Below are 71,453 nucleotides of genomic sequence, written 5' to 3'. Positions count from 1 at the left end.
AGTGAAAAACCCAAATGAAATTGTCTGTTACCTCGGTCTAGCAAGCCGGTGAAAGGAGGAGCAGCATTGTATGGTTACTTGCTCCGCCTAGTACTCGAACAGTGGTTTCTTATTTTGCAGCCACGTTTTTACTTCGCCGTTCAGCTGCGTCTAGACTTCTCGTGAGTTGGGCTTACCTCGCCCGTAGGGACACCGAGGCCGAGTCCCTGTCCGATATATATAAACAAAAAGGGAAACATGTCATGCTTTATTTATAAATTATCCAGCATGCATGTTACGAAAATAATGCGGGATATGCCTGGCCTCCCAAAGGGTCATGCAACGGGTTATCATCCCTTCCCAAGGGGCGGAAGTACGGGTTGGTATACAGGGTGAATACATCGCATGGGACCACGTTCACGTCAAGCACATAGTGATCGTAGTCCTATTTCACCCGCGCGTATGACTTATTGAACCTGCCGTCACGGGTGAGGCATGGGTCTCATATAAACATCAGTCATAATTTTTATTTTGTGTAGGGATCTGACCTAGATTGATAAAGTTGTGTCAAAAATTTATCTATCATTTTTTTTTAGTTTATGTTGTCACCAAGATGGTGAAGTTGTAGCAGCCTGGAAGTAATACTTGGTTGGTTCTAGATCTAAAGGAAACTAAAGAATTTGGCTAAGAAATCTCCATAGATAGCGCCAAATTGTTTGGTGTTACACCTTTTAGTTAAACTAATTAATAGAATAGATAGAAGGTAAATCTTAGCCAAACATAATTAACTCTAGATTCAAATATACTGAGTACAACAATCGAAGAAGAACAAGCTTGTGTAATATTTCTTAAGATGGTTATCATACATCTAATGTAAATGATGAGCTTACATCTATGACAGGCGTGCACCATACTCGTAAGAACATAGAAGGAGAGGAGAGGAAGTTGTTGATCACTAGGGGATCTCTCTTTTCTTGATTCCATGACTATAAATGTTGTAGCTAGATCCGGGTTTTTTTGAATGATCTCCCCCCTCTCTATATATACTAACAATTTTCTCTTTTATTCAATGGTCTTTAACCGACATATTTTCTCATGACTGTACCCTTCATTACTTGCCTAAACATTACACTTGTTCTGCGACGTAAGCTTTTTGGCGGCTTGACCACGGCAATGGCCGAGATGCTCTATGCTATCACGCCTCGTGGGTACGACTACAACTTGGACGACCCCTTATCGTTCCTTTTAAGAACAACCATTTTATGGTCATATTTTTACCCATATTGAGACCACAAATTCGTCGCTTAAAAAATCGATGGAACAATTATTTAGTCTTCCTTTTTTTCTTTTTCTGAAAATCCAAAGTTAAAAGATTGATATATTTGAAGATGAACGAGGACTTGTGATAATCTAATAGGTAAATTATATTTTCGCACTCCATTAATCTTCTAGCTGTTAAAAACAGTAAGACCTCCGTCATATATATATATACATTAATAGGGTATATAATATAAAATTTTAATTTGAATTGTATATTATGTAAACCATAGTAGAGGCCTAGAGGGATACACTAAAATAATAGCTACAGATAATTGATAAAGAAATACTATAACAAAATTTAACTCTGTTTTTCTTAAATTTTAAATCTTAAAAGTCATGATGATTGTGTAAAATAATACTATCTCTGGTCCAAAATAAATATCGTTAAAGTTTTGTCACACATATTAAAGAAAATATTTAATAACATTTGAAAAAAAAAGTATGTGAAAATAGATCTAGCTTTACATTAACATTTTCATCTACATATACCTAAAGAAAAAAAGAAAGTTAAAGTTGGCATTAATGTCTACAAGAATAATTAAAAAATTGCATGGGATTATGTACTACGAATATCTGTGATGTCAATCTTCTACTCGGTCAATAGGACAGTGTCATCTCTTGAATTTGATATGAACTTTTTACTTAGTGTCCGCTTCATCAGAAATTCCACTCCATTTTCTCATTCTCTCTGATGCTTGTGCTACCTGAAATTAGAAAGCAGAATTAGAGGCAAAGTTGGAATTTAAAGTTTATGTGTTCGAGATTCTAGTTCATTCAAGTTACTCTATTCTAAATTAATAATTCTCACATATTCAATAGATTTCTTAAGACAAATATAGAGTTTGGATTAAAATTAATGAGTTTGATCGAACCCGTAACATGTGTTCTAGCTCCGTCACTAAGCAAGAATCCCTTTGATATTTGCAATTATCCAATGACCACCTACTTAAAATTTGCAATTACTATCTTACTGAAGCAAACAATTACCTCGTCGTTCCAATTGGTTTTGTATACAATAACACAAAGAATTACAGTTTGCAGAAAAGTTCCAAAAATCATGCCCATCCATATTCCCTACAAAAAGAGAAAGAAAATGAAGTGATAATTAGCAACCTTGACAAAAAATAATAACCCATCAACTTGACATTCTTTTAACATACATTTTGCTTCAACATTCTTGAAAAATTGGACAAGAAACTACACTATCGTGTAAAGAGGTAGGAAATTTCAAGTTGGCTATGTCACGTATATGCTTAATAATTTTTGTAGCTAGAAAACTCTGAAAATAAGGCAATATCAGTAAATTAGAGAAATCTAATATCTAAATCAGGTACTATTACTCAACAAATTACAGAATCAAGCTTTTTCCCTTCCGCCCCGTTGTTTAGACAAAAATGAAAACATAATCAGCACAAAGATTTGCTTTGTTACCTGAACTCCCAACCTTGTTTTATAGCCTAGGAGGAATCCAAGTGGGAGACCAATTACATAATAACAAGCCAAATTAATGTATGCCACTAGTGCTTGCCATCCTCCTCCAACAGCAACACCTTCAATATTAGAAGCAACCTAATTTATTCTCTCAACCTTTCCCTTTTATTTTGAGACTAATTAAGTAAGAAGCAACATATTTTGGTACCTGATATAACTGGCTGGACACTATTAAGCAGCATAGTTACAGCAAGAAGATATGCTAACTTAGAAACAGCTTTTTGCATTTTTTCACTGCTTGTGAAAAGCATAGCAAAATGGTCCTTTGTTAATATGATTAGTATCATGCAAACTATCCCAATTATGAGTGACTCAGCCACTGTGACAAAAACTGAATATTTTGCAGCCCTTGGGTGGCCCGATCCAAGCTCGTTTGATACGCGAACACTGAAAAATGAAAAATTGAAAAATTAATTACACTAATCGGAAGAGTTTAACTTCTGTGCACCGACAATGTACGTACAACTTTTTTATATTATCAGGTTAAGAAGACCGGCTATAACTAGTAGCTGACTATACTTATCATAATTTGGTTATCTAAAAACGCCCTTGTTAAAATACATGTGTCAGTGTATACAGGGGGCAACCCGGTGCATTAAGTTACCGCTATGCACGGGGTCCGGGGAAGGGTCGGACCTAAGGGTCTATTGTATGCAGCCTTACTCTGCACTTTTGCAAGAGGTTGTTTTTGCGGCACATGACAACAACTTTACTAGTTACACCAAGGCTCCCCACGTGTCAGTGTATATAGGTGAAATCCAATTGTAATAGAGGGTTAAAGCAAAACTTGTAAACTACCTTATTGCTGCATTAATACCAATGAACAACATGCCTTCCCATCCATTAAGGTTCATACTGAAACAATGGAAAAAAGAATCAAAATTTGAAACAGAACAATTGCAAACACATTATAAAGAAGGGTGCAAATTTGCAAGATTATACCAAATAGAAAGAGAACCAACAGCAATGACAGGATCCTCAAGATGACCAGTTAAAACAATGATGGTCATAAAATACCAAATTTCCAAGCAAATCATAACTGCTGATGCAACAGAAAGCTTTACAAAGGGCCAAAGTTCCTTTAATGCCAACCAAGACAACCCCTTCCAACTATCTTTACACCAACCAACAATATAAATCACCTGAGCCAAAGCAATAGCCCAAGCAGAAACATCATATGCAGCAGCAGCACCAGTAACGCCCCATCGAAAAACTCTAACAAAAAGAAAGAGCACACCGATATGCACGATCAAAGCCATGAATCCAACCCAAGCAAGAACCGCGACATTGCTTTGTGCTTGCAAGAATTTTTGGGTTGGGAAGTTGATCGCGAGGGAGAACATTTGAGGTATGATTTGAATTGAAAATTTTCCAGCTAATTCTGCTATGTCATGTCTTTGGCCTAGAAGCTTTAATATTGGTGCTGAGAAGATGTAGAGTGGCATTATGCAGAAGCATGAACCAACAAGGATTATCCATGATCTTTGTAAGTAAACTCCTAGCAATTCTACTTGGCCTGCACCAAATGCTTGTCCACATAGTGTCTCAAGTGCACTACCCATACCTAACTGATTAATCCATTCAAAACAAAACTTAGATACCTAAAAATAAGAAATAACATAAGAGCATGTTTTTTTCACATCATGCACATTAATAAATTAAATTCCAAAAGTTACAACCTCTTTGAGATTCTAGATTATTTCAAGATTATAGACTACTAAAGGCCTGTTTGGCCATAAGAAATTGTTCACCTTTTTTGGCAACAAATTTACTTCTTTTTTTCAGAATAAGTGTTCGGCAATAAAAATTTCGATTTTCACATGAAGTTTAATTTCAGAATTTTTTGAAAATTTGAAAAACTCCAAAAAACCGTATTTCAAAATTTTCACTTCAAATTATTCACAAAAATTCAAAAACAGCTCCAAATTGTATTCATGTCCAAACACAACTCTAATTTTCAAATATCATTTTCACTTGAAAAAAAATTCACTTTTTCCGGAATATCACAATTCTTATGTCCATACGCCCACTAAGTTATTTGTGATCTATAGTAGTAATCTCACCAGAGAGGTTGATGAACACCAACATTTTTTTTTATTTTATATATTTTACGTTTATTTTATATTTTTGATGGGATGATGATAAGGGCAGCCCGGTGCACTAAATTCCCGGTATGTGCGGGGTCCGGGGAAGGGCCGAATTTGATGGGATAATGATGTTGGAATAATTTCCAAGAAACCAGAAAAAAGAACAGAACTTGAGAATGAGGCAGAATAAAAGGAACCTAACCAAGAAGCCGAATGAGAAATTTGCTATAACCGATAAAGAAATGGCAACGGCAGAGAGCTCAACATCACCAATATGTCCAACAAATATACTTGTGAAAGAATTAATCCCATAATTACACAGAATATTAAACGCTATGGGACCTGCAATTGCCCATAATTTCCCTGATTCCATGCAAACTAAATTTTTCGCATCCTGAAAGCCATGCACTGGCGGGTAATCCGCCAGCATGGCAGATGGAGCCGAATGAAGCTCAGTCGGCTCCATGGAGGAGCCGCCATATAAAGGCGTCTCCCCGGCTGAGCCGCCTGGTGTCTCCATTTCCAAGGTCACGAATTTCTTGGTCGGTGAGAGAGCAGAGGTTGAGCCGTTGTTGCTCCCCTCTGCTCCCTTTTGACCATTTTCTTTATCCCCCTCAATCTTTACGCTCTTTATAAACACTTTTTCATTTATCTGGGGAAAATTTTGTCATTAAGTTGACGAAAACATTCTCCTTTTCTCTAGCATGAATGCTTGATGTTTGAGTATATGGTCTTTCTCGATTCAATTTTGTTATATTCCTGAGCTACAAAAGAGGAAACTATTGACAAGTGGGCAGTTGTCATCAATAAAGTCAGTCATATAAATCAAACTTGGGAAACTAAAGTGTGGCTGTTATTGGGGTAGGTACAAACTTTTTACTCATTTTTCACTTCTACTTCTTTTGAAATATTTACCAAATAAATAAAATTTGATTCTCCCATTAAATTAGTTAGAGAGTATATTCTTCAAAGTCATTTGGTTTACCAATAATAATCTCAGTATAAAATTCTATATAAGTTATATATTGGAGTATTTGGTTGGGCGTACAAGAAAAAGTAATTGTTGTATAACTTAATACAACGTTTGATTGGCTCTTATTGAACTCCACATTTTTAATACTCGCTGTCACACCTCCTTTTTGCGCGCCCGCCCCGAAGGGTTAAGACGCGCGGGGGAGTTTTTCCAATTTAAGTGACAATATTCGAAATGGGATTATTTATTTAATTCAGAGTCGCCACTTGGGAAAAGTTTGGCTTTTGGTGTCCCAAGTCACCGGTTTATCTTGAATCCCAAATCGAGGAAAATATTCGACTTTTCCAAATGAAGTCTGCGAACCAGAAATTCTAAGTAAGGAATTCTGTTGACCCGAGGGAAGGTGTTAGGCACCCTCGAATCCCGTGGTTCTAGCACGGTCGCTTAAATTGTTATAATGGCTAAATATCTGATTTAAATACATGTTATGACTTGCGTGCTTCCACTAAGTTTAAACCGCTTTTATCATTATCATTTATTTTTATAGAATTGCAACGTCGTGAAAATGCATCTTGAACCACGTCACAATCAATGCGCCCGTGATCGTCAACACATTTGACTTCGTTGAGATTTGGATTTGGGTCACAATCAATGCGCACCCGAATTTAAGAATATGAATTAATTAAGTCGCGCCTAAAGAATCTAACGCGTTATCGTCTTCGGGGAGGGCAGTGGAATTCACTAAAATAGCCCGTCCCAAATTCTAAGTATTTATTATGACCAATTTTTGAGGGCCCCGCAATTTTGTATTTTTATTTGGCGAGGCTCGCCTCTATTTTAGAAAAGGCATCCTAAAGTGGCTACATTTCTAATACATTTGTCTCTAAAAATAAAAGAAAGGATTACATGCTAATTACATGCTTAACCAGCTTCAGATCCTTACTTGATTATCTGATTCTTATGAGGCGTGAATTATTTAGTGCCTTATTTCATGGATGAGCATGTTGTTAAATTGTCAGGGGAATTTAACATACAAGATTAATAGAATTGTTAAAAAAGCTTATGATAAATGTTCTTCAGATCTAAGTTTGAAACTTGCCCCTTTTTTTTAAACAAATCAGTAGAATTAACTTATCGGAAACTATTTCTAATAGAATTTGAATAGGATCCTGTGAACTATCTACAAAGATACAATAAGACTAAGCATCATATTTGGCAAGCTTAAAGCAATCTTTCTATTCATGCAGAATGTCAGTTAAAAAGTTACCTAATTATCTATGTGTTAAAAAAAACTCATGCATTCCTTATTAGACAACCCCCTAAACAAACGAAATCACAATTTAGGACAAACTAAGCTACGGTTAAGTACAGGGCTACCTAATGTATTTCTTTATTGAATTACAAGCTAAACAAATTACACAGATCTTAACAACATTTGTAGAACTGTAACTGCAGCAAACGAATGAGTGAACTCCTGCATATCTTTGATTTCATGCTTTCATTGTTACATCAGATGCAAAGTCTTAGTGTGTACCTGGATGTCGGATACAACAGAAGAAGCAAGGGGTCAGTAGGACGATAGAAGCAACACCAAACCAACAGCAGTAACAACAGGTACAAAGAGGACAACTCCCAGTGTAAGATACAATTAGAACCGATAAGAAGTGGTAGAAAGGTAGCAGCAAACAATGCAGTAGGAACAATACTCCAAGACAGACCAAAGCCAGGAGAAACGAACAATGTGAATCAACCAATGAACTCAGCTAATACTTGAAAGAAAACAGAGTTGATCAAACAGGTTGAACGAGACTGAGAATCAAACAAACAAGACAGAAGTAATTGCTGATTTTCTGTTTATCACTTTCCCTATCTCCTTTCTTTTCAAGACCAATGTCAGTCTTCAGTTTTGAACCTATACTTGAGTTATCAGAAAGAAATCTTTTCCAGTTTTTCTGGTTTTTTTTCAGAATTTTCAGTTCTCAAATATTCAATATGAGTTCCCTCTTTTGTGTGTCGTGTGTGTGTATATATCCCTCAATGTGTATCCCCTCTCTTTCTTTCAAAATATTCCTCACAGTGTGTGTATGTCCTCCTATAATCCTCTTTTTTTTTTTTTAGATGTCCTCCTCCCCTTTATAAGCCCTCACATTACCCCCTTTTAACAGCCTGTTTAGAATATCACCATACTCCTCCCATGTGCCTTCCATTTTCAGTTCCACTTTAGCTAATTAAGTATTAAACCCCATCATTCCCCTGGCAGGCTTAAACTTTCCCATTTTATTAACTAAAAGCAAGCATGGGCAGCAGGATGTAGTCTGACAGCATATGCTGTCAGACTATTTTTAAAATTAAACAAGGACCTTTATGCAGGCCACAGGCTGTGCACAAAGCACATGAGGTGCACCAATGCACATGAGGTGCACCAGTGCAAGTGCTGTGCAAGAGTGCACATGCCCTCCAATTAAGCATTTAAACCAAACGTCCCTTTTACATTACTGATCCAAATCAACAGCTATAAGTAAACAAAATTGGTTCTTAATTGATTCCAACAAATGTTCAACAGAAGCAAATCGATTTACTATGCTCAGACAGTTGAAACTAATTGACGACTCATGTCGACTCGACTATATTAGCATTAACATACACAATCGTAGCCAAAAATCAGACATTCAGAAGTATGGGGCACATGACTCGACTTATACTGATTAAAACAGAATTGTACTTCGAGGAATCAGTTAGTTAGTACAAATTTGGAATACAACCAATACGCATGCCTTATCAGAATAGGAGGAGAGGGATTCAGACAAACACAGAGGTTCAAACAAAGTGGACAAACAAAAGTTGATAAAATTAAAACAAATATGAACAGTCTTTTAAAACAAATCACACGGACTAAAAACAAACAAAGGAAAAGAAAGCAGACTTACCTTAAAACTTGAAAAGTTTAACAGTTTGAACTCGGATTTGGACAAACTTTTCTTAAGGCTGAATGGACTTTAATCGAAGTGTTTCTCAGATGAGAAACACTTTGATTGAAGTCCATTAGACCTTAATCTCTTCGGTTGAACCGGTATGAACCAGTGACGAAGGACATGAAACCTTCAAACTTAGATCTGGGATTCAGGCTTCCCTGATCAGATTCGGACCAAACCAAGTATGGTTTGGTCACGAGGGGGTCTGGGGAGTATCTGGTGTGAAGCTGGGGTTGAACCGTGTAGATCGAGTTTCGACTCGAATCTTCAAATGAAGATTCGAGAAGGTGGGAAGGGATTCGAACTACAGGGTTAATGGATTCATGTTCAGGGTGGCAAGGGGGTTCTAGGGTGTTAAGGGGAAGGTCACCGGCGTCCATGCCGCCGGCTTTCATGGTGGAGGATACAGGGGCGGCTCTAGGGTTTGATGGTCTGAGGTCTGGGGTGAAAGACGACCTAAGGCAGGGGGTTCAGATAGGGGGGCAGGGTAAAGGTTATAGGTTTATATAGTTGGTGAGGGATTGATTCCTAGCCGTTGGATGGGGTACGATGAAGGGTCAGGATCTCTTGGCTGGTAGGGGACGGTGTCGTTTCATCCTAAAGGGGTTTGGGTCGGTCCGGGTGGAATGGGTCGGGTTCATCAGTGGGTTATGGGGAAGTGATCTTGGCCGTTGATCAATCTGAGATCAACGGCCCAGATCAGACCAGGTTAAAACGGTGTCGTTTCGAAGTTCTGGGTATCAGCTGGTGTGGACCGGGTTACACATGGGGTTTTAGGTTTGGATTTGGGCCTCGAATTAGAATGAAAATAGGCCCAACTGATTTTAACCCAATTCTGCACTCTTTTTTATTATATATTTTTTATATATATATTTTTATTTTTAAGACAAAACCCAAGTAAATCAAATTAAAATTAAATAAACACTTAATACAATTATTTACACACACATATTAAACTGTTTGAAGCAGGTAAAATCAAACAAAACAAAAATCACGGACAAAGATGCCTATTTATGATTTTCTATTTAACGACCGGATTACGGTTCAAATTACGCATGACACACACATTTTTTATATTTTGTTTTAATAAAATAAAATGGGCAAAAATCATAAATAATTAACAAAGTGCCGCACAGAAATCCGAAATTGTACACCAGGGCCAATTATATTTGTTTTTATTTCTTTTTGGAGCGATTGTCGTGTGAAACAAAAATCACGTGCTCACAGCTGCCCCTCTTTGTTTGGAAACACGAAGGGTTTTCGTGCAAAGATAAAGTGAGCGTGTATGAGCGATTTTTGCCTATAGACCACTCCGTATGAAGCATTTTTGAAAGATCTGACCGAATCTTGCTTCAAAGATTTCCTACATATCCTGGGCTAAACAGGAATCAGGTCAATGTAGTTCGGGAAGTTTTGGTAGCTGGGACTACCATGGGATTGCAATGCTTGCTGCTACTGCTGCTGCTGTTGTCACTGCTACGTTACTGACCGCCTTATTACAACCAAACGAAAATTAGAAACTGAACTAACTACTTATACGTATGTCAACTGCTAGTTACAAGATTCCTATCTATGATTCTTTCACGACTTGATCTTGGGTCTTAGTTGATTGGGCTTGGAGACTTCGATCTGAATCTTGATGCTTGCGAGTTGTGGCGACTTGCTTAATCTCCGGGATACTCAGTGAGACGCGACTGGCAGAGTTCTGGACCTTAATCAAATCTTGGAGCGATCCGCCTTCCATTTTCTCCAGTATCTCGGGACATCTTCTTTCCTTCTTTGATTTTGAGTTGAGACTCATCTCGCGGGTCATTTCGATCCATGTGGCTCGAGGTTAGACCTGCGGGAGAAAACAAACGAACGAAATTTTCTGCCCCAGTTTCCACTAGGAAAATTTCGTTAATTACTCGCCAGGAAGTTCATAAGATTGATGAAAGAGGATATGCATGCTCAGTTCAGGGTAGGAGTCCTAACACCGTCTAGCTGGGGAGAGGTTCGGTTTGGGGTTTAAAAACCCTAACGCCAAACAAAGGGAAATTCAGTTTAGGGTTTTAAAACCCTAATGCTGACTAAAAGAAAATTCAGTTTAGGGTTTAAAACCCTAATGCTGATTGCGTGGAAAAACTCAGTTTAGAGTTTAAAACTCTAATGCTGGCTAAGAGGAAAAAAGTTCAGTTTAGGGTTTAAAACCCTAATGCTGACTGCATGGAAAAGCTCAGTTTAGAGTTTAAAACTCTAATGCTGGCTGAAAGGAAAAAGTTCAGTTTAGGGTTTAAAAACCCTAATGCTGACTAAAGGAAAATTCAGTTTAGGGTTTAAAACCCTAATGCTGATTGCATGGAAAAGCTCAGTTTAGAGTTTAAAACTCTAATGCTGGCTAAAAGGAAAAAGTTCAGTTTAGGGTTTAAAACCCTAATGCTGACTAAAGGAAAATTCAGTTTAGGGTTTAAAACCCTAATGCTGATTGCATGGAAAAGCTCAGTTTAGAGTTTAAAACTCTAATGCTGGCTAAAAGGAAAAAGTTCAGTTTAGGGTTTAAAACCCTAATGCTGACTAAAGGAAAATTCAGTTTAGGGTTTAAAACCCTAATGCTGATTGCATGGAAAAGCTCAGTTTAGAGTTTAAAACTCTAATGCTGGCTAAAAGGAAAAAGTTCAGTTTAGGGTTTAAAACCCTAATGCTGACTAAAGGAAAATTCAGTTTAGGGTTTAAAACCCTAATGCTGATTGCATGGAAAAACTCAGTTTAGAGTTTAAAACTCTAATGCTGGCTAAAAGAAAATTCAGTTTAGGGTTTAAAACCCTAATGCTGATTGCATGGAAAAGCTCAGTTTAGAGTTTAAAACTCTAATGCTGGCTAAAAGGAAAAAGTTCAGTTTAGGGTTTAAAACCCTAATGCTGACTAAAGGAAAATTCAGTTTAGGGTTTAAAACCCTAATGCTGATTGCATGGAAAAACTCAGTTTAGAGTTTAAAACTCCAATGCTGGCTAAAAGAAAATTCAGTTTAGGGTTTAAAACCCTAATGCTGATTGCATGGAAAAGCTCAGTTTAGAGTTTAAAACTCTAATGCTGGCTAAAAGGAAAAAGTTCAGTTTAGGGTTTAAAACCCTAATGCTGACTAAAGGAAAATTCAGTTTAGGGTTTAAAACCCTAATGCTGATTGCATGGAAAAGCTCAGTTTAGAGTTTAAAACTCTAATGCTGGCTAAAAGGAAAAAGTTCAGTTTAGGGTTTAAAACCCTAATGCTGACTAAAGGAAAATTCAGTTTAGGGTTTAAAACCCTAATGCTGATTGCATGGAAAAGCTCAGTTTAGAGTTTAAAATTCTAATGCTGGCTAAAAGGAAAAAGTTCAGTTTAGGGTTTAAAACCCTAATGCTGACTAAAGGAAAATTCAGTTTAGGGTTTAAAACCCTAATGCTGATTGCATGGAAAAGCTCAGTTTAGAGTTTAAAACTCTAATGCTGGCTAAAAGGAAAAAGTTCAGTTTAGGGTTTAAAACCCTAATGCTGACTAAAGGAAAATTCAGTTTAGGGTTTAAAACCCTAATGCTGATTGGCTAGGGGCAAAGTTCGAGAATACTAAACGACCTCTTTTTTTTTGAATTTTCTTGTTTTAGTAGAAGATACAAGGGAGTTTCGTGGAAACTTACCTTTCGAGTGAATTCCTTATTGCCAAAATATTTCTTGTACCCATGTACCTTCTTCTTTGGGCGACACCTGCTCCTTGCACGGTTGTCTTGGATTACACCTGTTTCAACTTTTCAGACAAAGGACAATTGTTAGTTCGGAAATGACGGTCGGTTTGGTGACCTCGATCGTTCCCGGTTGCTTTGTTGCGTCTTCATTTCTGTTGTGAAGTCCCGCCATTGATTTGATTCATATGCCGAAACCCTTTAGACCGCTCAGGCTTGTATTTCCAGATTCTGTGATGATTTGCCTCGTAAGGCTCTCTTTTTTTTTCTTTTTTTTTGTGTCCCGTTTTGCTTGGAGGTTCTCAACGGGGATTTTATTGGAGGTATTTTGTGGGGATTTGTACAAAAGGGAAGCTTTGTGGGGAATATTTACAAAGTGGATTCTTCGTGTGGATTTTTGTACAATGGGCATGCTGGGGATTTATTTCAAAGTGGGATTTCTAGGATTTGTTGGGGTAAGCTTGTTGGGGAATATTTACAAAAGGACTTGCTGGGATGTGCTGAGGAGATTCCATTTTTTTTTTTTTTCTATATTGAGGAGATTCTGTGGGAGATTGTACAAGACTCTGTTGGGATTTGTACAGGGGGAGACTCTGTGGGGATTTGTCCGAAGGTGGACTTGCTGGGGAAGATTTCAAGATTTCTCTCTTTTTCCTTTACTCCGGAACACCATCAAACGTCATGATTCATCATGCTTGGGTAATCATATCAACGAGATGAGGTGCTTTCCTTCATGAGACGGGATTCCGTGCAAACAAACCATGCCACCTACTCTTTCCGGTGTGTCCTGAACTCGGGGTTAAAATGCAAAAGGGATTCGAAAAGAAACAAAGCAGGGGAAAACAAATCAGAAAAGGAATACCCTTTTCGGGACGAGAAAGACTTATCTGAGGAAGATAACGCTGGCTTTAAATGACATGACATGCTCTTTGGACTGGACGTCCGACCTTCCATGAACTTGCGTTTTCCTGAACCAGAACAGGTCTGTGATTCCAAAACCGGTGGAACTTTGCCGAGACCTTCTTGGGGTGGCGTCATTCCTTTTCGGCCAACAGCGCCCTTTGCGGGTTTTCACTGGCTGACCTCTCTCATTCCTCTTCCTGTCATCGCTTGATAGCACTCTTTGCGAGTCTTTACTAAACAAGCTCTCTCATTTTGGTTTCTCTACTCCCGTCGCCTCGTGGTGCCCGAAGGTTTTCACCGCCGAGACTCTCTCATTTTATTTCTCTCAACTCGGGGTGTGCCGGTTTCCATTTGTGATGCTTATCGGTTTCCCACTATCTTTGGTAATTGATTTGAAGGCTTGTACCTGGTAAAGAGAGGTAGCTGATACTAAACTTCTCAAGTGTCCGACATGCCCCGGTTTTCAATTTCAGGGTGAATGGGATTTTGTTGTTGGTGTGACTGAACCTCAGGGAGAGGCTGCCTACGTATCCTTTCGGAATCAAGTCAAACGTAGTTCAGGCCTCAATCAATGTTTTGTTTTGTTTTTTTTTTTTTTTTTTTTTAACGGCTCAAAAGGTGGTAGCGAGAATTGGGTAGTGTTTGGGGAGTAGTGGGGAATAAACACCTTCGCCCTTTTCAACGTGTCAGGACCACTTGGAGTATGATCTAGACGTAGTACCTCTTGACTGCATCTGCATTCACCGCTGTGTCAGGGTCATTTCCTTCGATATCACCTAAATACAATGCTCCTCTTGGCAATATTTTCCTTACGATGTATGGGCCTTTCCAATTTGGGGCAAACTTTCCTTTTGCTTCTTCATGATGCGGCAGAATACGCCTCAGTACCAATTGTCCTACTTCGAAATTCCGAGGTCGGACTTTCTTGTTGTAAGCACGGGCCATCCTTCGTTGGTATAACTGTCCGTGACAAACTGCAGCCATCCGCTTTTCATCAATCAACGTCAATTGCTCCAGTCGAGTCTTAACCCACTCGCTGTCCTCGATTTCTGCTTCGACAATGATTCGAAGTGAAGGAATCTCTACCTCTGCCGGTATTACGGCCTCGGTTCCATAAACCAAAAGATAAGGAGTCGCTCCCACCGATGTGCGCACCGTAGTGCGATACCCCAATAACGCAAAAGGTAACTGCTCATGCCACTGTCGGGAACTTTGTATTGTTTTCCTCAAAATCTTCTTGATGTTTTTATTTGCAGCTTCTACAGCACCATTGGCTTTTGGCCGATAAGGAGTGGAATTCCTGTGTGTTATCTTGAATTGCTCGCACACATCTCCCATCAAGTGACTGTTCAAGTTTGCTGCATTATCTGTAATGATAGTCGCAGGAATACCGAAGCGACAGATAAGATTTGAGTGTACAAAATCCACTACAGCTTTCTTGGTGACCGACTTGAGAGTGACAGCCTCTACCCACTTTGTGAAGTAATCGATGGCAACCAGTATAAACCTGTGTCCATTCGAAGCCTTTGGTTCAATTGGTCCAATGACGTCCATGCCCCAAGCGACAAATGGCCAAGGTGCGGACATGGGATGCAGTTCCGTGGGAGGTGCATGAATCAAATTACCGTGCACCTGACACTGATGACACTTCCGGACAAAGCTAAAGCAATCCTTTTCCATGGTCATCCAGTAATAACCTGCTCTAAGGATCTTCTTCGCTAAGACATACCCGTTCATGTGAGGTCCACACACACCTGCGTGTACTTCGTGCATGATCTTTCTCGCTTCCTCGATATCGACACATCTTAAGAGATTGAGGTCCGGAGTCCTCTTATATAACAATTCACTGCTCAAAAAGAAACCACTTGCATGTCGCCTAATGGTCCTCTTTTGATCTCCAGTTGCATGCTCGGGGTATTCTTGTGTCTTCAAGAATTTCTTGATGTCATGGTACCAAGGCTGCGTATTTGATCCCGCCTCGATTACACTGCAGTAACCGTGTCTTTCCTTGATTTGGATTTCCAAAGGATCGACGTGGGCGTCGCCCGGGTAGGGTAGCATAGAAGCCAGAGTAGCAAGTGCATCTGCCAGTTCATTGTGAAACCTCGGAATATACCTGAATTCTATTGAGTTAAAGCGCTTGCTGAGGTCCTCCACATGTTGTCGGTATGGGATAAGTTTGACATCCCGAGTTTCCCATTCGCCTTGAACTTGCCGGATGATCAGGTCAGAATCTCCCATAATCAGTAAGTCTTTGACATCCTGATCGATTGCCATATGTATGCCCATAATGCAGGCTTCATATTCAGCTGTATTATTTGTGCAGAAGAAACGAAGTCTAGCTGTGGCGGGATAATGCTGACCGGCAGGTGAGATCAAAATTGCCCCAATCCCTATACCCTTGGCATTCACGGCTCCGTCAAAGAACATCTTCCAAACATGAGCTTCCTCTGAGATCACTTCTACGGTGTTTACCTCTTCATCTGGAAAGTAGGTATCCAATGGCTGGTATTCCTCATCGACCGGGTTTTCGGCCAAATGATCTGCTAACGCCTGGGCTTTCATTGCCGTGCGAGTGACATAAACTATGTCGAACTCCGTAAGCAAGATTTGCCATTTGTAAGTAGCCCCAGCATTCTTTAAACCAAATGGCATGACCCGATAACAGTAGGTGCCCCAAGGCGTGGTGAAGGCAGTTTTCTCGGCATCCTCTTCATCCATCAATACCTGATGATACCCAGCGTAACAATCTACGAAAGACTGTATCTCGTGCTTGGCGCAATTATCAACGAGGATGTGGATGTTGGGCAGCGGGAAATTATCTTTAGGACTTGCTCTGTTCAGATCTCGGTAATCTACACATACCCGAGTTTTCCCGTCCTTTTTCGGTACTGGAACCACATTCGCCAACCATGTTGTATATTGGACTACCCGGATCACTCCTGTTTTCAGTTGCTTGGTGATCTCCTCTTTAATTTTGTCACTGACCTCGGTTTTGAACTTTCGTTGCTTTTGTTGAACCGGAGGACAATCAGGATGAATCGGCAATTTGTGAACCACTAGATCGACACCTAGTCCCGGCATGTCATCATATGACCAAGCAAACACGTCTTTAAATTCAAGAAGAAGTTGAATTATCGCCTCTCGCGTTTTCTTGTCCGTGTGAATGCTTATCTTGGTCTCCCGGATTTCTTCCGGGGTTCCTAAATTTACCGGTTCAGTGTCATTCAGATTCGGCTTAGGTTTATTCTCGAAATATTCCAACTCTCGGTTTATCTCCCTAAAAGCCTCTTCCGCATCATATTCTGGTTCTGGATTCATTAATTCGCAGTTAAATAGCTCATTGTGACCTGGGCGTGAAGTCCGCAAGCATGTCATATTTAAAGCCGCATTATTAGGACTGAAAAGGAAGATAAGAGGAAAAGTAATAAAATCAGAACGAAAGAAAGAATAGGAAAGCAATGATGATTTTTTTTTTATTTTCTTTTGAAAATTGGAAGACAACAACGTTTACAACTAGGAATTCGGAATAACAAATGAAAAGAAGAAAACGTTCAAGTTATGTCCCGGAGATAACTTGTGATACAGGAAAGGTGGCAGGACAGGTCTACCCGGACTTCCGTCTAGTTGGGAATGGCGTGATCTCCCAGTTTTGGAGCTTGGCGTTTGGCCCCATGTATATCATCTCAGCAGTGCTCGTGCCTTCGCCTGGTTGAACCATGTGGACCTCGTAGAGCATTTCCCTCATTGCCCCACATATTTCCTCGATTTCCTCAACTGTGAAGACCTCATCTTCTTCTTCTTCAGTGTACCCTGGCCTGACAAAAGTCGCATGTAAATCCGGCAGTGGTTGAGGCAACTTCCAGCCCTCATTTCTCCTTTTCTTTGCCCATTTTTCGTCTGCTGGAGTAGGTTTGAAACCTAGTCCAAAAGGTTTCTTGATGACTGGTAAAGTAATGGGTTCCGTCGTTCCCTGAAGATTTCGTCCAAGCCCCTTCCCTGGCCTAAATCCGTGTCGGATCATCTCTTTGGCCACCATAACCGAAGCGTTAGACAAGAAAGGCTGGGGGCAAGGTACTCCCTCTTCGTGCTGCTCTGCCAATACCACCTCGAAAGCTTGATAGACCGTATGCTCACTCCCTTCTCTTGGTTCAAGATACGGGATAGATGGGTCCCGATAAATGGCATGTTCATCTTCTCCATGGACCACGATCTCTTGGTCTTCATACTCGAACTTCACCATCTGGTGAAGAGTAGAAGGCACGGCTCCTGCCGCATGGATCCAAGGCCTGCCAAGGAGGAAATTGTAAGATGTGTCCATGTCGATCACTTGGAAAGTGACTCGAGATTCGACTGGTCCTATGACCAGCAACAGGTCTATTTCTCCCATGGTGTCTCTCTTGATACCATCGAAAGCTCTCACGCAGACGTTGTTGGGTCGGATTCTTCCGGTCTCAATTTCCATTCTTTGCAGCGTGGAGAGCGGGCAGATGTCAACACCTGATCCCCCATCCAGCATCACCCGCTTGACATAGTAGTCCTCACATTTGACTGTTAAATGCAATGCCTTGTTGTGTGCTGCTCCTTCCGGGGGTAGATCGTTCTTGCTGAAGGAGATTTGGTTGACGGCGAAGAATCTTTCTGTCATCCGCTCCAGTTGCTCCACCGAGGTTTCGACCGGTACGTATGCTTCATTCAGGGTTTTCAGCAGGATCTTTTGATGCTCGGTTGACCTCATTAATAGTGACAGCATGGACACTTGCTCAGGGTGCTTGCGCAGCTGGTCTATCACTTCGTAATCCGGCATCTTCATCTGCTTGAAGAACACTTCCGCTTCTTCAACACTCACAGGCTCCTTTGGAGGGAAGCGCCTTTGTGTGGCGTTGTTCAGTTCTTGGGTATTTGAGTACCCTCCAACGAAAGTATTTTCTGGAAGTTCTTCCATGACCTCCTTACCTTTATACGTTACCAAAGTCTTTTGATAATTCCACGGCACTGTGGACGGGTTGGTCATTGGCTTTTGTGGCACGCGTCCGATAACCACTGGCTCATTCAGCCGAGGTGGTTGAATCGTCCCCCGGACCACATAGGCCCCTTTTGGCACATACATAGGTTTTGTCTTTTTGATCCCGAAGTTCTGCGTCTTCTTGGCTTGACCTCGCGGTATGTAAAGAACTCCACCCTTTGCCGGTACCACTTTCTTCTCCACCTTCTTTTCAGGCTTGCTTTCCGCAGCCTTGACCTCCTCCCCCCTTTCTGATTTCTGGTCTATTTCAGGCCTCTTCCCCGTGTCGACAATGGCAATTATGGCTTTCAAAGCAGGGTCGAACTCTTTGTCTTCACAAATCATGCTGATCAATGGCCCATTATTGTGAGCGGGCAATGGGTTGTTTGTTACATTCGGGATCTCCTCGTCCCTTAGCACTATTTTCCCCTGCTCTATCAAATTTTCGACCACTCTTTTCAATGACCAGCAGTCGTTTGTATCATGCCCCTCGGCCCCTGAATGATAGGCGCATCTGACTCCGGCTTTGTAAGAAGGAGATGTCGGGTTTTGCCTTGTTTGAGGGATGGGTTGCAGGAAACCCAACTGAACCAACTTTGGGAACAAAGTTGAGTATGGCTCACCGATGGGCGTGAAAGTCCGCCGTCGAGGCGGCTCTTGGGGGCGGTAGTTATTTTGCGGGGGTTGTGGGTTATAGTGGTTGCGGTAAGGAGGCTGATTTCTGGGAGGTGGAGCTGGGCCTCGGTTGGCTTGTTGTGGTGAATGGTTATAAGGTTGGGCATTCATGACCATATAAGGTTGATGAGCATATGCCACATTTGAGTGGGGGTAGTAGTGTTGTGAGGCCCTTTCCGGAAAATGGGGCCTGTGATGACGATACTCCCTTGCTTCAGAGGCTGCCATAGCCGTTTCTTCCTTCTTCTTCCCCCTTGTCGTCCCTCCAGACCCGCTTTGGACGGCCTGGGAGGTTGCCCTTAGGGCTGCTTGACTCAGAATCCGACCCGTTTTCAGCCCATTCTCTACCATCTCTCCTATCTTGATTGCTTCCGCGAATGGCTTACCCATGGCTGACATCATGTTTTGGAAATAGTCAGACTCTTGAGCCTGGAGAAAGGTAGTGACCATTTCCACTTCATCCATGGGAGGCTTCACTCTCGACGCCTGTTCACGCCACTTAATAGCATACTCTCTAAAGCTTTCCGAAGGCTTCTTCTTCAAATTCGACAGAGAGTTTCGGTCTGGCGCAATGTCGATGTTATACTGGAATTGCTTTACAAAATCTCTGGCGAGATCATCCCATATATGCCATCGGGACATTTCCTGATCCATATACCATTCCGAAGCTATCCCTACTAAGCTTTCCCCAAAATACGCCATTAGCAGTTCTTCCTTTCCGCCGGCTCCCCGCAATTGGTTGCAGTATTTCTTAAGATGTGCAATGGGGTCACCGTGCCCATCGTATTTCTCGAACTTGGGGGTCTTGAAACCCGTCGGCAGGTGCACGTGAGGGAACATGCACAGGTCGGCGTAAGAGACGCTCTTTTGCCCGCTCAAACCTTGCATATTCTTCAAACTTTGTTCAAGGCTTCTCATTCTCTTAGCAATCTCATTTTGTTCTGCAATCCTGGGGTTCTGATCCTGTCCCGGTGCGAGTTCGCACTGAGGCGGTAGAGGATTATTGTTGGTAGCGAACCTGGTTGGTTCCATTGAGAACGATGGTGCTTGGAATGTAAAAGAGGATGAGTCAAAGCTTGGCTTGTATGTGGCAGGCTGTGCCGTAGCTGGGCAAGGCGATGCAGTAAAGATATTCATGCTTGCATCGGTGGCCGACATTCGGGGATGAGGCTCAGAAGGTGATCCGGCGGAGAAAACGGAGTTGGCTGGGTACCCGAATGGGGTAGCAGGGTAATTTATGGGGACATTAGAAGTCCCACCTGACCTGGAGAATAATTCAGGGAATCCGGGGACGACACTTGGCGGCTCTTTCCCATTGTTCCAGTCATCCAACATTTCCAACATGCGGAGCCGTAGGATTCTATTTTCTTCCGCAGTTGCGGATTCGGGCGTGAGGACGGCTGAGATTGAGCTCTCCTCAGAGACGGGGACTGTTTGCAATGGAATTTCCGAAGACATTTCCACACTTCCTTTTGACCTGGTGAAGTAAGTGTGAGTACTGTTTCTGGTCCTAACAATAGGTAGTTGAACACCTCTCCTTGACCTCGTGAAGTATGAGTGCGAGGCCAGACTTTCACCAAACCAACCGTCTTTTCAAAAACCCTGGAAATGCTCAATGACAAATGCACGGTTAATTTGCAGCAAATAACGGATAGTTAATCTCACGTTGGGCATGATGCACCTATACAGTTAAGTGGATTGCTATATGTCCGCTACGAGAGCATGCGTCATTCCGGCATTTTTTCTCTTATTAGTTTTTCCCTCTTTTTTTTTTCCTTTTCTCTTTTGTTTTCCCTTTTATTTTATTTATATATATATATATATTTTTTTTATTTTTGTAGTAAAAGAAATGCGACCGGATCCGATGAGGATTGCCTACGTATCACGATGCCTACGTGAATCAGATCATTACGTAGTTCGAAAACACAAATGAGCGTGAAAGAAGCAAACTCTTTATTATTGAAGCAGTCTATTACAAACTACATTTTGCAAAAGAAAAAGCAAACTTTGAAAATAAACCTAGACTCAAAAATAGACTAAAAATCACCCTGATGAAAAAACAGGCAGAAGATGCTAAGATACAGATTTGACCTATGAATGCATTATGGTTTTAAAAATTGGTTTCCGCGGGGCGTCGTTCGGCCTCGCCGCGGTCCTAGGCGTGAGATCCCTCTCAAGTTGCTCTAGCTCGTGCATAGTCTGCTTGACATAACCCATTACTGCCGAGAGGACGGTAGCGCTGGACATGTTCTCACATCGTAGGCATCGTCTGGTGATGGCATGGGCAATGGCCTTGATCCTATCTCTGGTTTGCTTCTTCTCTACGAGCAGGCGTTTTGTCTGATCGCTGCATATCTTGAAAACTTGAGCATCTTGTACATGCTGATGCTTCAGTCGTCGTACTTCCAACTTCATCTGGGCTATTGAGTCATACCAGTATCTGCTCTCAATTTGGAAATCCTTGGCCTGATTAGCTGTTTTGATCTCAAGTGCAGCCATCTCTCTCTTTATCTTAGCAACAGTCTTCTCATGGTCGCTTTCCAATCGATTCAGGTACCTGCGATGCTTATCCGTTCTTGTATCCCACTGTGCTTTGAGCTCTGCTATGATGTTTTCAGATTTCTCCAAACCATCTCGCCATTCCCTGATTTCACCTTTTAGCCCTTTTATCAGCTGCTCGTCCGATCGACGCCTTGGTTGTCTATCTGCATCCAACCTTATCTGTTTGATCTGGGCTCTGAGCATTTCATTTTCTTGAATCAACCTGTTCCGCTCTCCCAGATCGGTAGCAACTTGCACGTTGTGTTCATATTTCAATTTTTCCACTTGTTGCTTTAACCTGCTGATTTCGGTGCAATAGCCTCTTTCTTTTGCTAACCAATCCCACTGCTTTTGTGATGATTCGGTAAAATTCCGGATGTGGGGTCTCTTAGCTGGCCTTTCATGCTCGAGTTCCCTTCTGTACCATGCAAGGTAACCTGGCGCCGTTTCTCCTTTGGCTTGATCCCGCACGCAAGTATCTGATTTCAAATATTGACCCTCATTCCAGATTTGGCGAATCTTTGCTTCTGGGAACTGTCCGTTAGGACTTATCTCGATTGCTTGAGTGCTTAGATCTTCCTCATGAGGTACTGTCTGGCATTTTCCGAACTGTCTTAAAACTCGGCCGGGTGCGTAAGGTTGAATGCTCTTAAGCCCCATCAGCAAGAAATGAGTTTTAGTCGCTGACATATATAAGACCTCATCAACGGGCAACCATCCCAACTTCCATTGTATTTGGCTGGCAGTAAGAGCTTGAAAGAACGAGGTCCAAGCCAGGACTCCTTCGGGCAAACTGATCTCTTTGGCTCTCGCGTAAGATTCTTCTATGCGGGTCTTTTCCGGGGAACCATGGCTCAAAATCTCGGAATGATGGCAAAGGTGCTCGGTCATCCATATCTGCAGGAGCAAGTTACAACCTTCGAAGAAATTTCCCCCAGCTTTACAAGCTGTGAGAGCTCGAAAGATGTCGGATACCACCATAGGCGCGAGAGTACTGTCACTTTGCGTGAGTAAAGTGCTGACGACCCCAGATATCTTCAAATCAATGTTTCCATCTTTCCTGGGAAATACCAGAAGACCCAGAAACGTTATCATGAACGCCACCCGTCTGTGCTCGTCCCACTTCTGACGAACTCCTTTGCTGCACAGTTTGTTGATTGGATTATTGAATCCCCCCTCGTGACCGTATCTATCATATATGAAGCATGGAGTACAGAATCCGGCTGCTAGATCCGGGTTGTGGACTGTTCTAGGTATTTTCAATGAATCCAGGAACCGATGTACCGTGACGACTCTTGGGGCGACCAAGTATTTTTCCCTCAACGGAAGTTCAGTATTCCCGATGTATCCGGCCATTTCTTCCAAAGTTGGGGTGAGCTCAAAATCAGAGAAATGGAAAACATTGTGCGCCGGGTCCCAATAGGTAACCAAAGCTCTTATGATATCTCCCCGAGGCTGGATTTCCAACAGACCCACAAGACCTTTCAGATTTTTCTTAACCTCATTTTGCCCTTCAACACCTAGATCATTCCACCATAGCCGTAACTTGATAGGGATTTTGGTCATTATTGAAAAATGTTCATTTTGCATCGTGCTCATCCTGCACATTTATTAAGGTGATTTTAACAAAAATGACTGACTCAAAATATTTTACAGAGGGGACCAAGCTTTGAACACGGCCTTTAAGCACTTCGGGGAAGAAGATTTTAAGGCTGTGTGGGTCTAAAAATGCTAAGCAAAACCCAAAAGTGGCTATTTATGCAAAGTCAGCCTTCCGGCGTCCCTTTTCGGGAACATTCGGCTATTCATGTCAAAACAGCATCACCTGACTTATTTATGACTCTTTAAAAATTTGAAACATATATTTTTTGATTTTGGCTATTTTAGCAAAATGGGGGTTGAACCCGACGAGGGTTGCCTACGTATCTCACATCCGGTGAGAATCAAACCGGCGTAGTTCGGGGCATATCATGAATAGAGAAAACCTAGAAATCAAGAATAAGTATTATTATTTTGAAAAAGATAAAGGCTAAAGAAAAAATATTTTTTTTTATGCAATATTTGGACCATTAGTCTGAATTTATAAAAGAGGTACTACAAAAGAAACAACACACTTTTTTGAATTATGGATTTTCCATTTTTTTTTTACTTTTAAAATAAACACTTTTTCTTTTTTTTTTTGATTTTGAAAGTGATAAAAGAAATTTTTTTTTTTTTAATAACTCTCAATAAAAGACAGTTTTTTTTTAGAAAAAAAAAAAAAATCCGGCGAGGTTTTGACACTACTTGGACATTGGTTTTATTTTCCAAAAATAAGTAATTATCTCCCCTACGCTGCTATTTTCCCCTTTTTAGGAACCGGTCGACATGCGGAACCGAAGCAAATAAATGCACAACACAAATAGGATGCACCAGGGGGTCTTTTTCGTTTCAGGCTGCCTGTCCTAGACGGACCCAACCCCTGTGTTGAGTCCCCTAAGTCAAATGCAACATGATGCAGATAAGCGTTCCTACTAGGGATCCGGCATGAAGTCAAGTTATTCTAGGTTCGTAACCTGGGTATTTGTTCTAGACTGTGCACCCGAGCGGACAACTCGAGTCGAGGAGGGGGCTACGTACCGGGGACCCGCGAGATCGTCCGGCTTTGTAACTTGTCCGTCCTCTTTCTTATTTTAGGTATTGACATTAACAGAATAGGGAGTCCCGACCAGCGAGCTTCTCCCCGGAAGTAAGAAGAGAAAGGTTTCGGCACAGTTTATATACAGTTCAGATAATATCAAAGCGGTAAAAGACAACATTTAGCACGTTACGCAAAAAACATGTAATAAAAATCAGATAATAAAGCCAAATATAACAATTATTCTAAGCTCGAATTCTTGAACCCTGAACCAGCGGTTTTGGGTTTCAGTCCCCAGCGGAGTCGCCAGAGCTGTCACACCTCCTTTTTGCGCGCCCCGTCCCGAGGGGTTAGATGCGCGGGTGGAGTTTTTCCAATTTAAGTGACAATATTCGAAATGGGATTATTTATTTAATTCAGAGTCGCCACTTGGGAAAAGTTTGGCTTTTGGTGTCCCAAGTCACCGGTTTATCTTGAATCCCAAATCGAGGAAAATATTCGACTTTTCCAAATGAAGTCTGCGAACCAGAAATTCTAAGTAAGGAATTCTGTTGACCCGAGGGAAGGTGTTAGGCACCCTCGAATCCCGTGGTTCTAGCACGGTCGCTTAAATTGTTATAATGGCTAAATATCTGATTTAAATACATGTTATGACTTGCGTGCTTCCATTAAGTTTAAACCGCTTTTATCATTATCATTTATTTTTATAGAATTGCAACGTCGTGAAAATGCATCTCGAACCACGTCACAATCAATGCGCCCGTGATCGTCAACACATTTGACTTCGTTGAGATTTGGATTTGGGTCACAATCAATGCGCACCCGAATTTAAGAATATGAATTAATTAAGTCGCGCCTAAAGAATCTAACGCGTTATCGTCTTCGGGGAGGGCAGTGGAATTCACTAAAATAGCCCGTCCCAAATTCTAAGTATTTATTATGACCAATTTTTGAGGGCCCCGCAATTTTGTATTTTTATTTGGCGAGGCTCGCCTCTATTTTAGAAAAGGCATCCTAAAGTGGCTACATTTCTAATACATTTGTCTCTAAAAATAAAAGAAAGGATTACATGCTAATTACATGCTTAACCAGCTTCAGATCCTTACTTGATTATCTGATTCTTATGAGGCGTGAATTATTTAGTGCCTTATTTCATGGATGAGCATGTTGTTAAATTGTCAGGGGAATTTAACATACAAGATTAATAGAATTGTTAAAAAAGCTTATGATAAATGTTCTTCAGATCTAAGTTTGAAACTTGCCCCTTTTTTTTAAACAAATCAGTAGAATTAACTTATCGGAAACTATTTCTAATAGAATTTGAATAGGATCCTGTGAACTATCTACAAAGATACAATAAGACTAAGCATCATATTTGGCAAGCTTAAAGCAATCTTTCTATTCATGCAGAATGTCAGTTAAAAAGTTACCTAATTATCTATGTGTTAAAAAAAACTCATGCATTCCTTATTAGACAACCCCCTAAACAAACGAAATCACAATTTAGGACAAACTAAGCTACGGTTAAGTACAGGGCTACCTAATGTATTTCTTTATTGAATTACAAGCTAAACAAATTACACAGATCTTAACAACATTTGTAGAACTGTAACTGCAGCAAACGAATGAGTGAACTCCTGCATATCTTTGATTTCATGCTTTCATTGTTACATCAGATGCAAAGTCTTAGTGTGTACCTGGATGTCGGATACAACAGAAGAAGCAAGGGGTCAGTAGGACGATAGAAGCAACACCAAACCAACAGCAGTAACAACAGGTACAAAGAGGACAACTCCCATTGTAAGATACAATTAGAACCGATAAGAAGTGGTAGAAAGGTAGCAGCAAACAATGCAGTAGGAACAATACTCCAAGACAGACCAAAGCCAGGAGAAACGAACAATGTGAATCAACCAATGAACTCAGCTAATACTTGAAAGAAAACAGAGTTGATCAAACAGGTTGAACGAGACTGAGAATCAAACAAACAAGACAGAAGTAATTGCTGATTTTCTGTTTATCACTTTCCCTATCTCCTTTCTTTTCAAGACCAATGTCAGTCTTCAGTTTTGAACCTATACTTGAGTTATCAGAAAGAAATCTTTTCCAGTTTTTCTGGTTTTTTTTCAGAATTTTCAGTTCTCAAATATTCAATCTGAGTTCCCTCTTTTGTGTGTCGTGTGTGTGTATATATCCCTCAATGTGTATCCCCTCTCTTTCTTTCAAAATATTCCTCACAGTGTGTGTATGTCCTCCTATAATCCTCTCTTCTTTTTTTTTAGATGTCCTCCTCCCCTTTATAAGCCCTCACATTACCCCCTTTTAACAGCCTGTTTAGAATATCACCATACTCCTCCCATGTGCCTTCCATTTTCAGTTCCACTTTAGCTAATTAAGTATTAAACCCCATCATTCCCCTGGCAGGCTTAAGCTTTCCCATTTTATTAACTAAAAGCAAGCATGGGCAGCAAGATGTAGTCTGACAGCATATGCTGTCAGACTATTTTTAAAATTAAACAAGGACCTTTATGCAGGCCACAGGCTGTGCACAAAGCACATGAGGTGCACCAATGCACATGAGGTGCACCAGTGCAAGTGTTGTGCAAGAGTGCACATGCCCTCCAATTAAGCATTTAAACCAAACGTCCCTTTTACATTACTGATCCAAATCAACAGCTATAAGTAAACAAAATTGGTTCTTAATTGATTCCAACAAATGTTCAACAGAAGCAAATCGATTTACTATGCTCAGACAGTTGAAACTAATTGACGACTCATGTCGACTCGACTATATTAGCATTAACATACACAATCGTAGCCAAAAATCAGACATTCAGAAGTATGGGGCACATGACTCGACTTATACTGATTAAAACAGAATTGTACTTCGAGGAATCAGTTAGTTAGTACAAATTTGGAATACAACCAATACGCATGCCTTATCAGAATAGGAGGAGAGGGATTCAGACAAACACAGAGGTTCAAACAAAGTGGACAAACAAAAGTTGATAAAATTAAAACAAATATGAACAGTCTTTTAAAACAAATCACACGGACTAAAAACAAACAAAGGAAAAGAAAGCAGACTTACCTTAAAACTTGAAAAGTTTAACAGTTTGAACTCGGATTTGGACAAACTTTTCTTAAGGCTGAATGGACTTTAATCGAAGTGTTTCTCAGATGAGAAACACTTTGATTGAAGTCCATTAGACCTTAATCTCTTCGGTTGAACCGGTATGAACCAGTGACGAAGGACACGAAACCTTCAAACTTAGATCTGGGATTCAGGCTTCCCTGATCAGATTCGGACCAAACCAAGTATGGTTTGGTCACGAAGGGGTCTGGGGAGTATCTGGTGTGAAGCTGGGGTTGAACCGTGTAGATCGAGTTTCGACTCGAATCTTCAAATGAAGATTCGAGAAGGTGGGAAGGGATTCGAACTACAGGGTTAATGGATTCATGTTCAGGGTGGCAAGGGGGTTCTAGGGTGTTAAGGGGAAGGTCACCGGCGTCCATGCCGCCGGCTTTCATGGTGGAGGATACAGGGGCGGCTCTAGGGTTTGATGGTCTGAGGTCTGGGGTGAAAGACGACCTAAGGCAGGGGGTTCAGATAGGGGGGCAGGGTAAAGGTTATAGGTTTATATAGTTGGTGAGGGATTGATTCCTAGCCGTTGGATGGGGTACGATGAAGGGTCAGGATCTCTTGGCTGGTAGGGGACGGTGTCGTTTCATCCTAAAGGGGTTTGGGTCGGTCCGGGTGGAATGGGTCGGGTTCATCAGTGGGTTATGGGGAAGTGATCTTGGCCGTTGATCAATCTGAGATCAACGGCCCAGATCAGACCAGGTTAAAACGGTGTCGTTTCGAAGTTCTGGGTATCAGCTGGTGTGGACCGGGTTACACATGGGGTTTTGGGTTTGGATTTGGGCCTCGAATTAGAATGAAAATAGGCCCAACTGATTTTAACCCAATTCTGCACTCTTTTTTATTATATATTTTTTATATATATATTTTTATTTTTAAGACAAAACCCAAGTAAATCAAATTAAAATTAAATAAACACTTAATACAATTATTTACACACACATATTAAACTGTTTGAAGCAGGTAAAATCAAACAAAACAAAAATCACGGACAAAGATGCCTATTTATGATTTTCTATTTAACGACCGGATTACGGTTCAAATTACGCATGACACACACATTTTTTGTATTTTGTTTTAATAAAATAAAATGGGCAAAAATCATAAATAATTAACAAAGTGCCGCACAGAAATCCGAAATTGTACAGCAGGGCCAATTATATTTGTTTTTATTTCTTTTTGGAGCGATTGTCGTGTGAAACAAAAATCACGTGCTCACACTCGCAATATGTTAACCATTGTAAATATGTAGATAAGAGTAACTAAAGATTAAAAATAAAACTTTTAAAATAAGCAGTCCCCTCTTATCAATCTCTACATTATTATTTACCGCATCACCATAGCCTCGTTATTATTGACCTATTAAAACGGTTCCTACATTATAATCCCAGCATAATTAGTACGTGAATCAACCGATCTCTTGGTCGGTCGCCCTCTAGCCAGTGACTAGCCTAGCTATGGAGCTAGGTCTACACCGCCACGTTGAGACTCTTTCGAAAGTGAGATACCGGCTTTCATAAGAGGGAAAGATCACTCCGTCATGCAGCAGAGAAATGTTTATCTAACTAGAAATTTTATAAGAGAAGAAGAATCGTAACGTAGGGTCAACATAAATATTCCGTTAAGATAGTCTAATGAGAAAGCGTCTGTTCACGTTCGTAGTTGCAATAAGTTTTCTTTTTTTTTTTCAAATCGAGATTGAGTTTCCACCCTCTCCTAAAACTCTCTGATCCAAACATACAAGAAATGCAAAGTGATATGCCGGTTTTGTTTTGCTTTTGTTTTTTACACTTGACAAAACTGGAAAAAAAAAAACTAAGTCCGTGCAAACAGATTCTCTACATTCATGAATATATTTTACAAAATCCCATGATGAGCATTTTGCTACTAATTCTCAGTATGGGATTTTGGGAAAAACAGGGAAAGAAACTCTACATTCAGTGAAGATTGGCAAAAATCTTTCTTCCATAGGAGAAGCTCTATGCAACTTTTACCTCCTCCAACAGTTAGACAATGACTAGTTGAGAAACAGACCTAAACTGAAGCTTGAGATTCCCTGGATACTGTTGAGAGTTGGGGATTATAACCTGAGCTGAAACCACCACTTCGCGATGTCCCTCGTGATGTCCCGTTATCAGAACCAACTCCTACTCCGTGAAATGATTCGCCCGATACTAATGCTTGGAGCAGCTTTGGAGGTTGAGGCATTGTTATCTCCACTACTCCTTCCAACATTTTCACCACCATTCCCATGGAAGGCCTCATTGATTCATCATCCTGAATGCACCAAACCGCTACCAATCCTAGACGTTCTGCTTCCGTGACATCGTACATTCCACATAGCCTTTCATCGATGACAGCTGCAATGTTTCCCTCGACTATCTGGCGTGCTGCCCACGGTGGGAAAAACCACTTCTCCTCTGTTCCACCCTCTTCACCTCTTGCTGAAGTTGGTGCCTCTACATTGCGTCGACCACCTATCAGTTCCAATAATGTCATTCCGTAGCTATATACATCGGCTTTTGTTGTGATCGCCAAACCAGAGATCCACTCGGGTGCAACGTATCCCCAAGTACCCCTCATGGTTGCCAACACTCTACTAAAGTCCCTACCAAGAAGCTTTGCAAGCCCAAAATCAGAAACCTTTGCTGAGAAATCTTCATCTAGCAGAATATTCTCTGGTTTAATGTCACAGTGTATTATACAACTACGACACTCTTCGTGTAAATAAGCGATACCTTTTGCTGTCCCAACAGCAATTCGGAATCTAACATCCCAACTTAGGTTCTGACCATCTCGCCTTAAATATGCGCTAAGAGAACCCTTTGGCATGTATTCATAAACAAGAAGCCTATGAGAATTCTCAGAGCAAAATCCCCTTAATCTCACTAAATTAACATGCTGAATGTTTCCTATAGTGCATACCTCAGCTCGAAATTCTTTTTCACCGCCACCAGGTCTTTCAAGTCGCTTCACAGCCACGAGTGAAGAATCCGATAGTTCCCCTAAGAATACAGTTCCAAAACCACCATGTCCAAGTTTCTCCGAAAATCCCTTTGTTGCAGCATTAAGCTCTTTGTATGAAAACACTTTCAAATTCATTATAGGAAATACATCTTCCTCTTCTTTATTCTTCTTCCTTATTCTTCTCCTCTTCAACACTAAGAAAGTCCCAATTCCTACTGACAGAATTACCACAAATCCACAGATCATTTCAATCAAAAGTAATCTGCCTTGAATCTGCTTCTTTTGAGCATTCCCTCCTCCCTGAACTCTCACATATAGCTTATCCTCAATAGTTCCATCAGATGTAAGATTTCTAAGATTGAGCAACGAAACATATAAATTCTTGCATAACTTAGTCTTCTCATTGTGATACAAACCAATACAAGAACAATTACCTAAACATTCTCTCTCACATTCACTTCTAGTTCCAGTAATTGAAACTACCCTAGCTCCATCATAACTAACCATTCCAACCTCCTCAAACCCATCTTTCTTACTACAGATCTCATTGCTTTCGCGACGACAGCCACCTGAAAAATCCCCTGCATCCCATGAATCACTATCCAAAGGGCTGAAACCTGGCAAACACTTGCACGGATTCAATGTCTTACTATTACAGAACCCCAAATTCCCACACAAACCATAAGTCTTACACAGATTCTCTGGCTGTGACCAAAACATGTTCCAACTTTGTGCTTGTTGGAACCAAGTGAACTGTTTAATCTGACCAGTAAAATCTACAATGAACCTAGTTAAAGGAGGTGGCATTCCATTCTCTAATGACACCTCAGAGTACCCAAATGAAGCCATAGGAGTAAAGGGTGATATAAAATTGAACTTATAAATGTAAGGAACAGTCATTTCTGGTACCCCAACAAATGCATTTTCACTCCAATTTCCAGTTGACCAATATGGATAAGTACCATTATAAACAAGAACTATCTCTCCATAACTTGAGGGTTGAAGCCTTAGGGAGTACCTTCCTTGTGATGGATCAGTGGAACTTTTCCAAGATGTAAGCCATTTTGTAGCAGTCAAGTTCATACCAGGAAGCCAAGTATCTGTAGGAAAATCAAAACTTTGCCATACCAAATTACCTTCACTAGAAACAAGAACCAAATTTCCTTGGTCCAAAAGCTTTACATCTTTAGCTTTATCCAAGTTACTTGTTTCCCAAACAATGGTTCTTGAATCTTCCTTCACAACTAATTTTCCATCCTCAGTAATCTCCATAGTTGCTAAAGATGGATTCTTGATTGGTCTTTCACGGTTAGCAACCCAAACATAAGTAGGAGTAGGAACTGAAGCAAACCAAATACCCAGATACCATTTAGTTTCATCATTGGTTTTGAAAAAACCAAGTTCAAATGTATTGTTCTCGCTCAAGATAGTGATGTTTCCACTTAGTACAACTCGAGATTCGTTCAAAGATTCCAACTTTCTGCTCCCTTTCAAAGATCCCAACTTTCTACCAGTTGGAAAAAACTCTTCAGTGGATTTAGCAACATGGGTCATGTTTACATTATGGTTTCTTGATTTTGTTATTTCTGAACTAGCATTTGGAATAGAACTGACCCCAAATGCCATTGAAATAAGTAAAATGAGAACTATCTGTGGCACCATTTTTGATGAATTTGCAACTTTGCTTTAGCTGAAGAAGAGATTGTGGTGCTTAAGAAACATTGAGAATAGTTCAGAGAATTTTTGTAGTACAGCTTTTGAGAAATTCAGTGTAGACTGCAGAGTAGAAAAAATAGGTACAAGAGGAAAATGAAAGTTTGTCTGAACATCTGTTAAAAGCTGCCACACACGGACTAGATATAAAGGGTACAAATTGGATTTACTGTTCTAACCTTATAGACTTGTTCTCCTGTTAGGAATCTAGTTTCTTGTACATCGGTGGGATTACTGAGTTTAGTTGAGGGTATGTTTGACATTTAATAGGAGATTGAGTTAGAAAGTCTACCGCGGAAAGAGATATGGTGGCAGACATAAGATCTTCAAGTCCACTCACGAGTTCGTCTGTTTTCAACGTTAATGAATAAACTAAAGAACAAGGAAAAAAAGGTCTTTTTTTCCCTCTTTGATCTTATTATTGGCTAAATAACTTCGCATCATTTTTTACTTTGGTAATCTATCTCTACTTTGTTCCATTTTGACCTTTTAATTCTATTTTATATGTTCCACTTTAACACAAAAGCTAAAATTAATGCAAAAAATATAGCACGCATGTATACACAAATCTAAGGTGTAATAAATATTCAATTAAATATTATTGCCATCATATTTTTTCATCTATGTCAAACAGGTCAATACTAAAATACTCAAACCCAACCATATTTTTTGTGATTTATTTCATCTAAACGGGCCAAGTATGAAATTGGCATATGAAAGCTTTGGAACTTAGAGAATGAAGACGGGGCAACAGTGGATGAAACCTACGGTCGAGTTTGGGTATTTTGGTATTAACCCTGTTTGACATGAATGAAAAAAGTTTAAGTGGCAATATTTAATTATATATTTATTACACCTCAGATTTGTGTATACACATGCGCTATATTTTTGCACTGGTTTAGCTTTTGTGTTAAAGTGGAACATAAGAAATAGAATTAGAAGGCTAAAATGAAACATATAAAATAGAGTTAGAGGGCCAAAATGAACAAGGGAGAGATAAAATGCCAAAATGAAAAATGGTGCCAAATTGAATGGGTTGTATATGTATTTGGCCCTTATTATTCGCTTAGATTTTCGAATATTTCTCCAAAACTCTAATCTCAACTTGTTTATTGAATGACATCTCATTTGTAATACACGCATAGTTTTCTCAAGTTCAAAAATGTTTTCAAAATCATTGTCACAAATTGTTAACATGCAGTCAGTGATGTAAATCGAATTTTGCACAAATGGTATCAGTATAATATCACAGCTGAGCGTTCTTGGTTTTGGTCTATTCCCTTCTTAAATTAATGTTTATTTAAAATATTTTTAAGCTCTTCAGTCTATTGTGTATATATATATATGATTTTTTATTTTTGGTAAAAAATATAATTTTACATCCATATTTAGTGAATTTTATCAAAAAGCGTTAAATTACACCCCTTTAAAGGAGCTACTGCATACTACTCCCTCCGGTCACTTTTACTTGGCACTTTACGCGTATTAAGAGACACAATAAATTTTTTACTGTTTTACCTATAGTTTTTATTAGTACTCATTTCAAATCATTTTCTCAAATCCAATAAAATATGCATCAATTAATATGAGTATCATGATAAATTATACACTTCATTTATTATTTCTTAAGGGGTGTAAAAAGTCAAAAAGTGTCAAGTAAAAGTGACCGGAAGGATACAATTTATCCCAAAGAAACTTGTTCCACAAAACTTTTCCCAATAACTGAAATTACTTAAGGAAGGTTAAATCTATTCAGGATAATCAAAAAATATTATGATTTGCACTCTAATTTCAATTAGCAATTACTATCATGTGCTTTATATAGATAAATTTGATGATACCAGCTTTAATGTCTTTATCCACATTGTAATGAAGCATACAGGGTTCAGGACAAAGATAGGTTGAATGAGGGGACCCCACGAAGCAAAGACTTTGTGTGCCAAGAATAAATGGTTAGTTAGAAATTGATTAATGATACTTACTTGTTTAGACATTTTAAGCCCATCAAGTTGTGTTTAGTTGTTGACAAATTTGTCAATGGGTCTTGCATCTCTAGGCAAATTCTTTTACATCTTGTTTCGATGGTTTTTATGTATCCTTTGAGAATATATCGTATTATTATTACATTTCACTTAGTGGTGGCAAAATGCATAAAAGAAAATAGTTATTTACTCATATTATTCATTAAAAAATGAGTTTGATAATGCACTTTTTAAAAACGGATCAAATATATATAAAAATTATATTATCCACTTAGAAAATGGATAACCAGTGAATAACTAATGGGTTTGACTTTTACATTTGTAAAGTCTCAAATTGGGGGTTGCTCAAGTTTATGGGAGACTAGGATTTTTCTCAAAAGTGATCATATTCAAAAAGCCATGGATAATATGGATATCCATATTCGTTGATTAACCCCTTTTTTATCTGTGTTAAACATGATCGGGTCGGATAATTTATTCGTTTTTCACATTACCTATTTTGGACCCGCCCGTTTGTCACACCTAATTGTACTGCATCGTTTATATATATATATATATATAGATTATTTATTGTTTCATGATGTCAATGCACTGACGATATGAAGAACAAACTTGCGATATTATTTAAAAAAAAAAAGTAATGTACGAAGTAGAATTATTATAAAAAAAATATAGGGTAAAGGATAAGATAGAATTAGTTATTAATAAGGAAGAGCAAGATGAGAGAAAAAAATAAGCTAACGATGCGACCACACTAAATAGATCGTTACATAAAGTGACATTTTTCGTTGATATGTAGCGATAGATTTAACGATATGATACAATAAAATTTAAGTAACAATCAAAATAAACATTATATTTAAAGTAACAATACGATACAATACAACCATCGAAACAAGCTTTTAGCTCAGAGTTCTATTCATATACATATACTCCATTCATTTATTTTTCTACTTTTTTTAATGCGAATAGAGTCGTAAATTGAAAACAGGAAAAAAAAAAAAAAAAAAGGTCGGAAGGATATTATTAGTGGTAACTCAATTTCTAATTGTACATGTCTTTTAATTTGAGTTCCAAAGAGAAGTGTTTAAAGAAAATTTTCATATATAAAAGATGGGAAAAATTAATGGAAACTAAAATATAAAAGAGTAGCTGGCCCTGCGCTTTCATAGAAAACTTGTGTATTTAAAAATAGTAAAAGCAACAATTAGGTATTGGCGAAGTTGGTTAAACCTTTGACGAATGTGCTTCTGGGGGATATATTTTAACTCTTCCAATTGCTTCTAGATGCAATAATGATGTTTATATTTAATAAATCAGTTTCCTTAGACTCTCGGTTTTCAATAGGAATAAAATAGGATTGACAAATATAGACTTTGTATGTAATATGTTATAACAGATATGTGACAAATTTCCTAGTTACCAGATATTACTAAACATCAAACAAATGTTGCTCTTAGTTATATGTATAAATATTTTGTTTTTCCATTCATTGATTAAAGATTTAGTATATAACTTTTAAACATGAGACAATCACCAAAAATAATTAGATAATGCACTCTGCTTGATTTTTTCCCCCGGGTAAGATTAAACGAGCAGAGAGTAAGATGAAATTTGAATCTCACACCACTAAAATGTAAAATAAATATTCTATAAGTGAGTTTTCACTTAATTCTCACTAGAATATATTTGATTTTGTCATGATTAAACCAGAAGTATTTTCTTTAATCTTTTTTGGTTTAATTTTATTTTTTATTGGAGAGGTAGGCGGCTCGTGGCCGAGGAAATGATAAGGAAAGAGCTTTTGTGAAAATTAAACCTTACACGTGTCCAGGATGCAAGGCAGCAATCTAAACATTTGGTCAATTCTCAAAAGGTTTTTCGCTTAGTTTTTGTTATAAATAGAATTCTATTTGAGGTGAATATCTATATTTTAGGATTTGTTATTTAGTGGTTAAATTATTTTTTTCCCTACAAATAGAAGGGTTCTATTCCATTATATTTAATTCTCAAACCAATAAGAATTCTCTCTCTTTCTTTGCAATATTCTTTTTCATTGTTTTATCAGCACGAGACTCTAATCAATTGAGTAAAAACTTTGGGATTGAGCATAATGATTGTAAATTATTCCAATAACTTCCTTCATGATTAAATTCTGAATTTAAGGTATGTATTTTACCGTATTTTCTCTTTTATTCTATAATTTGATTTTAAATACAAGCAAAGACAATAAATTTTGATTATAGTTCTAATGGAGTTAGTAAGAAATTATAACCACTCGAAGTGGTAAATTTCTATGTTTTGCCATGATCAAAGTCATGTATGATCGTGAGTACAAGAAGTGGAAACTCATCCCATTGAATTTGCTTCATTTTCATTCCCTTAAGAGAATGTGGTAGCAATATGTAATAAGTCTGAAAGAAGACAAAATTATTACCGTGAGGGTATCAATGGATGTGGGCGTGGTAATAGACGAAATTATAATCGTCATCATTGTGGCAATGAGAATAATAAGGATTCTCAAAATAATCCTTCACTCTGTGAAAGTAACGTTTGTCATCGATTTGACATGAGATTTTGTAAAACACATATAAATGATTGTGATCCATTCATGATGTGAATGTGACAACATGTGATTTGTGAATACATATTCATTTTTGAAAGAATATGAGTGTGTTAGTGGTATATACCACACTCACCTCTAGAAGGAGGTTTGAGAGGAAATAAGAAAATAGTGTCATTATTATGGCATAAATGGTCATTGGTCACGTACTTATTGTACGCCAAAATATTTTGGCATTGTGATTATTAAAAGACAAAGGTAATGCAACAAACAGATCTTGCATATAATTTTGACCATAACCACAATGGTATAACTTTCTCTTTAAAAGAGATATTCACCATATTAGATGTTGATGAATATATGGTACTACAAAATTAATTGAGAACTCTGCAAGAGCCAATTATACTATTTTGAAGAAACAAAATTAATTATCAATAAGACATTATATTTTAGTAAGTCTCAAAGAAACTTATTTAGTTTCTAAAGCATTCGCGAAAACGATTGGTTATATTGAGGCTATAAATAAAGAAAAGATTTAATATCTTATATTACTACAACTTATAGCGGGGTGATATGTATGTGAAAAGCTACCCGCTTTATTCTCCAGTTTGTACTACACAAATAAAAGAATGCCACAATAAAATATAAGTTTATTGATATAAAAACTCATATCATAATAAACTTGGAGTTTATTGATAATTTTACACGTCATGGTGTAAACCTGAACTTTATCAATATTAATAATTTATTCAGTTGGCATAGTTGCTTTAGCCATGTTAATTTACGTATGATTTACAAAAATAAAAGAGAATTCACATGGGTAAATATTAAAGAACTAGAAAGTTCTTTATGAATTCTCTTATGTTGCTTGTTCTCATTAATTAATAAACCAACTAGAATTGGGATTGAATCCAATGAATGCTGGAAATATCAAATGTGAATATGAGCTCATTCACCTGCCATGTATACCACATAAGATGCATCTATGAGATGATTTACATGTGCGATTATTACTAACCCGCAACCTGGTGTTTGCAAGGTAATTTGCTCCATAATTAATTTAGAGCATATTCCAGGTTTTTTATTCAAGATAGTTCATCTTGATAAGTTGGTATACATCACAATTGATTTAGCAAAATAATTTATTGAGTGCCTCCACTTAATAGCTAAATTATTGCTTATGAGAACAAAGTTATGTATATCAGTTTGATATACGTTATACGAAAGTATATTACATTCTCCCCTCACAAGTGGTTTAGGGTCAGGAACCAAATAATTTCATCTTTTTATTATTGATATGCGATGTATATTTTGATTAATATCATATCACACAAAGATGAGTTTCCAAAATTGAGGAAGAAAGTTAGGTTTTCTAACATGAGGGGGAGACATGATAAACAATTGAGAAACAGTTACGTGGAACGAATTATCATGTGTACATCTAGATCCTCGAATAAGATAATATGAACTTGAAGTTCATAAAAGGATAATTCATTTGCAATATATTGCAAAGCATGCCAGACGCATTTGCTGACACAAAGAAAGTAACTATATTCTCATTGCAAATGCTCCAATTAAGTCCTAGAAGGACAAAGTCTATGGTATGCTTAAAGCGTATAAACAAATCGGTTTCAAATAAACTTCTTGATAAAGAAGATGAACAAATGATCAAAATGATCATAATAAAGGAGGCAAGTGATCTAGAAGATCACATGACATAACACTTCATAAAATCTCATGAGAGATTCAGGTACCTGAATATATAAATTAGAGATCTCTATGTTTTGTCTTTATGGAAAAAAAATATTATAACTGATATAAAATATTCGTCGACGACATCTATGATAGCGCCAAGTATAGATGAGGATCTTAAGTCTGTCGAATACAGACACAAAAAATATTGGCCAAATGGAAGAGATACAATTCGAACAAAATTGGTTTCATACGAAAGACATATAGTTTTGGACCTGCGGTTCAAACACTTGAAAGTATAAAACCAATGGTGTGTACAATCACTTGTATCTATCTTATGTCTAGCATGACATAAAAACTTGATATGCATCTAAAGTTCATTCATATAGCTTATATGACAATCCTTGAAGGATTTAAATTGCTTAAAGCATATAGAATTCTTGGTCATGAAGTACTACATCCTAAGTGTAATTTCTGCACATTTGTAACTTGCTATAACTATAAACATGATAATGTGATAGCGAGGATTTTCAAGGTGCAACATATTGATTGGAGTTAATTGGCTGATTTATTTCACCAATTCTCTACCGACGTCAACCTTCAAGAAGCTAGTGCACAAGATTGGGATGTGAAGACTCAAAGATGTGAATTGATGCTCTCAATAGGGGAATTAATACGCATTGCACTCTTTTTCCCTTACAAGGTTTTGTCCCACTGGGTTTTCCTTGCAAGGCTTTTAATGAGGCAACCAAAAGGCGTATTGTTAGATATGTGTACTCTTTTTCCTTCACTAGAATTTTTTCCCATTGGGTTTTACTTTAGTTAAGGTTTTAACGAGGCACATTATCCATTGAATAGACATTCAATGGCGAGTGTTATAAATAGAATTCCATTTAAGGTGAATGTCTATATTTTAGGGTTTGTTACTTGATGGCTAAGTTATTTTTTCCCTATAAATAAAAGAGTTTTATTCCATTATAATTAATCCCAAAACCAAAAAGAATTCTCGCTTTCTTTTCTTGAGAAGAATGCTCTGGTCTGGCATAAATGCAACTAGATCATCTATGATTTGCATCTGCAAGAATGAAGGACAGAAGATTGGAAAACTAAAAAGAAAGCCAGGGCGTCCGGTGGATGAAGTCTACCTTTGTAATGTCAGGCTGAAAAAGGGGGGATAGCACTAGAGAGTCGGGAACTTTCACTGCAACTGAAGAGGCTCACACCTTACATCAAACTAACCTATCAACATCTTTGATTTTTTTTCCGTCTAATTTTATCTGAATTTGGTTTTTGATTTCTCATATGATGATCGATACTAGTACTACTAGCTTTCAGATTGCGACAAATTTGGACTCGTGCACCCTAAGGGTCATTTAAACGGGTAACGCTTCCTAAATAATTTTTTTTCTATTTCCAAAAATCAAACTCGAGACCGCAAATTAATAGAGGAAATATTATATTGGTTCCACTAACTCCCTTAATGGTGTTGAACTTGTTCTATTTATTTTTTTGGGTGCAAAACAAATGATTGGAATCATTGGACTCTTTCTCGTTAACTAGGTTTAGAATGAAAAAAAGTGATTTTGAGTAAAAGCAGAAGTAATTTTTGAGAATAAAAAAAACTAACTTCTCTTTAAAAGCTACTTTTTTGAAAAGTACTTTAAAAAAATATTTAAAACACTTTTTAAAAGTTTGATCAAACACTAATTGTAATTAATAACCAAACACAAACTGCATTTCATCAAAAATATTATTTTTTTAAAATACTTTTGACAAAAATACTTTTCAAAATAAGTTGGTTGAGAAGCTTGGCCAAACAAAGTATGAATTTTTGCATTGGCTGTCGTCAAATTGTTGAATTATACAAGTTGATATGCATATATTATGGTAAAACTTAAAAATCACTTTGACACAGCGCTCAATCCGGATTTAATTTAATTAATTTATTACGCTGGTTGGCTCGACGTGAAAAACTAGATTTACAAGTAGCGTCAGAATTGAGACTTTAAAATGTAGTAACTAAAATACATGATACGTAATTTGAGTTGTAGTTTGGTGATTGTGATTTCATCTCACGCATCACAATGTACTTGCCTTACGTAATTCAAGAAAGTTGTTTGGATTACAGCTTTGAGCTACTCAAACTTTTGGAATCACTATATTGACTTCTCCTTATCCCAGACACCGCTGTGTTTTTGGTAGGCCAAAAAAAAAAAAATTATGTACAAGACTGTCAAATGTCCTGAGCATCAACATCAACGACCCAGTAAAATTACACTAGTGGGGTCTGGAAAGGTTAGATTGTACGCAAGCCTTACCCCTACCCGGAGGGGTAGAGGTCCGGAGCAGCGGAAACGTAATTTTTCAGAAGAGACAAAACCAGGACTATCAAATGTGCCCATAAAACTGGAGGAATATGTCATTGCCATTATCTTTTGACAGAAGAATCTGTACAGCAATTGAACATAAAATTACAAAAGAAAGCGTCATACATGTACAACACATGGAACTCAGAAGCATGACTAAAAACATGTGTTTCAGAATTTAATCTTCCAGACATCAAATGCAAAACTAAAAGCTTCTTCTTGTTCTTTGGCTGCAATTAGCTCCCTTCAGCATACGTGCAACAGGCATCATCAATTGATCTTCATCGAGGGTAGGATTTACTAACATAATTTTCATATACATTGAGAAATTACATTTTATGAGTGAACAAGCGAACACAGGCCAAGCCTCCAAGTGAAAAATAACAGCCATGTGTTTGTGCTGCTTGTGCAGACAGGTATTGACAACGATCAGCTAAGGAACTTTCGATTAGAAAAGTTTCATAGGTCTTCATATATCATATCCTGCATCAAGAAAATCAGCAGTTTTGCTCACTTTATGGATCTCAGCGACAGAAATAATGATAAAAAGAAAGCATGAACGCGGTTCGTTGTGAAATGAAAAATATAATGAAGAGCAGTAACATGAATCAAGAAAAACTCCATCCTTTTCCTCATATACTCTTAGAAAACTATTGACAGAAACAGAGTAAGGTAGAGGAGGAAAAGAAGGGGGTGAGCGAAAGAGATAAGGAAAACAAAGTGGACCTGATTGCATATTGGGCATGTTTGACTTCTTTCCATCCACTCAAGAATGCATGAAAGATGAAAATGGTGGTTACATTTTGCAACTATTCTTGGATTGTCACCATCATATTCTGCAAAACAAGTGCAAAGTATAGACACCAAGACTATAAGCCAATCACAAACAGGTTGATTAAAAAAGTAAAAGGTACGGAAGAGGGCAAAAGTGAAGTCGCCTCTCCAAAAATGTCTATTGTATATACCTTCAAGACATGTGGGACAAACATCCTCTTCGTCAGCTGATTGAATAATAGGTGGATTTGATTTTACAAGGCCAATCCCTGTTTTCTTTAGGGAGGCAAGAAGAAATTCTGTTTCAGCTTTGCAATCAGATTGCTTAATATCTTTACAAGTACTCTCATAGCTATTGTGAAGTAATGGTTCTTCTGTGAACTCGGAACCCCTGGACTGTGGATGCCCCAAAACTACTTCAAACGGAATTGGTGCAGGAGGAGCACGGTAAGTGTCAGGTGTTGATCTATCTAGGTTCAAATCATCCAGGAAGCCAGAGGTAAGTGCAGTAGCAGCGCTATCATCAGATGTCAAGGACTCATACTCTTCAGAAGCTGGTGGGAACTGCAGAAAGAAGACGGGAACTCTATGGTCAGAGTTTGAGAAGAAAAGAAGGCCATAGGAAAAAGGTTATATTAGGAAGAGCGATCAATGAACAAAAAAGGTGCCAGTCCATCTGCAGAGGATGCAAGTAGTAAAACTGATGCGTAAGACTTCAGAGAGCATACAGTATATACAAAATCAGTTGCTTTCTTTTTCCTTCAAATTTGAGTTTCATCACGAATACAATCACTGTGTTCAGGTTTATAAGGAACCAAGAACTGAATCAAGTATTCAAGTTTCTCCTTATATAAAATCAGTAGAGGTCTTTCAATGTTGCTTAATAGAACAATGCATGAGCCGAACTTACTATTAGTACAATATTTTGAGGAACTGTTTTAGCAGGTAACACACTTACATTCAATAAGCCATCATTTTAAGAAATATCATAATATCAGCAAGCACAGACAAGTCCAAAAAGGACAACGTTATAGAAAGTGAATGAATCAATAGGACAAAATCTGGAAGAACTTATGTTAGTTGGATGTTTCCATATGTAGACTGATCGGAATCATTACTAACATAGTAAAAGATTGGTGTTCCATGAAGCTGGGGCGGCTTCCTTGAAGAGCAACAGCAACCTCCCATTCCTAGCAGTTATTTTAGTTGTCAATGTATATGTCTTATTTCCTGACACATTATCTTCTCCTTTCGTATGTATAGGCAAGGCACTGCTGAAACGAAAAAGGGAGAGTGGGTGGACATTTAGAAAATATACAGAGTAATCACAAAAAAGAAATACTTGGTTAACAAGGAGTAAGGCAACAGAGATATGAAGACAAGGATCAAGAATACTGCACAAAAGAGCTTCTTGAAACAACATCATAAAACTACTTTCTGTTGGATCTCACGTAATACATGTCAGCTATAACAATTTAGGACCAAGCTAAGTACTTAGTTTATGCTCCTCCGCATAGTTTGAAGAAACTTCTTTGCTTTTCTTCAATTTCTATACTGAAAGTCCCTAATTCTATGATAACAAAGACAAATCATAGGTGGTTAAACTCACTTCTTTGCACGAAAACATTGATGTTAATACAGGCTGAGACACTCTTTGTACCGACTGTCAACCAACATGTTTCCTAATTAAAACAAGTTACAGAATAACACTTTAAAAAAAACTAGTCATGGAATAACACCACAGGAGTCACAGAATACAAGGTCATGTACAGGCTTGGCAATCCACCATTAGAATACTGATCTCATCATCTGATTGAGCCTGCCCATTTCGATATGGAGACTTTGTACTAAACATGTTCCAAAGATTGCATATGGACTGACTTATAGAAGCAAATTATCTAATATGTATAAATCAGGCTTATAGTAACCCAATTAATTTGGGAGATTAATGATGGTCTGTCCTATGGACTTGAACTTTGCCTAAGAATCATTGGTTATGCTACATATTTACAAACCACAAGACTTCAACAACATTTTCTGGTTACAACTACTTCACCAACAAGCACTAGCACTTGTTAAGTCAAACAAAACAAATCCTTTGAGGAAATGTTAACTCGCGAAAGGTGAAATACTGAAATGATAGCACAAACTGAGAAAACAGAAGCTTTACACAAGAAACCTGATCAGTAGACCACAACCTAATAAAATTTCACAAATTCTAACTACAGCATCTTCAGTTTCAAAAGCATGCACATATACAGGCAGTGGCACACCAAAAAGACCATTGAGGAAAATAGCACTTTTACCTAGGCAAAAGAATAAAATAGTGCAAACTAAGAAAAGCAGAATCTACACTCAATTGATAAACCAACCGGACAGCAACAAAAACTTCACCTCAATTCTAAGCTAGTTGGGGTAGCTTAGGCTATATAAACCCTCATCCAAACAAATTTCAGAAAATTAACTAAAACCACCTTCAGTTTCAAAAGCACATACATAAAGAAGCAGTGGCACACCAGAAATACCTAGAGATAAAAAATAGAATCACTTTGCTAAAAGACAATAGAATTAAGAGGACAAACTCAGAAAAACAGAATCTTTACACAGGAAACCTGACCCATAGACCAGACACAATAGGTTTCAGAAGGCTAAACTACACCCAATTTCAGTTTCAAAAGCAAAAACATACACAGTCAGTTGCACAGCAGAAAGAAGACAAACTGAGGAAAAACAGAAGCTTTACCTCGCCAAATATCTTGCTTCTTCTTTCTTCTGAAAAAGGTGTCTGCTTGAAATGAGTAACTAGATAGGTGAAAAACAGAATCTTTACTGAAGAAACCTGATAAATAGACCACACCCAAATAAATTTCAGAAAAATTAAAAACATATGTATAATAAAGAGGCAGTGGCAATACCTAAAAACAGAACCTTTACCTTACTAAAGATTCTTCTTCTTTTGTGTTTGGTGAAAGAACAAGCTTGAAATGGTAATTAATGGGATGAAGAAGAATCTAAGGCAGTGAATGGTGAAGGGGCTGCTGCTTGACTTTTGAAAAGGACAAGGAAAAAAACTGAACAAAAGGAGTTCCATTCACTGTGTTGTCACCTTTTTCAAACTTTTTGGTAGAGATGGGAGTTAATGCGAATAGTACAAAGTTTAGGGGTCGGCACAGAAAAAAACAAAATGATCAGTATAGAAAATTCGGAAATGGACATGTGTTTATCCCTATACTCTTTAAAAATGATTATATTTGTCCTTCGTTATAATTTTTTGATATATTTATCCTTACCATTATACTTTAGGATCATATTTGTCCCTATACTCTTCAAAGAGGGTTACATTTGTCCTTTGTCATACTTTTTGACATATTTATCCTTACACTTATACTTTAGGATTATATTTGTCCATCGTCCATTAAATCCTCATGTCCCACCTTTCTTTTCCTACATGGTACCTATGTGGATTTCTTTTTCCTCCAATTTAAATATGGTCAACTATTTAAGATAATTTAATCCGCCCACCCAATTTAACCCTAAATCATAAACCATAATTTGGTTGTCTGCACTTATTTATGTCTTTGGGCAACCAATATATAAAATATAGTGGCTTCCTTCTGATAATTCACATTACTCTAATATTATTCATCATTGTAGGTTTATGTTAAACCAGGTCGAAGATAAGGGGTGGAGCTAGAGTATTAGGTATGGTTTGAATGAACTCTATAACTTTTGTTTAGATTTGTGTTCTATTAGGAAATACATTAAATATGTATAAATATTTAATTACGAACTTAATAACTAAAATGAGTTATGAGCAAGATCAGAACCCATAAACTTTAAATCATGACTCTGCCATCCAAAAAGTTGAATTATTTAGATATACTTTTTTAAATATGTAATTTTATTTTATTTTTGAAAAACATGAAAATTATATACCCAAATCACAAAAAAAAAAAACTAGATGTTTTGACCCTTGTAATCGAATTCTTTCATATAAAATGAGAGGAGGGAGCAATATTTTCTTTTCGAGAAAAAATATGTTTGAGGAAACCATCCTAGACAATATTAGGCTTCTGGCAGTGCTCTATTTTAAGCACTGACCTTTGTTATTAATTCCATCGTTGTGCAACTTCTCGTAATTTAATTTGGTTACTGCAATAATTGTAAGCTGTATCAGATTAGTGATTTTGAGTTCAAAGTTCTTGTTTGCCAATATGTTGTCGCTGCTATCCGAAAAATATGGAGCTGAAAAAGAACATTATCTTAAATAGGTGACCATATTTAAATTGGGTGGACGGATTAAATTATCTTAAATAGGTGGTCATATTTAAATTGGAGGAAAAAGAAATCCACATAGGCACCATGTAGGAAAAGAAAGGTGAGACATGGAGATTTAATGGATGAGGGGCAAATATGATCCTAAAGTATAAGTGTAAGGATAAATATGTCAAAACGTATGACGAAGGACAAATGTAACCCTCTTTGAAGAGTACATGGACAAATATGATCCTAAAGTATAATGGTAAGGATAAATATATCAAAAAAGTATAACGAAGGACAAATATAACAATTTTTAAAGAGTACAGGGATAAATATAACCCTTTTCCGTAGAAAATTTGCATGTTTTTGGATACGACGAGTACAATAAGCTGTCGGGACACAAAAAAGTACAATAAGCTATTCTACGGTGGTGTTTTTTCCTGTTTTCTCCCAATATTATAGTGGTGATTGACGGTCGAAAAGATAGATGGCAAAATTTGGCGTCGCCCGGACTCGAACCGGAGACCTTCAGTGTGTTAGACTGACGTGATAACCAACTACACCACGACACCATTTGATGCTTTCTTTCTAACAACATTTAAAATATATTTATGTTTGAAAAATAAAAACACTTTACCAAAGAATTATTCAAATATCTACTTAAAATAATATGAATACATACAAAATATATTAAGTCACTGAATTGTAAATAATGTGATTATTATATATAGTCATATACTTAAACAAAAATTATCAAGATAACTGTTACGCGGCGCCTTCCTGAGATTCCTTGGAAGGGCGACGTAAGGCTAAGCAACTGATGTCAGTGCAGTTGCTGTCCGCCAACTGAGGTCCCCTCCGTACGCTAGACTAGATTGTCAGTGCCGTACGGGAAAACCAATGTCAAGAGAAATTGAGAGAACAGGAATGAGAATTGAGAATGAAAGAAAGCTTGATTGCATTAATGAAAGCTATTACAGAAAGGAAATGCGGTGTCGAGGGGGAGAGACACCAGTACAGAGAATTGTTTGCTTGCTAGAAAGTTTTGATTGTTTGGTCCCCCTTAATAATGCTTAAAAAAAATAATCCAAAGCTACAAGACTAGACTTGATTAAGCTAGAGAAACATAATGAAATTACATGGAATAAAACTACTCTATATTTACAATGAAAAAGACTTAGTTTGCTATAAGGCAGAAAACATGGCCGTTGTCGGCAGCATAGTCTTTGGCATCAGGATCTGCGCGCGCGGCATTGTCTGCGCGCGCGGCGCTGTTGGCATCTGCCTGCGGTTGGGCGCTGGCGAGGGATATCGGTGGGGCGACAGAGGCACATGCGCGCTTGTCACTTGGCGCGACCAAGACCACGGGGCCGTCCGTGGCGCTAGGCATTGGAAGGCTTGCTAGGACGCCACGGGGCGCGCCCAAGGGGTCATGGGGCACGGCTGGAAAGCCGCCCATGACATTCTCCCCCACCTGAGTTGGCGACGTCCTCGGCGCCTTACTTGCAAGATAATCTTCAATTAGGCTCTTGTAGGCTTTGAGGTTTGTTCCCCTCTCCCAAGTGTTCTCCTCTGTATCACAGCCCTGCCATTTCACCAAGAACTCCTGGTGATCTTTCCTTGAGGCATGAATCACTCTATCATCAAGGATAGCTTCAACACGCCTCTTCCCGGTTGAATTGGGCCCTCGAATACTGGGTATTGTGAGCTGGCTCCTTGAAGGATCCTCTGTATCTTCCCGAAAAGGTTTCAGGAGGCTGACATGAAAAACAGGATGAATTTTCCACCAAGCTGGATCTCATGCAGCCCGCCATAGAAGTCATCCAATAGTCTGTAGAAGCCACCTCCTTAGCCGCAACACAGGAGAATTAATAAAAGAAAATCACAACGAAAGTGAAAGATGTGTGGCTAAAGTATTTAAAGGTGTAACCATCAATGTATTTGCAGGCCTAAAAAGGCATTTTACATAATAATAATAATAATAATAATAATAATAACAAGTGGTGGAAAGTGGAGATGACATTCTTGTCAATATTGTACCCAAGTTGCTTAAAAAGATAACCACTTTAATGGTGTTGCGGCTGACAATCAAATTCTAGGTATAATAATGATGATAATTAGCACGTAAAACTACAGACAATTGTGTCTTTCTTCGTGACCTTTCGGCAAAGTCATCTTGTCTATTTCTCCATTCCTACTGCCGCCCATTTATATGAGTATTATGTATGATAATTCATATACAAATTAAAGACTGGAACTCTAACGGAATGTGCTTGAAGACATGACAAAATATAGTACTCCATATTGTTAAGAAAAGATATGTGCTCCGAATGAAATAAAAACTGAGAGAATTTTCATTACTTAACTAGTCGCGATACGTACCGCTATTAAGTATATCATCGCCTTGAGGTCTTAGGTTTGAGAGATGAAAATAGAGAATTCATTAGTATGGAGCATTTTACTCTTCTTTGGTGGACCTATTTGAAAGTAAATTTGAATTAATCGAGTCAATAATTTTTGAAATTCATGAGTAGTTAAAAAGACGAAAAGACACATATCCCCTAAAAATGATGGGAGTTATTTGTATATTTCAATATGACCTTCAACTTCTTTTCTTCGTTTGAGAGAAATGGAATGCTCTCGAATAAATTTTCATTCTTTTATGGCATAATACACATTTTTCCCTCTGGATTTTCCCCACCACCCCACTTTTTTTTTTTAATAATAGAAAACTAAACTTTGTAGGGTCCTAATTGCATGTTCATATCTAGAGCTTGTTCACCAAGGAAAATTAAGCACATTATGTAGGAAGAAAAGGATGTATGACACCGTAGCTCATATCGGTGGTTCCTAATCACATCTAGTCACTCTTCAACCAAAATAGCGTAAAGCATTTATTAGAATTTTTTTAAAGAAAATAAATCACGTCCCTGAAAATATTTTTCTACCGCACCAAATATGCTTTATAAAATACTCCTTCCGTTCTGAACCTATTTCCTTTTTGATCCGTTCCAAAAAGAATGAATCATTTCTAAATTTTGAAATAATTTAGCTTAAACTTACAATTCTACCCTTAATGAGAAGCTTTTATAACCACACAAATTCTCTAAGCCCCTTTTTTAACTTGTTTAGGACCATAAATTTCAAAAGTCTTCATTTTTTCTTAAACTCCGTGCTCAGTCAAACAGGTTCACATAAATTGGAACGGAGGGAGTAGTGAGTTACTTAAAGCCTGTTTGGCCAAGCTTCTAAGAGGTCAAAAGTACTTTTTCCCCCCAAAAAAAGTACTGTTTTAAAAATTTAAGCTGTTTGGCTAAGATAAAGAAGTACTTTTGGCCGACAGTAGAAGCAGTTTTTCTGCTTTTGGGAAGAAACAGAAAATTCTAACTTCTTCCAAGAAGCAGAAGCAGAAGCAGAAAATTAATTTATTCAAGACAAAACTATCCTCGCCTTAAAATTTATACTTTTCAAATTATCCATTACTAATTTAAGTTTTTTTTTTCATATTTGTTTTTTATTTTTATCATTCTCTTAAATTTAAAGATATCATATACATGAATCATATTATACTTTCCAAAATCTTTATTGACTTTTCTTGTTTTTGATTTTTTTTGGGTGTAATGTCTTGTGACTTTTCAAATTATCTTCTTCTTTTTTCACTAAAGCAAATTATCTTCTTCTTTTTTCACTAAAGCAAATTATCTACCTCCTTCTTTGGATTATCAATTCTTTTCCTACAAATAATTATTTATAATTTTTTCTGTTATAGGTTATTAGTTCTCGAATCTTTAAAACAGTTATCAAATCTAATTTTTAAAAATTACCTACAAATAGGTAATAAATTTTACGATTTCATCACATAATCTATTTATATATTATTAAAAGATGAAGAAAAAATATCCACATTAATCCAAGTGGCAGTCTCACAATAGGCCGCTAGGCATTTATGATAAAGTTGGTTAGGTTAGGTAATAATTAGTTTCTAATTTAAATTTTTTAAAAAATAAATTATACATTATGTGTTGCTAACAATTAGTTACTCTTTAAAATTATTTTTATTTTACGCTCAATGCCATATTTCAAGTTTGTCACTCAGAATCATCTAATTTCATCCGACGATATTCTTCCACCGATAAGTAATTCAACTATTATACTATGAAGACACTACTGCAAAGATTGAGGAAGGAGATGGGTCTTCTCACATTCATTTAGAAATGCAAGACAAATCTTCTATTAATATGGAGGCGTTGTATGGTAGAAGCAGAGATCAAATTATTGAAAATTATTATCATGTGTGAGTGACTTTACTTATTATTTCACGGTGGATTATCAATATATAGTAATTTATGGAATATTCTTCTAATTCATGAGAATTGACGTATTTTGATAATTCAAATCATTATGTAACAATAAGTAATTATACTAGATAATATTATATACTTTGGTATAACTATATATGTTAAATTGAGTTAAATCTTTATTATGTTTGTTTACTTTATATTTTATATTTTATATTTTAATTAAATAAAATAAAAAATAATGAAAGTCTCTTACAAGAAATATTTAAGTTTATTTTTATTTTTAAAATAATGATAAGACCTTGTACTATCCTTTTTGGTAATTTGACACTTAGAAGCACTTTTTAGAAAGATTGGTCAAACACAATTTGTTTAACAAATGTTGCAAAAGGTACTTCTTAAATGAATTGGCCAAACACAAACTGTTTTTTTTTTAAAGTACTTTCGGAAAAAAATACTTCTGAAAAAAGTACTTTTTAAAATAAGCAGATTTTGACAGTTTGGCCAAACGGGCTCTTAGTTTTCTTCGTTTCAAATTATTCCTCCTTTTTCTTTTTTGCCATATCAAATTCTTATTCAGTTCAAATGAATCATAAGTGAATAATGCTTCTAATTCAAATACACCATTGCCCTAACCTGATATCAAAATCTAACTCCTTTTTTTTCGCATTTCCAACTTGAATGATAATACAATTATAAGTGACGTTATATACTCTAGTAATTTATTATGGTCAAACATTCAAGAAAAATGTTAAAGATAATACAGTACAAAAGATTGCTCAATCTTAATTTCTATAACCATCCAAAGATTGTATGGCCAGTCATTTCTCCGGGCCACTAGTGTGGCTATTTTCCGCAATCCATGATTATTACTACCAAATACCGCTACATTCCAATTCCAATCATTTCCTTTAACCAGCAGTTATTATTTCTAACGACCACTGCCGCCACCATTAGTTCACCTTTAGCTAGAGTAGAAGCTTCAGTTCCTACTGTTAAGCTTACCCATTATAATGATTCAAGTAAATCCCACACTTGTATTTCCAATGCCCTTAAAATTTCAGCAAAAAGGGGCAATTTTGATGAAGGTAAACTCATACACGCAAATATAATTAAGTTGGGTATGACTAGCGTGCTTTCCCTGGGAAACCAGCTCTTGCATGTTTATGTAAAATGCAAAGAGCTTGCTGATGCATGCAAGCTGTTCGATGAAATGTGCGTTAGAAATATTGTAACTTGGAATACGTTGATATGTGGTTTGAGGTATTCTACGGAGCGTTTTAATGCAAATATTCATCTGGGGTTCCGTTATTTCAAGCAAATGTTGATGGAATCGGTGCCTCCTGATTGCATTTCTTTCTGTGGGTTGCTCCGACTGTGTCTGGAGTTAAAGGATGGTGTTTGGTTGGGTAAGGAGTTACATTGTGCAATTGTGAAGCTGGGATATGATCAAAGTTGTTTTCTTGGTGCCAATCTTGTTGATCTGTATGCAAAGTTTGGGTTGGTTGGAGAGGCTAGGTGTGTTCTTGATGGGGTTTTGGCGCGTGATTTGGTGTTATGGAATGTTATGATTTCTTGCTATGTACTGAATGGTTTGGGTGACGAGGCTTTCTGTTTATTCAATTTGATGAGATTTGAGGGGTTTGAGGGGGATGAGTTTACATTTGCTAGTCTACTTAATTCCTGCGCGAGTTTGGGGTTTTATGACTTAGGTAGGCAGATACAAGGACTTGCCATTAAAATTTGCCTTAACATGGATGTGGTGGTTGAAAGTGCACTTGTTGATATGTATGCCAAGAATGAACATATAACCGATGCTCGCAAGGTTTTTGACGCGATGGCCTTCAGAAATGTGGTCTCTTGGAATACTATTATTGTAGGTTATGGACGCCGTGGAGATGGGAAGGAAGCTGTTGACCTTCTGAAAAGGATGTTAAGAGAGGATTTTGTTCCTGACGAACTCACTTTGGCTAGTGTCCTTAGTTCATGTAGTAACTTAGCGATGGCCCCTGAAGTTATACAAGTACATGCTTATGCAGTAAAATATGTATGCTCAAATTCTTTATCAATTGGAAACGCATTGATAAATGCATACTCAAAGTGTGGTAGTATTGTTCATGCTTACCAGTCCTTCAGCTCAATAAAAGCACCAGATCTTGTGTCATGGACCTCAATGATTGGAGCTTATGCATCTCACGGTTTTCCAAAGGAAGCTATTCAACTTTTTGACAAAATGTTGGTAAATGGTGTGAAGCCAGATAGAATTGTATTTCTAGAGGTTCTCTCTGCATGTAGCCATGGTGGTCTTTTTTGTAAAGGGATGCAGTATTTCCGTTTGATGACTAATTTCTACCAAATTATGCCAAGCTCAGAACACTATACCTGTCTCGTAGATCTTTTAGGACGATTAGGCCTTCTGAATGAGGCTTATGAAGTTGTAAACTCAATGCCAGCTGAATCCAAAGCAGATTCCCTGAAGGCTTTCATTGGCTCTTGTAATATCCATGGAAATATGAATTTGGCAAAATGGGCAGCAGAAAAGCTTTTTGTTATAGATCCGAATGATACTGCTACTTACGTCCTTATGTCAAACCTGTATGCCTCTGATAGTAATTGGCTTGATGCAGCCTTGATCTGGAAAATGGCAAGAGAGAGGTTGCATAAGAAGTCACCAGGCTGTAGCGTGGAAATTGCTGGTGGAATTAACAGATTAGCATGAAAGTGACAAATCCTTCACTGTAGTTGCAAGCACTTAGGCTGTCTTTGGCATGAAAATGCAAGAGAACACTTAGGCTGTCTGCACAACAGTGGTGTAAAGCATGTTATTGCCTACTCCTGCACATGATGTCCCAAGAAAATTTTGCAAAGATTGTGAAGGGTGGTTGTCTATACTGTTGCCATTTGTCTATAGAGATTTATTTGAGATGGAAACTCAGATTTTATCTGTACCTTCATTAGGATCTGTATATCTCAGAGGACTCAAACTTCCATTCAGAGGACGCATGGTTTTCCCCTCATCCTTTTGATGCTAAACTTTTCATGGCTTAACCATAATCGGCAACTCCCTCAGTTACGATTAAGAGGAAAAAGGAACAATTGATGAACTCAGTGCTATTGGAAGTGGAATTGTTAACCATGAGGTTGCACATTGATCCCCAGCACCCAAAGCTGATATTATCCCCTTTGGATTGAGGCATATGGATGTCTCCAATAAGTAAATACATACAGAAAGAACCAGAAAGTTTACTGTTTCCCTTTCCTCCAATGGGGAAAAGCTAAAAATTGGGAACCTCATTCCATGAACATCTTCTAAAAGTGTAATAGAGAGCATATACATGCTAACAATTGACGCAGTGAGCCATGCAGCAGTACATATAAGGGATTTTATGAGCATAACATTGGAACAGTGTTTACAGACTTCACCAACATTTAAACATGTTGGGTCTAACTTGCATCTCCACCACCATTATGGACTTGACGGAGAAAGAATAAAACAAAGTTAGTATACCTTGGACCTTTCTCTTGCACCAATTTTGCTTTCCTTTTTCATCTTCCCTATTGTAAGCTATAACCTCTCTGACTATACAAAATGGACCTAATCTGCTTTTGCCTCCTATAAACAATGTTATATAAAACAGGACACCAATGGTTGAGTATCCCTAAGATCAAAGGATAACTTCAAAAAAAAAAAAAAAAAACTATTTGAGAACAACTAACAAACATTTGATTCCCCTTATCCACTAATCACCTACCTAATAGGGAGAAGTGTCCTCCTGATGGTGCAGTTCATTGTCTGTTTTCAGCATCAAGCAGCTCTATATGTTATGTGCTTGGGCTCAAGTAGATTCTAGTATGATCTATCTACCATCTCTTTCATTATTACCACTGAAAGAATTTTGACGAGCCAACTCATAATTTTCTGATTGAGGTTGTTCGTTCTCGCAGTTTACTGCTGCTGCTTTTGAACAGAGGAAAAGAAATGAAGAAGTATATATTGAAACATGCCATACGCTGCAGAAATGACACATTAAAATGTCAGAGAAAGACTGGAAGAGGATAGAGAGAGACATAGAAGGACAATTTTTTATAGCTGTTCATACCTGTGCCAAATCCAGTAATTTTGACTTGTTTCTAATCTCCAGCTAATAGCAGCCATTGCTAATGCAGTGAATCCAGCAAGTAAAAAGCCCCACCGAAAGCGCTTTAGAAGTGACCGAATGAAATTATGAATCCATGCTTTTACAGTTTCCCATCTGCATTCAGTTCATGCTTAGCCGAAATAGTAGAGACAAACAAAATATCATAAAGTAATCCTTATATTTTTATTGCTAGAATCCTTGCTGTTTTTTTCTTCCTTCACAATTGAAAAGTGTAGGTATGGCTTATGGAAGATAAACATGGATCATATGCTTGATTATGGGGAAAGCTTTCAGAGAAGTTCATAAGCTCAGCCTCAATATTCTGTATGGAGTTGTTGACAAAATTAGTTGAAAATCGTTAAAAATGAACCTGTGGTAACTGATTTCTATTGCAAGGGACCTTTGAATGTAATCCTATAAAGATCATACATTTTGCAAAACCAAAACTTTGCTATAAGAGTGATTATATATGAAAAATGAAATACTATCATCTTTCAGCTTTATTTTAAATTACAGGTCTAAATTTTTCGGATCAGGAAATCCACCTACCTGTTGAGCATGTTCAAACAAATTTCTGTTGGAAAGGAAATCCACCTATGATGAGTAAAGAATTCAACGAGGAACCCAATTAACAGACCCACAGTCCCAATAGCCACGACAAGAATAATGTTCGAGGACCTGTAAAATGTTCAACCAGGTTAAAGCTGATCCACACGGTCCAATCACTAGAAAGCCCCAGCCAAACTTTTTTTTTCTTTCTGATGAAGAGAAAACCTCATTTGAAATTTACCTGGTCGGTCCACTTTCAGCCATGAGGGCTGTCAGGATTGCAACAACAGTGTGAATGGTCCTCTTTGAAACTTCATCGATAGCAGCCAAGTATACAAAAGTACTAACAACAGCCATGAAAGATAGCCAGAAATCCATGAACTGGCGCCATCAACATAAAAGAAACCATTAGATTACTTAGCCGCCAGGTGCCAAAAATGCAATATTTCAAAATCCATAAGAGTGATACCTGTAAGACATGGAAAGTCAGTGCACACCAAGTGCCAACATCACATGCATGATACAGACCACTTGAGATACCACTTGATGTGTAAAGAACCCATTCAGCAAATGCCTGCAGAAGAAAGGAGAGTTTTACCTTTTAAACATAGAAAATGAAGAATCCAAGGAATAGCTCTTTCTCAAGTTCATCCGCTTGTCTGCTTAAAATATAACCCTGGATACCTGACTTTTATAGCATTTTCAATTGAGCATCAATCAGAAGAAATTAATGGTCTTAGGAAGTTATCGGATTAGCTAATATTACCTTATGACGGAGGGCCCAGTAAGCAGGGAGCAAAGCTGCAGCATTGGATGCAATAAGGGAAATTGATTGCCACATGTGTCCTACATCAGTTTTCAGCACTTGTCCTTTAAAAGACTATTGCATAATTAATGACTATTAATGAGAAACTACTGACTTGAAATTTTAACAAAAACGTAAACAAACACATAGTAATCAAGAGTGTACTAGCAATAGCAGAGAGCATGTTGAAACACATGCTGCAGTTGCAAATAGTTTAACACCGCATCATGATCAGAACATGTTATCAGCATTCAGAACAACAATAATCACCGGCTGAATCCAATAGTTGCCTTCTCTAGCTGTTTACTTAGAAATGATGTTCACAAATTTCTACTTCTTAAGGGTGGTGGGGAATAACTATGGGCCAGGATTATTGTTATTATTCTTCCCCCTGTTCCCAGATGAAAGACGTGCTGGAGTGAAGGGTCAATTTGCCCAACTTTTGCTGATTTTGGACATTGATTCAGTGATTTCTTAAAAATAAAAATTTGCATATTCAGAAGCTATACAGAAAGTACTATTAAGTACACATGGATTTTTGAATATTTACTAAGAATTCTTTTTTCAAATGAGAAAGTTGTCTAGGACACTGCAAATATAACTGTGTCATATAAAAAAGAAGCATATTAAGTACAAATGTTACTCCTCAGATTATCATGTGTTGAATCAATTGACAGGTTTACTCGAGATAGTACCGATTGTGCAAGACAGTAGCTGGTTAGTATAACCTGGAATGCTAGGTTCTAGGCTCAATTTTAAGTGCTAATTTAAGAGTTATCAAAAATACACAACCCGCAGAGGATATAGCAACACTTATTGTAAAATGGCTAAAGGCACAGAGACAAGTCTGAAAGTCACAAAAACACAATGGTTAACCTGAAGAAGAAACAAGTTCAATACTGCAGTCAAAGCCTCCATAGCGCCTACCGCAAGCACAGAAACTGAAAAGGACAGATTTGATTGCATGAGAACATGACGACTCAATAGCTTAATCTTCAGAAGTCATCATATACAAACCTGTAAAATGTGAGACCACTTGCATCCAACACAGACTGGCATGTCCCATGCGAAGAGCATTTTTGTGGGCATCTCTCTAGTGAGATAGACATGATAGTTTCAACCGTCGAACTATGCCTGTCGGAAATTGGGTGCCTTAACCCAAAACTCCACGTTCCTCCTCTAGCATATATGATATAAAAGCTGATGGACTTGTCACTTGCATCGTGTATCTTAAAAAACATGGAACCATTGCTGTTGCTCGTGCTGTTTGCATAGAAGTAATCCCAGTTACTAAGAGACGGCAATCCACCATATCTGGCATATATTTCTCCACTTATCTTTGCATCTGATGTAAGGCGGACATGGATATTTCCGCCAGCAGCAGCATAGGGGATGTCCAGAAGGAAAAAGGTCCAAGTGTAATTCCTCATATCTCCATCAGATGAATTACTCAAAAGAAGTCCCAAAGGGAAATTAGCAGAGTTTGAGGAAGCTTCTCTACTGATCGGTAGATAATAAGATTCAAAAGCGACAGATGGGTTTTTCCTCAGAAACGTCTGCACAGAACCATTTCAAGAATTCACAAGAAAAAAAAAAAGACATGAAAAGATTGACAAACTAAACAGGTCATTTTTGAACTGTGCAGTTTGCATTAGAAGAGAAAATGTGTACTGTACATCTAGTGTAGCATGTTCTTTTAATAAGCAGGAAGCTCAGTTATCCAAAACCACAACCTACATGATTAATGTGCAAGTGAACAAGTATATGAAATTAATGAAAAGATTTGAGAAAGATGGAAGCAGTCCAAACTCATAATAAATCCACCTGAAGTGTGTATTTTGCTGATGTACAGTTCAATCCAGCCTTATCCGCAGGACACTGAAGTACTTGCCATTCCAATGAATAACATATTGTTGTGCTCATTTCTTGGATTACTACCATGCTTTCTGACAGGTTTGCTGGCTGAATTTTAATATACCAACGACCAAGTCTAGGTAAAGGTATGACCAAAGGGGTTCTGTTTATATCAGAAGAATAATCATACACTTGTGGCAGTGGTATAGCCCCATGCCGAACATAGCACATAAGGGAAATTCCGCTGTTGCTGATGGTTCCATTAGAATGCTGTGATTGAGTAAACGTGATATTTAATGCTGTGATTATTAGCTCCTCGGCAATACTCACTACATCCAAGGAGTAGACTTTTGACCCAGTAACATCAAGACAGCTATCCTCGGCACCTCCACAAGGAGTCACATTCGCTGCAGTTATGTTATAAGATCGACTACCTATTCCACTTTCAGAAGATATATAGGTGTCCAAACATGAGAGTAAACTAATTGTTTGGTTGCAGAATTTTCCCAACATAGCAGAATTTGTACACCCTTCCACAGTTATATTACCACTGAATGAGTAAGAATGTCCTCGATTAATCTGCAAAAAGAAATCAATGAATAGAAATTAGCTAGCTAAGATATTACACTGTTGAAATGATGGGAATTAGGACTTTCAAAGAGTGGTTTTTCTTCCGTAGTGGTAAGCTAGGCTCCAAGGGACAACAGTATTAGATCTTAGAACCTCCAGATTCATGGCTAGAATAGTATTTCTTTCATTTTCAAGATAAAGGAACAATAATCTTCATCATACAAGTGGACAGCATGCAAACTTGAAACACACCTGCTACCTTTTTAAGCAAACAATTTTCAGTATGTATCAAATGTCTCCTCACCAATGACTAGCCCAAAAGGGAAGAGCACAGGCTTCTCCTCAAGCAGAACACTTCCTTACCAAGGTATTTTTACGTTCACAGATTTGGTAGATCAGTTAGCCCCCTTTTTGGTGTAGTGGCTGTGGCTCATTTATTAGCTACATAAACTACAACGCTCATCAATCTACAATTTCTATAGTTTCTTCCTCTAAGAAATCTTTTTCACCAGTTTCATATAATGCATGACAACATCAAAAGAAAGCTGCAAGTCATTTCCCCATGTTTCTCTAAGGTTCAGAGAATGGGAGCTATGGGAAAATCAAAATCATTATTGCTGAGCTAGTGAAAGAGCTCATGTGGACGTTTAACACGTTCTCCACTTTATTTCCCCTCCCCTCTTCGTAATCCCAAACAAGATTAATCAAGTTAGCTCTCCTTTTTCACTTCGCCCTATCCTTTAGTTCCTAGCCAAACTAACCGACCTTTCATCTTTTACTTCCACTCCAGCGAAGTACAGATTGGAATAAACATAGTGATAATTTGATTCTTTGTCGACGTAGTGAATAGGAGAGAATATCAAGTTGAATTCTTCAATAATACTGGGTATTAATTGATCACATAGAGACACCCAGACAGAATTTTCAGATAGACCAAAAGACAATTAAAAAAAACTGCCTATTCGATCATATGTTGAAAACTCAAATAGTGATATCCATAAGAAAGAAGCGCAAAAGGATACTGGCTAAAACATGGAATATAAATAAGTCAGAGCAAGTACCATTTTTGACTGTGTCCTTATAGGTCCGATGCCGTTAAAGAGACCAAAATACCATATTCCTGGAGAAATCTGTGAAAAAGCTTATTTCAAACCCAAGTAAACATGCATAAGACCACCATGAAGAGAATTTTTATCTGTCAAAAGAAAGAACAAGTATAGCACAAACAATAAACTAGCCCACAAATATTAGAAAGTTAAGAATAGACCTGCTCGTTTGTCAACGTCAAGAATATACTTCTTTGCATGGGATAGCACTTCTCAACAATTTGAAGGTCTCGTGACCCTCCAAATGAACTATTCGAGATATGATCTATCACTACAGAGAAAAGACTAATATTACTTGTTTGCGGTCACATCCTGCTATAAAATCATCACAACCACATAATGTATGTCAAATGCTCAGTCTCAGTTAAAAGATCATACCTAAACCTGTAAGAGAAGTGTTATAAACATCTGGAAGGGGTGGACTTCCTTCTCGGAAGCAGATCATCGGCAAAATACTTACTTTTCCTATGCTTTTCAGGTTCTGCTTGCAGTTAGATTCAGGAATTAAAGATTGTAAAAGGATAAATATTGGGATTAAAAGCACGGTATGGTCAGGCGGAAAAAATTCTTAAATACCAATATTAAGGAAGCAAAGGGAGAAAATTGGAGTGCACAAAAGGAGCAAATTACATTATCATATATTTAGCACAAACAAAAAGAGCTTACAAAGTTGTAAAGTTATAAGCAAAACTTCAATGACAAAAGTATTGGCCGTGAACTTACAAGGCCAACATTGGATTCCAAATCAATAGTCACTGAAGAGAACCATGGTGGTAAGTCCACTGCAGAAAGGCATGGAAACCGAAACCAGTAAGCCATTAATGAAAATAGAAAGAAACCCTTGCTACACATGTTACTTTGTATTTAACACTTGCTCACACAATTATATGTGATGCAATCAAAACTGAACGAAGTGACTTATCTAAAGATAGCCATCAAATGAGGAAATCCAGCTAGGAAAGATTTGAAAAACTGAGAGATTAACAAAATAAGAAAGCACTAATATGCCTGTAAAAAACAACATTTCTCAAATATCTACATAGATGCAAATACTGATATTCTCTTCTCAAATATCTACCAGGAGACCCTCGTATTCTGTATTTCATATCTCTTATATTGCTGGTATTTTATTATGCATTTTTATGGTACTAATATATCGGCTCCTGTTGCTTTTTTGAGCCGAGGGTCTCCTGGAAACAGCCTCTCTACCCTTCGGGCTAGGGGTAAGGTCTGCGTACATATTACCCTCCCCAGACCCCACTTGTGGGATTATACTGGGTTGTTGTTGTTGTTGTTGTAAACACAACCAAGATAGATAAAATGTTCATAGTTAAACATTAGAAAGCACTCAAGGCAAAGACCAAGCTAAACCTGCAACTGCTGAATAAAAAAGCAAGCAGCTCATGACTAAGGAGATATTAACAGGAATAGATAAACATAACCAGATTGTTGAATCAGAACAAGCTGTACGTCAGTGAAACAAATTATCCACGGACGATCAACCAGTTAAACCAACTAAAAAAACAAGAATAAAAACAGAACAAGCAACTCGGAATATTGCTCTCGTACATGTGTCACTGCAGTCATCTATTCGTGTATCGATGAATACAAGAAATCGCATCAAGCGCAAAAAACCACCCAAGAAAGCAAAATATCATGGTAAGATATCAAGAATACTAAAAGAATCAAAACCCAGTATTCCAAATTCGTCAAAATGAAACTTCAAACCCCCCTACTACAATCCCTCCCCTGCCCCATCAAACTCTGCCCCCCCCCCCTCAAAACCCCCCCACACAAAAAAAAAAAAAAGCAGCAAAACCCCACTGAGGAAGAGGAAAAGAAAAACTTTAATCAAATGATGCAATAAATTACCACTAATGTATCGCCATTCATAAGGTTTGAGCAGAGTTGTTGCATAAGTGAAGCTAGAAAGAGTCACACTGTTGTGCCGACCATCATCATCCCCACCTTCCACTTGTGAACTAAAACAAGTAGCTGTAAACACTAGTACAAATACTACTAGACAAAGATTCGAATAAGAATGACCCAGAATCATAAACATGTTTGTTTCCCCCTCCCCTTTAAGAAACTGATTATTCTTAGTACAGAGAATGAGAATGTTTTTATTGAATCATTGAAACATTCTCCGATAAATATACATTAGGAAAAAAAATCAGATTTTTATAAAGGAGTTCAGTGAATCAGAATTTTGGGTATAAAATAAATTATAGTACAAAATAAGTATTAAATTAGAGTTTGGTGAATTTTTGGAGTACGTTTTTGGATTTGTGGGTTGACTAGTGTTTTGTTGAAATTGGACTAAAAATAATACTCCACTGTATTATTACGTTAAATAAACACGCCACCATTTCCTTGGCAAGAAAGATGTGAGTGAGTTCACGCGCCTCGTGGAAGTCGATGAGTCATAGGATGGTGTAATAAACACGCTAGTGGGAAAAAGATGATGGGACAAAGTTGGAGAAAAAAAGTAGTCTCTATTAAAGTCTGAATATGAAGTTTAGTTTCTTTTTTTGTTGTGTGAATTTAGTATACTTAACAAATTGATACTCCGATTATGGGAAATAACACTAATTTATATTTATAAATCCAAATAGAGTTAGTATATCATTAATTTGGATGGATTGTAATTATAACTTTTTGCTGATCTCGTAATATACATTATTTTTTTTCTTTTTATGTTCTATTTTGTTTTAATTTACTAATTCGAGATATAAACACGAGATATAAGGCGTAATAATAACTAGTGGCAAAGCTAGAAATTTCCTCAAGTGTGTTCATACTTGTAAGAAATAAAAAAAAATTCAACAAAAAGTATTTAATATGTGTTATATACATCTAAAATCTAATATTTTACTTATATACATAATATAATTTTTTCGTAATATTTTGACGAAGGGTGATTAATTAGCAAAAGGTGGCTTTGCCCCTGATAATAACTTCCTGTATGAAAGTGTAAGCAGAAAAGGAACAAGTTTGAGAAAAATAGGAAACTGTTATAAAATAACGACTGTAAAGTAAATAAATCAAAGACAAGTATAGAGAAAAAGTGATATATTATTCAACTTTCAGATTGATGTACATAATGAACTGAAAACTCCTCTATTTATAGAAGAAAGGAAGCAACTGCGAGGCTTTTCAGGAAGCGGCTGCAAGGCTTTTCAGAAAGCAGTTGCGATGCTTTTCTTGAGCTGCTTGTAAGCTGTCTACATGAGTTGCTCGCAACCTGCCTGTTTAATAAGAAGTTGATGCAAATTATTTCAATGAGTTGCTTGCAATCTGCCTGTATCAGCTGCTTGAAGATAAACTTCAACAGAATACTAAATGGATAATCTTTCTGGCGGAGTAATAAATGGACATCCACAATATAATAGTTTCATAATTAAAAGATAATGTGCCTCGTTAAAATCTTACTAGGAAAAATCCAGTGGAAAAAATCCTAGTAAAGTAAAAAGAGTATACATATTTACTAATACACATTTCTAGTCGCCTCGTTAAAAACCTTACAAGAAAGACCCTATGGGAAAACCTTAGTAAGGGAAAAATAGTACAACACCTATTTCACTCCCACTGACGAAAACCTTGTTTCAAATATTTGAGTCTCCGCATTCTAATCTTGCATATCATTTTCTCAAGTTGAAGTTGGCAAAAATTTAGAGAACAAATCTGCCGGATTATCACTTGAACAGATTTGTTGCATATCAATGTCACCATTTTTCTAAAGATCTTGTGTGCAGAATAATTTTGGTGAAATATGCTTCGTTCTATCTCCTTTTATAAATCCTCCATTCAATTGGGCTATGCATGCAATATTGTCTTCGTATAAACTTGTGGATCTTTTATCACATTTAAACCCACATTTTTCTTGAATAAAATGAATCACTGATTTCAACTATACGCATTTCCTACTTTCTTCATGAATACTTATTATCTCAACATGATTTGAAGAAGTAACAACAATAGATTATTTTGTGGAGCACCATGATATGACAGTACCTCCACATGTAAGTACGTACCCGATTTTAGATCGAACTTTATGGGGATCAGATAAATAATCTGCATCTGCATAACTAACAAGATATGCACTACCTTTGTGGCATAAAAGAAACCCATTTCAAGAGTTTCTTTTAAATATCACAATATATGTTTAATCTCATTCCAATGTCTACATGTAGGAGAAGAGCTATATATTGCTAGTAAATTAACAGAAAATGTTGTGTCAGGCCTTGTAGCATTAGCAAGATACATAAGTGCACCAATTGCTGAGATAGGGTGTTTCAGGACCAAGGAGTTTATCATCCTCTTCTGGAGGTTGGAACAAGTCTTTATTCACGTCAAGTGATCGAACAATCATTGGTATACTCAATGGGTGCGTTTTGTCCATGTAGAAGCGTTTTAAGACCTTTTCTATATAGGTAGATTAATGGATAAAGATCTTGTCTATTAAATGTTCAATTTTCAAACCAAGACAAAGTTTTGTCATTCCAAGATCTTTCATCTCAAATTCTTTCTTACGATATTTAATTGCATTTTGGAACTCTTCTAGAGTTCCAACAAGATTTATGTCATCAATATAAACAGCAAGTATGACAAATTCTGATGCTATTTTTTTTATAAAAATATATGGACAAATAACATCATTTATATAACCTTCTTTCAGCAAATATTCACTAAGGCGATTATGTCACATGTGCCCGAATTGCTTTAAACCGTACAAAAATCTTTGTAATCTGATTGAATATATTTTTCAAGATTTTGAATTTGCTTCAGGCATCTTAATTCCTTCAGGATTTTTATATAAATTTCATTATCAAGTGAACCGTACAGTAAGCTATAACTACATCCATTAGATGTATTTCAAGCCCTTCATATAGGTCTAAATTGATGAGATATCGAAATGTTATGGCATCCATAACAAGTGAATATGTTTCATCGAAATCGACTCCATGTCGTTGTGAGAATCCTTATGCGACAAGGCGAGCTTTGTATCTTTAAATTTCATTCTGATCATTCATTTTTCGCACAAAAATCCATTTATGGCCAACTGGTTTTATACCAACAGGTGTTTGGACTATTAATCCAAAGGCCTCTGATAGTAGGCTATATAGTTGATATTTACACCTTAATATGACCATAATTTGTTGTTTTATAGATAAATTGCCAACAAAATGCTCTAAATAGTGTTCTTTTGTTTAGCAGGGAATATTATATGAGAGGAAGCAACATGGAGTGTTTTGGAGGCGATAATGTGAAGAAAAACGCTCACTCGAGAAGTACCTGAACACAAAGAAGCATAAATGGCCTGGGCAAGAAGGCCACCGCGACCGCGGTGGCACTGCGGTGAACCGTGGTAGATTAACAACGTAAGGCAGAAAGGTCAGCATTCACCACCGTCGACCGCGGTTGGCCGCGATCGCGGTGCAACTGTTCACGCAGCTGGAAGTTTGAGGACCAAAGTGTAATTTCGGGAAAACTTTTGTAAAACCCTTATAAGCTTTAGAAACTCGCGCAACTTTATTCTAAGCTGGTTTTTGAGACTACTTTTAGAGGCAAGAGCTGTGTGAGAAGATCAACAAACTTTAGAGTTTTTCTATCTCTTTTTTAATTCTTGCAATTTTATATTATGAACAATTTAGTAGTTTTCTCTTATTTTATTATGAGTAGTTAAACACTTATCTAGGGTTGATGGAACCAGTTGCTGGTTGAAGTTTTGACTCAAGTTGTTATAATCGAGCCAGATTTATGATATGATTGTTCAACTACGTTTTGTATGGTGATTAATTGAATGGGCCCTTGATTAATCGTTTCTAATTACCTTATATTGCTTGAGAAAGAGTATTAGGTTAGACAGTTGTTGAACAATACCACTGTTGAGTAATTGAAGAGATTCATTACTTGAACTTAAAGTGGGTTTAGAGATAACAAAACTTTGGTGGGATAATTTAGAGTTGCATAATTATTGTCAGCTAGAGTAGTTCGAGAGAATGCTCTAGTAAATATTGTAGTTGATCGAGAGATAATTACGATAACCCATAACTCTTAATCCTCCTAGAGTATTACAGCGAGATTAAAGGAGAAGAGTCAAGACCTTAACTAGCAATTGGGGAAATCACTGCCCTAGACCTTTTACCATTGAATTATCTTTGTTTTAGCTTACTATTGTTTTTAATAGTAGTTGAAGTAGTTAAACAAAAATCCAATCTTTATTGATCAAAAATCTTGCATCTAGAGATTGATTGAGTTGATAATAACATTGCCGAAGAGTGTAATGGATATGTTAGTTCCCTGAGGATTCGATTCCGGACTTAAAACCGGATTATATTTGCAACGACCGCTTTCTCCTTTAAAAGGCATAGTTGGACGTTATCAAATTTTGGCGCCGTTGCCGGGGAACTAACGATGTTGTTTATTACAACTTAGAATTAGTGTTAAAATTATTAGTTCAAATCAATTTTCAAAGGTGTTAAATAATTTTCATTGAAATTCTAATGTTTGAACTCTTGTGGAACTGCCACAGCTGACAACCTGGGAACTGCCATAGTTGTGCCCGCAATTCAAGCGGAGACATTCCAGATCACCAACAACATGTTGCATCTGCTGCAGAATAAAGGATTGTTCTCCGGGTCATACATTGAAGACCCTCAGCAACATTTGAAAAATTTTCTGTCAATTTGTGTGACTCAAAGACAGCCAAATATGACCCCAGAAGCTATCAAGCTATTACTGTTCCCGTTCTCTGTGACGGGGAAAGCTCAAACTTGGATGAATTCACTCCCAATCAATTCCATTGTCACTTGGGAGGAATTAGTAAAGCAATTCCTAAATAAGTTCTACCCACCCAACAAGATTGCAAAGCAGATTGATGAAGTATTGCAGTACAAGCAGCAGCCGACTGAGACCTTGCAAGAAACTTGGGAAAAATTTAAAGGGATGCTGGTGAAGTGTCCTCACCATGGCATTCCTGTCACGACCCAAACCCCGCTCCGGTCGTGATGACACCTCTCGTAAATACAAGGCCAGCCAACGAACCCATGTCACCTTTTCAAAAATAGTTAAACATTAATAAACATTTTAAATATGATTTAATGATATAACTAACGGAAGCACAACCCGATACAGCCCTAACCGGGGTGTCACAAGTCACTAGCATCTACTAGGGTATAAATACAACTGAAATCCTGGAGTGTACAAATACAGACTAATGAAATGAGGAGAGAGAAAAGCAGTGCTGCGAACGTCGGCAGCTACCTTGCTAAACCCTGATGGCTCTGCCTCCGATCAGCCAAAACATACCTGAATCTGCACACAAGGTGCAGGGAGTAATGTGAGTACTCCGACTCAGTGAGTAATAATAATAATAAATAAAGACTGAAGGCAAGAAATCATGCAAAAACACAAGGTATTCCATACTGAAGCAGAAAAATCACTTTAAACAGTAAAGTAGTGAGAAATCAAGTGAAAATCCCTTTTTTCCAACAAGTAAAGCAAGTAGTTTACAAGTGAGTAACAAAAATGATAGAAATGTAAACAACCCTCGGGCAAAACATGTACAACAAACCGCCCCTCGGTCATAATATCAACAGAACCAGCCCCTCGGGCTCAATATCAGAACAGTGCCAGCCCCCCGGGCTCAATATCAAAATAGTAACAGCCCCTCGGGCTCAATATCAGAACAGTAACAGCCCCTCGGGCTTACTCTCAGAATAGTATCAGCCCCTCGGGCTACCTCACAATCACTCATATCATCCCCTCAAACATAGTATCAATCACTCAGAACAAATGGGTACCCGCGCTCTCTGTGGGTGTGCAGACTCCGGAGGGGCCCCTTACGGCCCAAGCGCTATATCAAGCCACCTCGTGGCATCATCACTCAGCATATCCTAACATCACTCAAGCCACCGCGTGGCATATAAAGTATCTCAGGCCCTCGACCTCATATCACTCGGCCTCACATCACTCAAGCCATCGCGTGGCATAAATAGTATCTCAGGCCCTCGGCCTCATATCACTCAGCATATCCTCACATGTGGCCCTCGGCCTCACTCAGTCCATAAATCATCATAAGCTCCTCGGATATTTGTAAAACAGTAGTTCTCAGCCCAAAATATCATTTAGAAATGTCATTTGAGTTTCAAATCTGTATAAAATCGGCTGAGTTTGTAAAACAATAATGATCAATAGGACTGAGTTTAAATATAAGTCAAAACAGTGAGGAAATAGTGATAAAAATTTCTGAAGGATTCAAATAATTAGCACAAAGCCCAAGTATGGCAATCAGCCCAAATCATGATGATAACAAATAAGTTTCAATCAAATATGCGTAAAATCATCAATCGAGATGGGCCAAGTCACAATCCCCGATAGTAAAAGACCCTGCACTCATCATCCAGCACGTGTCTCACCTCAATATAGCACTACGATGTGCAAATCCGGGGTTTTAAACCCTCAGGACATCATTTACAATCATTACTCACCTCGAACCGGCTAATCCTCTAGCTCGCGATGCCTTTGTCTCTCAAATCGACCTCTGAATGCCTCGAATCTAGCCACAATAATTCAATTCAGTTAATAAAAATTATAGGAATTAATTCCATATGAAATTCTACATTTTATATTCAAAAACCGAAATTGCACTCAAAATTCGCCCGTGGGACCCACATCTCGGAACCCGACAAAAATTACGGAATATGAAACCTCATTCAACCACGAGTCCAACCATACCAATTTTACTAAAATCCGACATCAACTCGATCCTCAAATCTTCAAATTAGACCAAGAGGGTTTTCAAGATTTTTCCAGCTAAAATCACCAATTAAATGCCAAAACTAGTAATAGATTCGGGTAATCTAACCAAAATTAAGTTAAGAACACTTACCCCGTTGTTTTCTCTGAAAATATCCCGAAAATCGCCTCTCCCCGAGCTCCGATTTGCTAAAAATGGAAAATGGGACGAGTCCCATTTTCAGAGCTTGAATTTGTCCAGAAAATATTGTGGGCACTGTTCACGGGGTACTGTACACGGTACTGTTCACGGGGTACTGTACACGGTACTGCTTCGATTTAAAATCCAAGAATTCTTTCAAATTTCATAAAATATCAAATTTTCCATTTTGAGTCCGAAACACGTCAAACGACGTCCGTTTTCAACCAAACTTTACAGAAAGTGCTTAAACCATATATAAGACCTGTACGGGGCGCCAGAACTAAAATATGGGCCCGATATCATCACTTTCTAATCAAATTTCATTTCCATTTTCCTTAAATATTTTCAGAAAGCAATTTTACTCAAAAATTCATTTCTTGGGCCTGGGACCTCGAAATTCGATGAAACTTGTTCCTATGAGTCACAAATAATAATACGAACATAGCCCTTTAGTCAAAACTCAATTCATAGCTCATTTGTTCAGTTCAATACCCATTTCGCTCGTTAAACAATTAACTCATATTTCGCGTTAAAAACCCAATCGCGACTTGATGAAATTAGACCAAACTTTCCAGATCACCCCTATAATTCATTATCAAAATTCCGGAAGTCTCAAAATCAAATTTCGATCTCTATAACTAAAAATGGACCTTTAGATCATTACATGCTTATAATCAAAACGCCAAAATCTTCCAAAAATTCTTCCAAAACATATCCGAGCCTCATGGGACCCCGACGAAATATGCCAACATAACTTATAACATCATTCAAACTTGTTCCAATCATCAAAATACCTCAAACAACATCAAATTACCCAAAACTCATCGAATTCAAGCCTAAGTTTCCAAAAACTTCCGAAATACACTTTCGATCAAAAACCTGACCAAATGATGTCCGAATAACCTGAAATTTTGCACACACATCACAAATGAGATAATGAAGCTACAGAAACTCTCGGAATTCCATTCTGACCCTCGGATCAAAATCTCAAAGATCAACCGAAATTCGCCAAAATACTAACTTTGTCAATTCGAGCCAAATCCTTCCACGGACTTCCAAAATGCATTCCGATCGCGCTGCTAAGTCATAAATCACCTAACAGAGCTAACCAAATCATAAAAATTCCGATCCGAGATCATATACAAACAAGTCAACTCTTGGTCAAACCTTTCAAATTCAAAGCTTTCAACTGAGATTGTTCCTTCAAATTCAATTCGATTTTTCCTGAAAACCAAAACCAACAATCTACATCAGTCATAATACGTTACACGGGGCAAGTCGTGCCCGGGAACTGGCGATCAAACTGCGAAAGTTTAAAACGACCGATTGGGTCGTTACATCCTCCCCTACTTAAGCACACGTTCTGTTACATCTCGCATTTTCGTACGTTACAATTTTGTTTTTAGTTAACCGACGTAGACACGGGGATGAGATCATCTTGACGTACTTAAACTATTTATAACAAGCGGAAAAAATAAGTTCCATGAAGGATAAAGGATGCACGAATTAGGGAAAAGGAGTTTCGTTGAAAGTGGCCAATTTGGGATAAAATACGGGTTAAGCGATAATACCCGATAATTATAAACTAGTATCATGCAAGGTACCATATGACCATGGTAGTATAATATATAAAGTATTTAAAAAAAAAAATAAAATAATTATAATTTTAAGTAATTTATGATAATTTTAAATTATGCGGGTAATTGATTAATTACCAGGTAACAGGACATTACCCAGTTGACTAATAAGCGGACAAAATTTAATTAAATAACCCAAAGTCACACGGCATAAGGCCACAATGGCTAAACAATGACTCATAGGTCATTAAAGCCATGTGGCTAAAGCCTTATCCAAATAAGACTTAATTATGAGACATGTAAGTCTTATTTTAATGGTTTGTTTAAAAAATGCAAAAAAAGGTATCTTGTCTTTTGATCAGACAAGCAAGCATTAAAGAAAGTCATTTTCATTCATAAGGATTAAGAAGCTTGAAACAACAAATCTTCTATTTAGCCAAAGAGTAGCAACACAATAACGTTTTCTTGAAGCAAGAAATCTTATATTTCGCCAAAGAGTAGTAATACAGTAACGTTCAGAAACAAGAACTTGGAAATCAGAAAACGTTCGAGGCAAACACGATTTCATTCTAACGTCAAAGAATCCAGGTGTATATTTCACAAAAGTAGATTCATTCAAATAATTCAAGAAAAAGGTATGTTAAGGCTAAGCTCTTCTTTCATTTGGCATGACCCCGTAATTACTTGAGTTTGATAACAATACATCGTACTACCCGTTTTACGTTGTACAAGACATATAAGACAATATTCAATTTCTAAGGTTAATGAAAGGTTCAGTGCTAGCAGCAACTTAGGATAAATGAAAGCTTTGTCATATGACACTAACATAATTAGAAAGGTTATTATTATATATTATATAATCAATCAGATCTCTAAGCTAGTTAAAATCTTACTTGTAGTTCTTACGTGTAAATAGTTGGATAGCAATTAATCCCATGAAATAATAGGACATAATAATGTACTGTAGGAGTCAACATTAATAATGGGTAAAGTAGAGGCATAGAGAAAAATTCATATCCCTGAATTTACGTATATTTTGCTAGTCTTGCAAATTGCGTATGTTTTTCTTGTGTTGTAAGTTATAATATTCTCCTTATCGGGATTTCATATTCAGTTGAGTATTTCCTTCTTCCAGTTAAGAGATCAGAGAAGTTACATATATACAGTATAAAAAGTATTTTCATTACCATCGAGCTATAATCGATGGGCAGGCCCCTATTGGACAACCTCTGATCAGATGGTAAGTTATATGACGATCCTACTGTGGCCGAGCGCATATGGGCGAGCCCAGTTGGTCGAGATACAGAGCCTAGTATGGTCGAGCGCTTATGAGCGAGCCTACTACGGCAGAGCAGATATATATGTATACCGAGCCTTATAGGGTCGGACAACTATTTTACTTACTATATTGAGAGAATTGAGTCAGTATTATCAGATGAGCATATCCTCGAGCTTTATTTGACTCCCAGTTGTTCTCAGTTGTTATATTATCAGTTCAGTTTCAGCTTTCAGTATATTGCCTTACATACTCGGTACATTATTTCGTACTGACGTTCCTTTCTGGGGATGCTGCATTTCATGCATGCATGGTCAGACAGACAGACGGGTAAACCTCTTCAGTAGGTGTTTCCCGAGATCAACTTTATCGGTAAGCTCCCCTTCTCTCGGAGTTACCGGGGCTAGCAGTGGGGTGTGTATCTTGTGTATATATGTAGATAGGTTATGGGTAGGTCGAGGCCCTGTTCCGATCATAGTACATCTATCATTAGAGGCTTGTAGACATGTCCTGTCAGTTAATGCAGTATGTTGGACTGGTAGTCCCCGTACGTATATTTTGTTGGCTTGTCAGTTATAGTAAATATGATAGCCTTGCCGGCCCAGCCTTATGTTGATGGTTAGT

General features: G+C 37.6%; 5 protein-coding genes and 1 non-coding gene across 8 annotated transcripts; 1 reads left to right on the top strand and 5 right to left on the bottom strand.

Annotated features, from left to right (window-relative positions):
- Window positions 1-1,722: 1,722 nt before the first annotated feature.
- Window positions 1,723-5,591, bottom strand: LOC104238851 (protein DETOXIFICATION 34). Its single transcript, XM_009793334.2, has 7 exons — window positions 5,080-5,591; window positions 3,733-4,358; window positions 3,589-3,645; window positions 2,939-3,177; window positions 2,731-2,849; window positions 2,287-2,373; window positions 1,723-2,003 (listed from the first exon to the last, which is right to left on the bottom strand). Exons 1-7 carry the CDS (start codon window positions 5,395-5,397, stop codon window positions 1,938-1,940), a joined length of 1,512 nt encoding a protein of 503 aa, XP_009791636.1. The 5' UTR covers window positions 5,398-5,591; the 3' UTR covers window positions 1,723-1,937.
- Window positions 5,592-29,202: 23,611 nt separating this feature from the next.
- Window positions 29,203-32,198, bottom strand: LOC104245977 (G-type lectin S-receptor-like serine/threonine-protein kinase SD2-2). Its single transcript, XM_009801697.2, has one exon. The coding sequence runs from the start codon at window positions 32,024-32,026 to the stop codon at window positions 29,432-29,434; it is 2,595 nt and encodes an 864-aa protein (XP_009799999.1). The 5' UTR covers window positions 32,027-32,198; the 3' UTR covers window positions 29,203-29,431.
- Window positions 32,199-40,709: 8,511 nt separating this feature from the next.
- On the bottom strand, window positions 40,710-44,565 carry LOC104245975 (probable E3 ubiquitin-protein ligase RHB1A). Of its 2 annotated transcripts, none has more exons than XM_009801693.2 (6): window positions 44,389-44,565; window positions 44,198-44,293; window positions 42,577-42,725; window positions 41,646-42,018; window positions 41,407-41,516; window positions 40,710-41,163 (listed from the first exon to the last, which is right to left on the bottom strand). In XM_009801693.2, the coding sequence occupies exons 3-6, from the start codon at window positions 42,640-42,642 to the stop codon at window positions 41,140-41,142; spliced, it is 573 nt and encodes a 190-aa protein (XP_009799995.1). In that variant the 5' UTR covers window positions 42,643-42,725; window positions 44,198-44,293; window positions 44,389-44,565; the 3' UTR covers window positions 40,710-41,139. The 2 variants fall into 2 exon arrangements, with proteins under 2 accessions (XP_009799995.1, XP_009799996.1); XM_009801694.2 differs by having other exon boundaries at window positions 42,577-42,728; window positions 44,389-44,526.
- A 1,647-nt stretch (window positions 44,566-46,212) lies between these two features.
- TRNAV-AAC (transfer RNA valine (anticodon AAC)) lies at window positions 46,213-46,286 on the bottom strand. Its single transcript has one exon. It is a non-coding gene; the product is annotated as a tRNA-Val (tRNA).
- A 4,432-nt stretch (window positions 46,287-50,718) lies between these two features.
- Window positions 50,719-53,297, top strand: LOC104245978 (pentatricopeptide repeat-containing protein At2g46050, mitochondrial). Its single transcript, XM_009801699.2, has one exon. The coding sequence runs from the start codon at window positions 50,875-50,877 to the stop codon at window positions 52,729-52,731; it is 1,857 nt and encodes a 618-aa protein (XP_009800001.1). The 5' UTR covers window positions 50,719-50,874; the 3' UTR covers window positions 52,732-53,297.
- Window positions 53,298-53,381: 84 nt separating this feature from the next.
- On the bottom strand, window positions 53,382-61,364 carry LOC104245974 (uncharacterized). 2 transcript variants are annotated; one of them, XM_009801690.2, is made up of 14 exons: window positions 60,908-61,364; window positions 59,759-59,817; window positions 59,414-59,516; window positions 59,197-59,306; window positions 58,991-59,059; window positions 57,330-57,938; window positions 56,523-57,061; window positions 56,382-56,446; window positions 55,467-55,570; window positions 55,170-55,274; window positions 54,942-55,081; window positions 54,701-54,829; window positions 54,113-54,265; window positions 53,382-54,023 (listed from the first exon to the last, which is right to left on the bottom strand). In XM_009801690.2, exons 1-14 carry the CDS (start codon window positions 61,095-61,097, stop codon window positions 53,870-53,872), a joined length of 2,529 nt encoding a protein of 842 aa, XP_009799992.1. In that variant the 5' UTR covers window positions 61,098-61,364; the 3' UTR covers window positions 53,382-53,869. The 2 variants fall into 2 exon arrangements, with proteins under 2 accessions (XP_009799992.1, XP_009799993.1); XM_009801691.2 differs by having other exon boundaries at window positions 55,467-55,546.
- Between the last annotated feature and the right edge of the window lie 10,089 nt (window positions 61,365-71,453).

The sequence above is a fragment of the Nicotiana sylvestris genome, chromosome 1 (genome assembly GCF_000393655.2).
Source record: "Nicotiana sylvestris chromosome 1, ASM39365v2, whole genome shotgun sequence".
In the NCBI taxonomy this organism is placed as follows: Eukaryota; Viridiplantae; Streptophyta; class Magnoliopsida; order Solanales; family Solanaceae; genus Nicotiana; species Nicotiana sylvestris.
This window is presented reverse-complemented; position numbering and strand designations above follow the sequence as displayed.

Excerpts from the sequence above, each read along its gene's own strand:
- LOC104245974 (XM_009801690.2), bottom strand. The coding sequence starts at position 61,097 with ATGTTTATGATTCTGGGTCATTCTTATTCGAATCTTTGTCTAGTAGTA. Across the intron at positions 59,517-59,758 it reads TGGAATCCAATGTTGGCCTT|AACCTGAAAAGCATAGGAAA; the intron begins GTAAGTTCACGG and ends AACTGCAAGCAG. Across the intron at positions 59,060-59,196 it reads TGACGTTGACAAACGAGCAG|ATTTCTCCAGGAATATGGTA; the intron begins GTCTATTCTTAA and ends GCTTTTTCACAG.
- LOC104245978 (XM_009801699.2), top strand. The coding sequence starts at position 50,875 with ATGATTATTACTACCAAATACCGCTACATTCCAATTCCAATCATTTCC.
- LOC104238851 (XM_009793334.2), bottom strand. The coding sequence starts at position 5,397 with ATGGAGACACCAGGCGGCTCAGCCGGGGAGACGCCTTTATATGGCGGC. Across the intron at positions 4,359-5,079 it reads ATTTCTCATTCGGCTTCTTG|TTAGGTATGGGTAGTGCACT; the intron begins GTTAGGTTCCTT and ends TGGATTAATCAG. Across the intron at positions 3,178-3,588 it reads GGTATTAATGCAGCAATAAG|TGTTCGCGTATCAAACGAGC; the intron begins GTAGTTTACAAG and ends TTCATTTTTCAG.
- LOC104245977 (XM_009801697.2), bottom strand. The coding sequence starts at position 32,026 with ATGGTGCCACAGATAGTTCTCATTTTACTTATTTCAATGGCATTTGGG.
- LOC104245975 (XM_009801693.2), bottom strand. The coding sequence starts at position 42,642 with ATGGGAGGTTGCTGTTGCTCTTCAAGGAAGCCGCCCCAGCTTCATGGA. Across the intron at positions 41,517-41,645 it reads TTGTCCCACATGTCTTGAAG|AATATGATGGTGACAATCCA; the intron begins GTATATACAATA and ends CTTGTTTTGCAG. Across the intron at positions 41,164-41,406 it reads CATGCCCAATATGCAATCAG|GATATGATATATGAAGACCT; the intron begins GTCCACTTTGTT and ends TTCTTGATGCAG.